Consider the following 72,089-nt stretch of genomic DNA (forward strand, 5'->3'; position numbering starts at 1 on the left):
GTTAAAGGGAAATACTAGCATACCTAGTATAGAGCCCTGGGGCACCCCGGATAACTAAAGTATAAAGGGTTTAAGTGGTTTTAAAGGCTCTCACTGCTTGCTACATTATTTGTGGGTTTCTTTTTTTACTCCTTAAAGTGCGATATTTTAGAGCTGTATTGTTGGGGGTTCTCCCGTACAGGCCATTTACTGACTGAAATGATCGTTTTGTATTATTTCTATATTAACAAATCTGTTTTCATTCAAATTAAAATGATTTTATACTGTTAAACTGTGTGGACTCATCTATAGTTGCAAATGAGAATCTAAGAATGCAGATGTGTGGAGCAAAGAAAATGGTTCATGGTGGTTCTTCGGGGTGCTCAAACCTTTTTGATGTCATGGACACCCCAAATAATACAGACCTCAATCTGAAAATCTCTTGTACCAGGGACCCTCACAAGATTTGTGTTGCTAAAATGTTACAAAAATATTCAACATTTTATATCCGATGACGATGAATAGGATTCAAGTGGTTAAACTGAACTTGATGCTATAATAACTGTTTTTTGCTGGGGACCCCCTGGAACCCCTTCAAGAACGTTTGGTGATCCCCAGACTCCACTTTGAGATCCACTGTATAATAGCACCACTGTCATACAATTGATTGATTGATTGATTGAAAATACTTCATGAACACTTTGTAAAAAGTATACAGAGGTACAGTTACTACAAAGTACCAGTTCAGCCCTGTATGAAAGCTATATCAGGGGTTGCCAGCTTTAGGCACGGGGAGTGTGATCACTAGCATAAGTGTGAGAGTTTTTTCTTATTTTTTTAATAAATTATTAAAAACAAAAAGTGTCACCTCACATGTACGTACTTTAGGGGCTCCGTAATATACAAATTACTCTAATGATCATTTCATCCTGATGTGAAAGAAAATATTTCTTAAGACCAATTTTGAATTTTATGGAAAGTACAGCATTATGTTGTCCCCTTTCATCAGCAAGCCTTACAATTTTTAGGGTAATTTAGTAAAAGATATTTGCTTTGCAAAATATCTAGATTAAATATAGCTTAAAACTTCAAAGACAACAAAATTCCATGGGTGCACTTGTGTGCCAGACATGTGGTTGCAACTTCTCTAGGTTGATTCATTCCAGGGGTTGTGTTTCTCAACATTAAATCTCACGAAAGTGAGTAACCCCTCTAATTTCTGCAAATATTTAATTATATCTTTTCATGGGACAACACTGAAGAAATTACACTTTGATACAATGTAAAGTTGTCAGTGTATAGCTTGGATAACAGTGTAATTTTATTGTCCCATCAAAACAACTCAACTAACAGCCATATAATGTCTAAACCGCTGGCAACAAAAACCCACAGATGCTCAATAGGGTTTAGGTCTGGAGACATGCTTGGCCAGTCCATCACCTTTACCCTCAGCTTTCTTAGCAAGGCAGTCTTGGAGGTGTGTTTGGGGCCGTTATCATGTTGGAATACTGCCCTGTGGTCCAGTTTCAGAAGGCAGGGGATCATGCTCTGCTTCAGTATGTCACAGACTAGTACATGTTGCCCTTCATGGTTTCCTCAATGAACTGTAGCATCCCAGTGCCGGCAGCACTCATACAGCCCCAGACCATGACTATCCCAGCACCATGCTTGACTGTAGGCACACTTGTCTTTGAACTCCTCACCTGGTTACCGCCACACATGCTTGACACCATCTAAACCAAATAAAAACATCTTGGTCTCATCAGACCACAGGACATGGTTCCAGTAATCCATGTTCTTAGTCTGCTTGTCTTCAGCAAACTGTTTGAGTGCTTTCTTGTGCATCGTCTTTAGAAGAGGCTTACTTCTGGGACGACAGCCATACAGACCAATTTGATGCAGTGTGCGTGTGTCTTGACAACAGTCAGGCATGGAGGTAGGAGTGTCATGGTCTGGGGTTGTATGAGTGCTTCCAGCACTGGGAAGCTACAGTTCAAGGAGGGAAACATGAATGCCAACATTAGTGGGGGAGCCAATCAGTCAGATTCTGTTGGAATGATAATTGAATGATAATTTTTCGAGACAGGTATATCTTGATTCTTGGGGTTCTCAGAATGCCAAAAAAACATGTCTCCAATTTTTCTTTTGGAGTTTAGCATGTGTAATAACATAATTAGCCAATTAATTGCCCAAAACGGGAAATGGCAATAACTTTGCTTCTACGTAACTTATAAAGGTGATCTAAGAGTCTAAGTCCATGTTTGTGAGGTCCAGAAATTCATCTGTTACCATTGTGAAGTCACACAACCTTTCCTAATTAGCATAATTAGCATAATTATGTGAAAATAAGCAAATTGCTTCATTTTTTAGTTTTAGTCAACTTTGAAAGCTTCTCAGACTCTAAGATGTATGTCATCAATTATCATCAGGGCAGGAATTTCATAGAGGCCGTGAAGGCCATGGCCGTTATTGCCCTTCAATTCGGCCTTGTGCCCCTCAAACCAATGGCATAACCTGAGGTCACAGTGGCCTTAATGCCCCAGCTGACTGTATCACTTTCTCCTCTTTCTCTTTCTTGACAGTAGACACCTGTCTCTTTCTTGTCATGTAGACACAAGTGTCTACAAGAGTCAAGCTCACAACACGTCACTTGGAGATCGTCTATTTTCACTACTTCTTCAACGTGTTTTCTAATTTATGGAATTTCTTAAAATGTTCTCTAAATTAAATTACAGAAATAACTAGAAGCAGTGCTCTTCCGAGCACAGGTCTCCACCAGGCCTTGCGTCCTGGTGGTGCTACTGTATAATAGGCCAATGTAAAAAGGGTGGCATATGTTCTTCACCTTAGACCTTTCATGGCAATCGGACGCTGCATGCATGATTTGAAGCATTGTGTTCCAAAAATGTATTTTGCTAAAGTCTACCTGCTGGTGGCGCTATAACAGTCTAATGTGAAAATGGTAGCATTTTTTCCTTGACATAGTGGGAATATGTGTGGCAAATTTCACGGTAATTGCAAGTGCGTTGATGATTTGAGGCATTTTGTTCAAAAATGGAGCAATCCTGCAAACTTTGGAAGCCAATATTAGCCAATTAAAATGGTAAATGGTAAATGGTGCATTTATATAGCGCTTTTTTAATCCAAAGCGCTTTACATAGATTGTGCATTACATTCACCCATTCACACACACATTCATACACCGGTGGCGGAGGAAGCCATGCAAGGCACCAACCTACTCACCGGAGGCAATTAGGGGTTCAGAGTCTTGCCCAAGGACCCTTCGACATTAACTCAGGGGGAGCCCGGATTCGAACTTGGAACCCTTCGGGATTTATACCCTTCGTGCTCTAATACCAGTTTCTCTACCCCTGAGCTATGCCGCCCCATATTAGGATGGAATATGAAATATCAGACGGATCGGACTTGATCACATGACTATAGAGATACTGTGTACCGATTTGCATGATTTTTGGATAAAATCTCAAGGAATAATAGGAAAAATTGTGTTTTACATAAGTCGGCCTCCTGGTGGCGCTATAAAAGGCTGATGTGAAAAATGCAGGGAAAGGGTTTTTCCTTGGCCTCTAGGGAATGCGCTTACAAAGTTTGAAACTGATCGATGGAGTTATAGGTAAAACCACAAATCGGCCTGTTATAGCGCCACCATGAGGCTGATTTCAAAAATTTGAAGTGGCATTTCTTCTTCGACCTTGTGGGAACGTGTGTGCGCGATTTCATGATAATTGCACTTTGCGTTTGGGATTTGAGGCATTTTGTTCCAAATGGCTCAATCCTACAAACTTTGGAAGCCAATCTTAGCCAATCAGGATGGAATATGAAAAATCGGACAAATCCGTGTCGATCACATGACTGTCGAGATACTGCCTACCGATTTGTAGGATTTTTGGACAAAATCTGTAAGAGTAGTGCACAGAAATGTGTCTTGCGAACATCGGCCACTAGGTGGCGCTAGAAAAAGCCCATTTGAAATATTTAAGGCAGAGGTTCTAGATTGGCATCCAGGGAATGTGTGTGCTCACTTTGGCAGCGACCGGGCCAACGGCGACTGAGATTAGCTGCACACAAACTGCGAGGACACACGGACGCACGCACGCACGGACGGACGGACGGACACACGGACGGACGGGAAAACATATTCTCCCCCATGCCTTCGGCTGGTGGAGACAATAATTAAAAACAAAAAGTAGGAAACCAAAAAAACAGGGGGCAGTCAGAAGTCAAGAAATTCCACAGAAAAGTGAGTGGGGAATGGGTGAAGACATCTGGAAATGTGCCCATTTTAATTTGGTTAGTCAGTGTATTCCACAGAAAAGGGAGTGTTGGCTGGGTGAAGTCACCAGGAAATGTTCCCATTTAATTGCACATATCTGCTCACTTATCATGAGATATCAGCAAATCAGTTAACATGAATTTAACTTGGAGTCAGTGTATTCCACAGAAAAGGGGAGTGTAGTGTAGGTAGTAGAGTCACACCGGGGGCGGTAGCTCAGGGGTAGAGAAACCGTTATTAGAGCACGAAGGGTTCCCGAAGGGTTCCCAGTTCGAATCTGGGCTCCCCCTGAGTTAATGTCGAAGAGTCCTTGGGCAAGACTCTGAACCCCTAATTGCTCCCGGTGAGTAGGTTGGTGCCTTGCATGGTTTCCTCCGCCACCAGTGTATGAATATGTGCGTGAATGGGTGAATGTAATGCACAATATATGTAAAGCGCTTTGGATAAAAGCGCTATATAAATGCACCATTTACCATTTATTTACCATTTCTGTCAAGGCACACTTTTCATAGCCAAAATATCCCAGGGCACACCTAGATACTATATCCAGTGTGTGTGTGGCTACTGGCTATTTTCAAAATGCCTCTTCCTTATATTATTTTACAATTTGGCCAATGTTTTACCATTATCATTATATATATATATATATATTTTTTTTTTACCAGTTGATACTTTGATGCAGTAGGTATTAAAAAGGTTTTAAAAATCCTTAAATTGTGACTTCACTGTCTAATTTCAAAGGGCACACCAAAGCATCTCAAAGGGCATACTAAAGGTCCATGGCACAGTGGTTGAGAAACCGTGGTATATTCCACAGAAAAGGGAGTGTTGCCCGGTTGAGTCCAAAACCATCCAAACCGTCCAAAAACATCTCTATTTTTTTTTAAGACGAAAGAAAAGAAGAACTTGCCTACAGCAAAACACAGCCCTGAGTGTGTGGGGCCACAGGCAGCCTCCAAACCTGTAGGCCTGGCCCTACACCACCTACAGGCCAATATTTGGGGAAAATTATTAAACATTTTGTGATTATTGAGAAATAGAGACACATCTGAAGGTTGAAAAATAGATGGTCAGCAAGGCAGAAGCAGATTTTTCTAGTATGTTTTTGTTCAGCAAGGCAAAAGCATTACTGGTTTTTGTAGTATGTTTTTTTTGACAATTGAACAATTGCTGGACACAGAGTTAGCAGAAATACGAACGGACACACACACACACACACACACACACACACACACACACACACACACACACACACACACACACACACACACACACACACGTGTCTGGAACGCATTCTGACTAAGGTACTGTATAGTGAGATGAGATGAGATTCTGAAATCAATCAATCTTTGATTGGTGCAGGGTTGAGCATGGATCAGATGACCATCTATTTCACTGCAGATTAGGTTATCATCCATAACCCTTAAATTCAACAAATTCTTTCAATGGATTAAAATCTTGTTTTATTTGATGGCCTTCCAGTCCTAAAATGAAGAAATTTCAGGCCTGATTATCATCATCCTAAAAATAAATCATGCAACCCTTTGTATGTGTAATAATTATGTAATAATCACACCAAAACCAGAAATAGCTTTATTTGTTTGCTTTAAGTTAATTAATAAACATGATCTTACAGACAGTGTAAGTCTGTTTGCAAGTCTAGACAATATTCTCATTTCATCACTAGGATATCTAACATCTTTAATTAACTTAAAGCAAAGAAATATAGCTATTTCTGGTTTCAGTGTGATTATTACATAATTATTACACAGGCAAAGGGATGCATACTTTATTTTTAGGATGATGATAATTGAGGACTTGTAAACATACATCTTAGAATCTGAGAGAAGCTTTCAAAGTTGACTAAAACTTAAAAAATGCAGCAATTTGTTTATTTTCACCTCGTTTTTGCATAGTTTATGCGAATTATGCTAATTATGAAAGGTTGTATGACTTCACAATGGTAACAGATGAATTTCTGGACCTCACAAACATGGACTTAGACTCTTAGATCACCTTAATAAGTTACCTAGAAGCAAAGTTATTGCCATTTCCAGTTTGGGGCAATTAATTGGCTAATTATGCTAATTACACATGCTAAACTCCAAAAGAAAAATTGGAGACATGTTTTTTTGGCATTCTGAGAACCCCAAGAATCAAGATATGCATGTCTCCAAAAATTATCATTCCAAATTAACGGAAATTGATAGGCTCCTCTACTACATGTACTGTGACATATTGAAGCAGAGCATGATCACCCTCCCTTCGGAAACTGGGCCGAAGAGCAGTATTCCAACATGATACCGGCTCCAAACACACCTCCAAGACGACCACTGCCTTACTAAAAAAGCTGACAAGCTGGGCATCCTCAAACGGAAGGTGGAGGAGTGCAAGGTCTCTAACATCCACCAGCTCTGTGATGTCGTCATGGAGGAGTGGAAGAGGGTTCAAGTGGAAACCTGTGAAGCTCTGGTGAACTCCATGCCCAAGAGGGTTAAGGCAGTGCTGGAAAGTATTGGTGGCCACACAAAATATTGACACTTGGGCCCAATGTGGACATTTTCACGTAGGGGTTTACTCATTTTTGTTGGCAGCGCTTTAGACATTAATGGCTGTGTGTCGAGTTGTTTTGATAGGACAATAGAATTACACTGTTATCCAAGCTGTACACTGACTACACATTGTATCAAAGTGTAATTTCTTCACTGTTGTCCCATGAAAATATATAATAAAATACAGTATTTGCAGAAATGAGAGGGGTGTACTCACTTTTGTGAGATATTGTACATTATGATTCTTTAGAGGTTCTGTTGTTCTTCAGTAGCACTAGTGTAGGCACCTCTAATGGTTGTATATAGCATAATTTGACAGGTGCACCAAGAGGTTCCCCTACTACATTATTACAAGCCAAAGAATCACTTTGTGCTTTTACACCATTTTTGTTCAGTGTCTACAGTATATAAGATGCTATATTATAGCATCTTTATATTACAGAGCACAAGCGGTTTTATGATTTACGGTTTATCCATAAATTGAATACTTCCCCCATACAATCTGTCATCTGGGAAGAACTCTTACAAAGTCATAGTACCGTAGTTCTGCCAAGCACACCAAGTTTATCGGCGGTATGAGATGCAACATTGGTGATGTAATGTTTTTCACTTTAATAGATCTTCTTTAATCATACTAATTACTCTTCAGCTGCTGTCCGGATGTGAATAATCTATCCGTGACTTTTAAGAGATTGCCTGCTCTTATAAATCCTGAGTTGCAAACTTAACTGCCGCATTTAGCCGGGTGTTAAAAGTTGTATGCAACTAGCACGGCATTCACAACACAACGGCAGTGTTGGTTTTAACAGGACATTTGATTTAGGTTTAGTCATAGTCTTTTGAATAAAAATACATTTGGTTTTATTCACACATTAATCATCTGAAAGGTTTTAGTATTAGTCTAGTTTTAGTCGACTAAATCTACAGTTGATTTTGTCAACAAAAATGCATTTTGGTGGCATTGCAATGCCTGATTTTACACTTGGTTGCATGCTGAAAATAGCAGATCTACAAGCTCACAAAGCGTTGCGCTGCGACACATTGTGAGCATCTAGATCTGCTATTTTCAGACACCCGAGAACAACCAACATAAAATCGACTTGTCTTTTAGTTTTACTGGATCTCTTCTCCACTACTATCTCCCGAACACTTTTAGTCTAGTCGAAATTGTCAATTTATTTAGTCTTAGTCATCATAGTTTCTATTTCATTCTTATTTAGTTTTCATCAGTGAAAAAAGGAAGTCGACGAACATTTTGTCAACTAAATCAACACTTCTACAGTACATGGCCATGATGATGATGGCAGTTCTGGGAATGTCCCACAACAGGCCAGGAGCACATCTGCTCTCCTCCTCAGAACAACTGTCTGACAGAGAACTTAGTCACACAGGACGTTCGATTAGGTGGTCAGTGTGTATTCATGTGATTCATTGTGTAGCAATTCATACCGGGAAGTTAGCCTGCTCTTCACCAGTGCTATGGCACCTCCAATTTATCATTCAGATTTTGACCCATGGCCCTTTTGACAAAGTATCTCGATGCAAATTGCGTATTTTGAATTGAAAGATACTAAAACCATGTATTTATATCATCTCTGTGGAGTGGAAACCTCATGTTTTCAGGATTCAAATTCAAGAATATCATATAGACAAGCTCAAAACACGGTACAAAGCACCATTTCAAGAGTGTCGATCTGATATTTTTGTGATGCTGTGGTACAGGGGTAGGCAACCTTAGGTGCCAACATTGGCACAGGGGAGGGTGATCACTGGCATAAGTAGGAGTTTTTTCTTCTTTTAAAATTAAATATAAAAAAAGGCTCTGTCAGTTAAATGAAGTTCCCTCACATCTACTGTATATATAAATTACATTCATTCTACATTATTTCAAACTCCTAACTCTGACTGGGGAGAGAGTCTGGGAGATGAGGACATGAGGTCACTATTCATATCATGGTACAATATTCATTAATTTTGTTTTCCAGTTTGGGTTAAAAAATAGGCTAGTAAGCACTAGAAGTGTGCAGCTAACCAAATAAATAATATGAGTGTTAGAATTAAATGTGGCCAGAGTAATGACTTCATTTGATTAGATGCTACATTGTTTACACTATGGTGCAATATAAGGTCAGTCTTATTTAGCTTTGCTGTAGTTTTGAACCTGAACCAGAAAACAAAATCAGACTAGGGTTTCACCACCCCCCTTTCTATTACATATTCACAAGATCACATCAACACAAGGACACCTGAACTTGTTTATTGGCTGTTTTGCCTTACAAAAAAATGCACTTTCATGCAGGAAAATTGATTTCAACCCACTCAGTGGCAGCTACCGCTATGAAGCGTTTGATCCAGCAGCAGTCTACAGTGCCATCTAGTGATCAAACAGAGCAATGACATGAGTGCGCACAGTTTCATAATAGTCTATAGTCCAAGATACATAAATACATTATCATGTTAAACAGATGGTTAAGTACCATCCATCGAGTGTATAAATTGACAGATTCGACAAGCGTGTTCCGTTTGCTCACGCTGTCATCTGTCAGCCTAGGCTGGTTTGCAGCCGATATGTTGACATTCAACAGGGTCACTGTCAAATATTTGCAACTGTAACTCCATTCCTTACAGTTAAGTTGTTATATGTTGTCCATTTTCACCTGTAGACACATAGTGTCTCTCTCCCTCCATCTCACACACACTCTTCCAGGTCGTACTGTATGTTCACATGTCAGAATGTTCATGAGCACGGCCATCACACACAATGAACACAGAGTCCACAAGGCACATCTTCTGCTCCTCAGGATCTCCTCTTGTTCCTCTGCACTTTCTTCCCGGAGCGCGCCCCCTTCTGGGCGCCCCTCACCATGCCCTTGAACTGCCCCTGCAGTTTGGCTCGTTTCCTGCACAAACGCACACCAAACAATGAGCTCTCTGAGAGTTCTTTTGGAATTGAAGAATATGGCTTCCTCAAAGGACCACTAATAACAATGATGTCTTTAATTCCTCTGTCCTCAAATACCAAGTTACCAAGTTTCTACAAAATAAAACAAAATGTTAGAATAATCTTTACTTTCCTACAATACTGAAGGCATGATCGTGGACCACATGCAATACATCCACAGACCACCAGTTGCATACATTTTGGAACAGCCACTAAAATCAAAGCCTGGTCAGCATAGTGTACCTGCGGTTGAGCTGCTCCTTCTTCAGAGGGATGTAAGCGTACGGGTCGGCCTTGCCACTCCTCTTCACATCTCCTTTCCCCTTCTGAAAGACGCCCAAGGCAAGAACACTTAACCTGCTTGTTGCCAAGAATTAAATGTATGTCCCTAATTGCCAGAATTGTACCTTTTAATGTGCACAGGTCATGCACGGATGATTCACAGCCATTCACAGCTTTCAAACAAAAGAAATCCGCTTGGAAGTCCATTCAGGCATTCAAAGGATAGAGGCTATAGTGTTTTCTTAAAATGTAAACAAACATGACTGCCATGTTTGAAAGATAGAGCGGTTCTGGGAGTCAAACATGCATTTCGCGATCGTGATTTATTTATTTATTTTCCAAAAACAGCCAAATCGGGAAACGTGTGTTTGGCACGGGGACATATACGGCCCAAACTCGGGGAAACTCGTGTTTGGCACCAAGAGAGTTACTGCAACGTGTCATTTATTCTAATGAATATAATCTTGCTCTAATCAATCTGTATGGTTAAGAGTATGTTAAAGCGGAGGGGAAAGGAACTGGTTGGAATAACACGTTACTTCCACGCGCTACGTCCAGCTGGGGAATCTCTCCCCTGTCAGGTGAAAAGAAGTGGCTTGGCCTCCTCATGCATAGAAGGAAGCATGAGGTCAGTCTGTTGCTCTCCCCGGGTTGGCAGAGGGAGTGTAGCGCCCAGGATTACATTAGATAATTGGAACAGGGTGAAAAATGGGTTAAAAAATCGTGGGATATTTTTTTTTTAAATAAATAAAAATAAACTATGTTAAAGCGATTTAACTAGTACATGTGCAGTGGTTGGAGGTGGTCTCCCTCTATACTCTTCCACTGAGACATCTAGTGGTGTCGGATAGGACACTTAACTGTTGATGAGTAGTACTGCCAGGAGCTCATGTCCCCCTGCCTAAGCGGGAGCTCCGTTTGAGCTCAGTGGTAGACATTTTGTCTTGCACACGTGAGACCAGAGTCAATCTTACGGATCGCAGCTTTAAGCTCAGTTTATACTCCAGCGCACTGCGGCGTCAACTTGCCGACAATTACAGATATTTGCCAAAAGAGCAAATAGCCAATCTACAAACTTACAGCGCGTTGAGCTTGTAGATCTATTTGAACTTTTTTTTTATGTTTGAAAGAAATGTTTTCGTAATAGTTTTTGTCATAATACTGTATTATCGTCACAGTAACCATAAGAAGTATGATATTAGATTTTTCCCATATTGTTCAGCCCTCGTATCTGTGTGTGTCACCTTAGACTTGTAATCTGCTCCTGAGTCCCGGCCGGTTCCTCCCAGGGGTCTGTGGATGCCCGAGCCCCCCGCTGAGGAAGGACAAGACACGGTGAGGACCGCTTAGTTTACACAACTAACACCAGTACATTTTTTAGGTTTCTTTAGGTAGCCATCATACCCGCATATTTAGGCTGAGGTTCAACATCCATGTCGTCATCGAAGTCGCCATCTTGAAACTTCCTCTTCTGGATCTTTTTCTGAGGGGAATAAAAGTAAGCACCATTAAGAACGGGTAAACATGATTCTATAAGTGTCTTTTGAATCCTCCTAAGGTTTTTTGAAAAACCTATGTTTCTATGTCAGCAATCTGGCTAGCCATCATCAAAGAAAAGATCATTTTTACATAACTGGAGCTCAGTTAGTCTGCTCTTGAGAGACTACTATGTCAGTGGTTCTCAAACCTTTTCATGTGAAGGACCCCCAAAATGATATTTATTTGGCTATGGACCCCCCATCTCAAAATATTTAGTTCCAGGGACCCCCCAGAAGCAAAATTTGAGTTACACACGTTTGCTTTAAAAAATACATATGTTCAAAGATTTGCACACATTTTCACGACTTTTTCAAAAATAGCAGATCTACAAGCTCGCAGCGAGGCACTCGGTGCCGCGCTGTGAGCTTGTATATCTGCTATTTTTCACTGGTTAAAGCATTCAATAATTCTAGGCCTAAATGGGTTAAAAAGTCTAATACGAGTCACAAGTCAACATAATCAAATGAGTAATATCAACAAAGTACTCACACTCTTGACCCCCGCCTCGCCCAGGATGTCTTTCATCTCTGCCTCGTCATCTGTGGAGGGTACAGTCAATGTCACAATGCTGCACTACATTAAAACTACAGTCACATTTGTCACGGCGTGGCTGCCCAGGGATTGAAGCAGAAACACATCTCACGGCTGAAAACTTTGTAAGGCAAAGTCCCTCATCTGTGATTTGTGAAACAGCATGAATACTGTAATTAAAAAGATTAGCACAAATGGACAATGTGTATATTATGACATTTAGCTATTAAACCTATGTTCTTACTGTTCTACATACAGCTAAGGAGTTATAGAAATTGCAGGTTTAACCTGTGCTTTTATGAAATATGCGTTGTTGCAACAATTCTGACATTTATTATTACTTGCAATAATCATCCTCATTATACTGTCAACCTTTTTCCACAAAGCTATGGTTTCGACTCTCTTCATAATTGGCTTTCCTACTTATGGTTCCCAACACTGTTTCACAGACAAAAGAATGTATGAGACAGACGACTGCACTCTAATGTCCTTCTCACCTTTGTTTTTGTCATCCTCGTCGTCTTCTTCTTTGATGATCAGCCGTCCGTCTGATGACATCTTGAAGCCATGCTGAACTTTAGCGCTGCTCTTCTTCCCTGCCGGGTTGGTGGCTGAGGACACGATAATGACGTTAAAGAACACATGACATCTTTTCATTGTAGTCACATGTACAACAACAACCCAGTCAAATACACAGTGTTAATTTAAAATCCAGATGAAACAATTTCCTGGGTATCCAACTTCAGCATCATGACGTATTCCCCAGCAAAACGGGATAGAGAGGCGTGAAATAATGTTAGAAGTATTCGATGTTGAATGTTGTAAAGTTTTTGTGTCATGACAAACAAAGTTGAAGATTGGATGGGTGGATGTCATTATTGGTTGAAATTAGATTGTTCAAGCATTGACCATTTTGATTTTGGACTTTGAATACAAAGACATTTCCATATACTGTATTGTTAAATAGATACAATACAGTATATGTAACAGTACAATATGACTGAGTAGGAACGCGATCTAAAAGGTGATCTTTTCATTTCATCTCGATTTGAACTCTGGAGAAGGTAAAAACAGACCTGTTAATGTACCCATGAGGGTGGATTATTACACACTCCTTAGTTAAATCAAAACAGAAGTTTACTGTATAGGAGTGATAAACTCTGAGTGATACATTTTAGAGACTCCATTACCCAGAACTCTGTGGGACGACTTGGGGTCCAGGAAATTGAGTGGTTCATCGGCCTCTCCTTCTTTCAGCCAGGCCTGACCCTTCGGCGGTTTGCTTGCTTTCTTCTTGCCCTTTTTCGCCTTCCCTTCATCATCTGACATGTCACTGTCCGACTCTGCCAGGATGTCCTCGATACTGACCAAGAGAGGGACAAAGGAGACAAGAGTTAGAGAGGGTGACAGTTAATTGACCATATGCACGTGGCGAAACCATCATACTCCGACCTCATACTCGGGGGTTTGTGTGTCTTGTGTGTTTTAGATCGGTGGTTCTCAAACATCTCCATGTCAAGGACACCCAAATTGATGTGTATTTGGCTGCGGAACCACATCTGAAAATACGTTGTTCCAGGGACAACTAGAACCCATTGAGACCTGAGATCCATTCTACAAATGCCTTCTAAATCATTAGTACTTTCAAGATTTTTCTTAACTCATTGACTGACCAAGTAAGCCTGTTTACTTCCTATGTAAACAACACTGCTCCTAGCTCAGAATGGGGCTTTTGTAATCGTCGGAATGGGGCTTTTGTAAAACGGACCACTGCGTGCACGTGGATCCCACCTCCCCGGTGGTCCCGACCCACAGGTTGAGAACAACTGTCTTAAACAAACCTCTGGGCCTTGGCTTTGGGCATGCCGTCGTCCTGGTCGCTCTCCGAGTCGTCGTCCTGTTCAGACGCCTGCCTGCGTCTCTTGGTGCGAGCCTCCTCCTTGCGGATGTTCACCAGCACCTTGTGGTGCTCGGCAGGCAGCATGTCCTTCACCAGCTCAAAGCTGCAGCACCACACAGACACACATATCACACACAGGGCTGTGAGATTGTAACTCGATTCATTGCCACGAATAATAATGTTCCGTTCTCGACCTCACCAACCCGGAAAGGCATGACTGTATGCAGCAAAAAAACATTTTCACATCTGTTCATTAACCACTATTTTAAACTTATATTGAAGCTCACAATGTGTTGTGAGTTAGAAAATATTAATAATAATAATCTAGTCAGTTGAAAATCCCTAATACTATCAGTTGACTAAGAAATGTCTTTAGCACTCACCCAAACTTTCTGATCAATTTGGTAAAGATGGTCTTCAGTTTGATCCTGAAGTGTCTCCGGATGTCCTCCTTGATGTTTGCAATGCCCTCCATCTGACAGAGAGAGACAGAGAGAGAGAGAGAGAGAGAGAGAGAGAGAGAGAGAGAGAGAGAGAGAGAGAGAGAGGGAGAGGGAGAGAGAGAAACCAATGATCAGCTGATGACTGATGAGCCTCTCATTCTAACACAGCCACAGGCAAAGATTCGGCTAGAATATCCCATCTACAAGCTCACAACGTTGTGAGCCTTGTAGGTCAGCTACTTATGCCGAAGATTTGGTGTAGATGGAGGGGGAAAAAGGAGTGGACCAAGCACAGAGGGTCCCTAGCGGGGCGTGGTCAACAAAGCTGTCAGGCTGAAACCTTGTATGTCCATACTCACATTGTGTGTCGCACAAAATTAGTGAAAATAGCCGATCTACAAGCTTACGACAATGGCTATTTTCACTATATTTTATATACGTGTGTGTGTGTGTGTGTGTGTGTATATATAAAAAAAAATTACCTATAGTGGCTGTCAGGTGGAAAACCATATGTCCAAAATGGCTACTTTTCAGGATTCAAATTTAAAAACTAAAGTAGCAGATCTACAAGCTCAAACAGCGTGCCGCATTTCGAGCTTGTGGATCTGCTAATTTTTATGCTTTTGTGTGACGCTGTAGTACGACGATCAAGTAGGGCGTCGATTTACGAAAGAATAAAAAAAATAAAACACAGAATATGGAGATAAGAGGTGGATACAGGGTTTAAGTGGGTTGAAGCAGCGCTGCGTACCAGGACGGTGACGTGGGAGGCCAGGGTCTTGGGCTCCATGATGAACAGGATGACCTTCAGGAAGCTCAGCGCGGCCTTCACCACCTCCCTGGTGCGAGAGGTCATCAGCAGGCACACGTTCTGCAGCAGCTGCTCCATGGAGCTGGACTCTATGGTATCTGGAGAGGGAACACACAGGAGATGAAAATGTCATATCACGATTATTGTTACAAAAGAAAATGCGATTTCACGATATTATCGCGATAATCAAAATACATTATCCTGGGGCGGAACATTTGCCAAAAAATTTCAGATCTACAAGCTTGTAAATCTGCTATTTTTTGGCAAAGACATTTGATAGAGAGTGGAATAAAAGACTATCACACACACAACACACCGGACTGACTCCTAATGGACACATGGAACCATGCAACCACCCTACTGTAAAGACTCATTCATGGACTGAAGATAATATGACTTTTTACTGTACACTTTCTAAACACTATCTGTCATATGATGGTGTTCACGTCCACGAGGCAGAAAACACATCCCATCTACAAGTTCACAACGTGTCTCATTGCGAGCTTGTAGGTCTGCCATTTTTTAAAGGGGGCCAAAATGTTTACCTAATATGACATGCCCAAATTAGGGACGCCAAGTCGGACATTATCCAGAATTTCCCCCTTGGAGGAATAATCAAATGTTATCATACAGTAAATGTCTAAGAGACGTGGTCTTACCTTTATACTCATACACCAGTCGGGTCAGTGCTAGGATGGTGCAGGAGATCATGGTGACGGAGCCCGTCAGCCCTGCATACAGCAACACCAAGTACTGATCTACAGCATCTGGAAACAACATCCACATGTTAGCATTCTTTATCCATTAGAACAGGGTTCCCCAATAGGCGGCCCGCAGGGGGCCACTGTCAGGCCCCCACCAACCCCAGTAATAATGGTGGTATAAGAGCAGCAACAACACTAGTATATCGTCATTGTCGGGTGGAAAACCCATATCTCAAAATGTGTACGTTCTTTCGCAAAGTAAAGCTCTGCTTCATCAAACAAGGCCATCGCACAAAAGTAGTGAAAACAGCCGATCTACAAGCACACAACACCTCGCACCGCGAGGCGTTGCGTGCTTGTAGATCGGCTGTTTTCACTAGTTTAAATCATTTTTAAAATGATAAATGGTTTTGAACATACAAGATTTTCACCCGACAACGACGATATCTGAACTGTCGCTGGAGTAGCGGGAACGCCACCGCCGCCCCCTGCAATGTTGTGGCCATCGGCTTGGTACCCTAGACATAATTTGGCCCTTGGGGAAAACTAATTGGGGAACCCTGCATTAGAACCTTACACACTAATAATGCTGAAATGAATAAAACCGCCTCCGTCACACTACTCTTTTTAGTCCTTCCCAATGTTACCCAAACTATCCTAGGCCCACACACACACACACACACACACACACACACACACACAATGAACATTACACACAGGGGTAGCAAATATGAGACTAAACATCAGACCGCAGCATAAAGTTTCACAAAACAAATAGGGAACATGGGAACGTCATTACCTTTGGTATTACCACAGATGCGGACAAATGCTTTTCCTATTTCCACCAGCAGGGTGTAGGCATTCTTACGAGCTCCAATTGACACCTCCTTGGTGCAGATGATCACCTGGAAGAGAAGACACGCCGTCAGTTAATATAACCCCACAAGCTCTGTTTTATACTTGGTTGAAAGACCGTTTTGCATGAAAACAGTCAACCTACAAGCCAACACCAGGTTAAAGTGGCCAAATACATGAACTAGCAAGACGACTGTGTGTGTGTGTGTGTGTGTGTGTGTGTGTGTGTGTGTGTGTGTGTGTGTGTGTGTGTGTGTGTGTGTGTGTGTGTGTGTGTGTGTGTAAGGATGTGTAGGTACCTCTGGCAGCAGTTCCACGATGAAGTCCTTGTGTTGTTCATTGAGATGTTTCACTATGTGGATCAGACACTTCAGTCTGGGCTACACAAAGCAATAGAAAGACACAATCAGACAGGATTATCATGTGCTCACTCTCCAATGGCGCACTGGAACCAATTTTAACTGGTCTTTTTGGTTTTCCATTAGGCCTGGTCATTTTGGGGCGATAAGAAAAGCGTATGTGAAAAAACTGCAGACTTAAGGAGTAGTTCACCCCCAAAATGACCTTTTTCCTATTGATTACTCACAGCATGGAGACTTGAGTTAAAGGGGTATTTCACTTTCAAAAACACTTTTGGTAATTTTATCATCTAATCAGGCTTTTATGAACACCCTGAACAGTTTTTAATTAGCTTGATTGAATATTTAGATATTTGATGTAAATGTTACCAGGCCCTCCTAATATGTGAGCAGGCCGTGTTTTTTCGATAACATTTTTCATTTATTTTTAATCATTATGTTTTTGTATTTCATTTTTTCCATTTTTCCAAATTATTAAAAATAAATGAAAAAAGTTATCGAAAAAACACAGCCTGCTCACGTATTAGGGAGGTAAAATGAGTCTCCAGAAAAAATAACTGGTGTTTTTAATGAATCTATCATGGTTAAAATGGAGTTTGAAGTTACAATGGGTGTGTATGTGGAGAGAAGCCCTACCACTGCTCCCTGTTAAAAGTGGAATATCCCTTTAAATAATATTTTTTTGTTATTTGTTGCATTCCTAAGAGAAAAATGTGATTACCCCCTTTGAATCCGGATGGGGACCCAAATGCATTCATGTCCCCATCCGGAATCAATGGGGGTAAATTTACTACTAGTAAGACACCTGAGGGTGGAATGCGACCTCAGGGTGACATGCGACCTAAAGGGCGAGGTCGCGCCAATTCTTGACTATCTGGCCAACCACAGCGTTTCTCTGACGATTCTAGTTGTTGTTGGGAGTTTGTTCATGTTTTTGTGAGGGTATCAACCCTAGGAGACACGGGGAGAACATGCAAACTCCACACAGAAAGGCCCTATCGCCAACCCCACCTAGGGTGTGAGCGATAGGGCCTAAACATGGAGATGTGGAGAACACTATATATGGAGATAGTCCAGTCCATCATGTCATATGGGACTACCGTCATAGACAGTAGCCATTGTTAGGCCGGAGTCAATGGCCGTCTGTCTGTACAGGAAGTGATGTCACATGACATACTTTTTATGCCCATATATGAGTCATTCTGTACCACATCTCCATGTTTAGGCCAAACAGGTTCGCTCAATTTCTCCATGTATAGGTCCAAATGCCCAACGTCGAGCTTGACAAGGAGCGAACCTTGTCAAGCTCTTACTAGTATAGGCAGTATATGTTGTCACTGTCGGGTAGAAACCTCATATCTCCAAGTTTCAAATATCTATGTTTTTCATAAAGTAGCCTAAAGCCCTGCTTCATCAGGGTCGCACAAAACTAGTGAAAATAGCAGATCTACAAGCACACATCGCCTCGCGGTGCGAGGCCGATTTGAAAAGTATGGATTGCAGTGATAATGTTTCATGGATGGGATCAGCGCGTATCTTGGTATAGACACTTCACAACCAGTCAATGAGCTCCATCAGAGCCCTTGTCTGGCAGGGATAACTATTCAAGGCTATCATCATTTCCTCATCCTTGAGACAGTAGGATTTGGACCAGGCTGGGTATACATAGGTCGCTGCAGAACCTCATCCACCCTTTCTTCTCTCTCCTTTTGGTATCTTTATCCTCCTCCTCCTTTTTTTTCTTTTTTATTCTTCTCTTTTTTTGTCTTTCTTAGTCTTGTGTATCCTTCTCTTTTGGCTACTGTCTATGACGGTAGTCCCATATGACATGATGGACTGGACTATCTCCATATATAGTGTTATCCACATTCCCTGACATTTCCTGACATCACACTGACATCACTCCCGTACAGAAGGAAGGTTACGGAAGGAAGGTTACGGAAGGAAGGAAGGAAGGAAGGAAGGTCACTCAAGCGACACGGTTTTTCAGAGTATATGCGACCTTCGGTCGCAATAATACATTTTTTGTCTTAGGAATGAGACAAACACAAAACAAATATTATTGCGTGAGTAATCAATAAGATAAAAAGTCATTTTGGGGGTGAACTACTCCTTTAAGACCAGAATGCTGTCAAACTTTTAATTAGTCATTGTAAAAACGTGATATGAATCAATATTCGTATTAGTCTATACGCAGAGGGATGTACGTCGTGTTGACGACCACCTACAACAAAAGGGTCCTAAAACAAGGCTAGTGGAGTTAAAGCCAGTTCCAAACGATATAACAGAGAAGCATCATAAAGCTGTATGCACGGTGGTCTTCTTACCCTCTTTGCTGGTGAAGAGGCGTTCTTCAGGTTTGCCATCAGGCTCTGTTTGAGTGACTCCAGGTTGGTGACCACAAACGAGCGACACTCCTCTCTCTCCCCTCCGCACATCTCCTCCATCACACGGTACGCCTTCTTCTGCATGCGGGGCTCCTTCGCCTGGACGCACATGTGACAGGTCAAGCCACACAATACAGGCAGTGGTTTTCATACCTTTTTCATATCAAGGCCCATTATTTATTCAGCATTTGAGCCACGGACCACCTGATGAGATTTAGCCTCCAAGACCCCAAACCCAGAATATTTGGTTGTTGTTGGATACGATATTGTCCACAATTCCATGCTGTATTGATGTGGTGCCAATAGGAGACATAACAGGTAGGGATGTTCCCAGCGGTTAATTTCACTGACGTGTGCACAACATTTTTGAAACAGAATATTCGAATATCTGAATAGTTGCGCACATCCCTAATAACAGGCAAAAGATCTAAATAAATAAAACAAATCTACATTCTCCAAGTGTGTAGACTTCTTGTAAATGAAGTATTGCAGATGTTTAAGAATAATTTCACTCTTGAGAGCGTAAAATGGAGAACCAAATGGATAAATAAGGGATCCAAGAGGGTCATTTAGCTGGGATGTTGAACACAATTCTGTTCAACAATAATCTCCATTCGCATATCAACCCACTTACTTATGGTTTCTGAACCACGTAGACAATTGCTATACATTTTAAAAAGCACAAAAAAAAGCTCAAATATTTTGGAGAATGATAACGGGTGTGATTTATGTTGAACAACAAAACTCCTAGGCTTAACCACAGACCTACTTTCCTACATAAATCTAAAAACTTTCCAAAAAAAAAAAAAAAAAAAAAGGGGGTGGGGGTCAGGCTTCTTCTAAAATGAAAGTGAATTTGACAGGGGAACCCACTGACTGCAAACTCTCACTTCCGGGTTTTAGAAGAACAACACTGTGTGCGTATCTAAACATTTTGGGGAAGCAGACATTTAGCTACTTCTTACCTCCAGGTATGGCTTCATCAGCTCATAGGTACTAGACATGCTGGCCTCGTCCACACAGGGAGCCATGGCGATGATCAGGTCCATGACTGACAGGCTGAGAGGAGAGGCAACGCATGGAAATGAGAACGCAGGTTAAAATCGAAATCCCCAAATCATTGATAGATTGCTGATGTACATACAGTACCAAAGCCTGATCTATAAACTTCCCACGGTGGTGTCAGAAAACCAGAACATAACAGATCTACACAAGCACAACGAGTTGGACGTGGCACTTTGCGATGAGTTTGTGAGCTTGTAAGTCTGTGATAGACTCCTACCGTGTGAACTCGGTGCTTCCTGGAGAGACCAGTCTCTCTGTAGCCTTCTGCAGGAAGGTGCAGGTCATCTGAGGAGAGGAGAGGGATCATCATGTATTCATTTGAGCACTGTTCCCATCCATTAGAACCCATTTAGAACGGGTACACATTATTGTGTATCAATATTTTACGCTTTAACTATTGAAAAATAGCAGATATACAAGCTCACAGCGCGGCACCGAGTGCCGCGCTGCGACCTTGTAGATCTGCTATTTTTGAAAAATCATGAACATTTGAATTTTGCCGCGCTGCGACCTTGTAGATCTGCTATTTTTGAAAAATCATGAACATTTGAATTTTGACCCGATTCTATAAGTGTCTTTTGAATCCTTATTCTAAGGTTTTTGGAAAAAACCCTATGTTTCTATATGTCAGCAATCTGGCTATAGCCATCGTCAAAGAAAAAGGTCCTTTTCACATAACTGGAGCTCAGTTAGTCTGTTTTTGAGAGACAACTATATGTGTGTGTGTGTGTGTGTGTGTGTGTGTGTGTGTGTGTGTGTGTGTGTGTGTGTGTGTGTGTGCGCGCGTTCATAACGGACCTGTGTGTCAGTGATTGTCAGGTAGACTCTAACAGTGTCCAGGACAGCCATCCTGCAGGGGTCAGTAGAGTCTCCTTCGGCAGGCTGCTGGCTGTACACGTTGAACAGGATGGGCAGGAAGTTCTTGGAGAAGCGGGCCACCTCAGCCTTCTCTTCCTCTACAGACAGGAAGCACATTATTCAAGATACCTCTAGTCTCGCATAGCCAGACAACAATTCCACAATCTCCGAATGCTATATATAGTCTGGAACGGCAGCTTCACAATGGCGAGTATCGGAAGTAGCCACTGCTGCACGGAACTGTAGTCCCATTGGAAACATAACAGAAGCACACTCACACAGAGTCATTCGGGTGGCATATTCTTGTTATGCGTGTATAGTTTAAGAAAATATTTAAAAACATCATGGAAGTAACACCAATAACACCAGAGAAAGACAAAATAATACTACCAAAACATTTTGAAAGGAGACATAACGCTTCCAGTAGGAATTGTAGGTTATTGTTACTGCACCAAGGGAGCGGTTGCGTCACATCCGCTCTATCTCGCACTCATCGTTTCTATTTCCGTGCCCCAGACTGTATGCCGGGAGCATTTGCAAATCGCGGAGGTCTGGCCACAGGAGACTAAGATACCTCCAATACCTGCTTCCTGGCAGTGACCGGTTGGCTGTACTTTAACACTGCGGTTTGGACACGTTTGTGTTGTAGTAGGGCTGTCACTTTTCATTCACAATTAGCATTGTGGAACCCGGGGAATTATTAAATCATGTATAAATGATAAACTGATCTATAACAAAGTGGGAGTAGGAACAGACCGATTGTGACGTGTTAAAGCGACGAAACTGGCACATTTATCAGGTGAACAATAGCGCCTGAGCGCTATGTTCCACACACTGGTGATAACAGCGTGTTTTGTGACTTCTGAACACATAGGTGTGAATGTACATGCATGCCTACGTGTGTTGCAGCTCTTGTTGATGATGGTGCGCAGGGCCTGGCAGATGGTGAGTCTCAGGTCTGGCCGTTCGTTGATGGCCACGCCCAGGGTCCGGGCAATGGCTTTGTAGGACTCCAGGACGTCCACGGCCCCGTTGCAGAAACCAGGCAGCATGGTCCAGAACTGACAGGAGACAAGACAGAGAGCCTTGACACTACAGTTCTAAACAGGCCTGAAAATTAAGGCCCGGCCCTCCCTAACTGGGCCGGCCCAGAGGCTCGGCTCGGCCTATCATGAACAATTAGCAATTAACATACGAAAAGTTGTCGTCGTGCGCTTAATGTCCTTAACTCATTCACTGCTAGGCCCGATAGTCCTGAGAATATGCTAATGTCCCTCCCCGCCAGGCCCGATAATCCAGAGAATTTCCCATTTTTTGGACCCCAAGAAATGTAGTAGGCATGATAGAAATCACGAAATTGCATGTTTAACCCTCATAGCAACCCCATTCACACATGGCAGCCATGTTTGTTTACATTTTAAGAAAACATAATGGCTGCTAGTTCATGAATGAATGCCTGAACGGATTTCCATTCGGATTTTTTTGTTTGAAGGCTGTGAGCAATCTGCACACACGTGGTGCATGATCTAGGCATGGACATGACATGATCAGTGCACTATGAATTACATGGAAGTCTATGGAGAGGGAGGCGTCTGGGACTTCGAAGGTATTTTCAAAAGACGGTGTATGAGTTAAAGTCACGCATCCAACAATCTTTGAACTGAGCAGATGGGACCTTCCGTTCCAGAGAAAATGGCCAAAACATCTTGAAAACAGCCAATTTTGCCGGTTTTAGATGGCTGATTTAAATAGAGTTTTGGCCATTATCACACTTTTTTCTTTAATAACACAGACTAGGAATGTCGGACGGTGACAAACTAGATACCCGAGTAAAGTTCACTTTGAGCTGCATCCAACATATCCACTGTCATTTCTGTTGGCCTTATCGTTAAGCCGCTACGGGCAGTTGCAATGTATTTTTGGGGGATAATAGATATTTTTATGAATTATATTTAGACTCCGAGGCTCTGCCCGACTAATTAGCATACATTTTGGGTTCGGAAAGAATCTGAGGACTCTACATCAGTGGTTTTCAACCCTGTTCATATCTAGGACCATTATTTATTCAGCATTTGAGCCACAAACCACCATTTGATGAGATTTAACCTCTCAGACCCAAAGCTTTGAATATTTTGTTGTCGTTGGATAAGATTTTGTCCACAATTCCATTCTGTATTGCTGCTGGTACCACAGGAAAGATTTAATTTAATTCTACATTCTCTAATTGTGTAGACTTCTTGTAAATTAAGAAATACAGATGTTTAACAATAATTTAACTCTTGAGAGTGTAAAATGAAACCAAAATGGACCCGTAAGGATCCACCAACACGGTTCTGTCACTGGATAGCTCACCTGCAGCTGTAAGGTGCGGTAGACTTTGGCCTCCAGCTTCTGCCCTGCTTCTTCCAATGCTTCAGCTACAATACAAATCAAGAAAGACATTTTGAGTCTGACCGATGCCACAGTTTTAGGTAGGTCTGCTGTTTCTAGCAGACTGGCAGCATAGGCACCAATATGATAAATATATTTGAGCTCCGCCAGCTGCTCCAACAAGTGACCCTGTGTGTATGTCTGTAAGTCCATATGTTCGTACTGTATGCGCACGGCCTCAACCGCTACAATACCACTCTGTGACCTACCTTCAAGTGGCGCTGTTGAGCAGCTTAAGGAAATTAAATCATTAAAGGCACAGCTCATTTCACACTGGGTGAGATTTCTTTGTTCATTAGACCAATTCGAAAATCGGGACACATTGGCTGCATCAATTAAAGCTATACTGTGTAAGTTGCTCAACTAGTGGTCAGTAGCAGTAGAGCAAACCGCGGTCGCGTCTGCTTTTTTCGTCCGTTTTTCGCCGCGGACCGGGCATTCAGACCACCGCGTCCGCCTCGCCTCGCCGAGACCTATCCATAGAGGTCTTTCGTGTCCCTCTACGAGCCTCGGTTGGGGAGTTACATGCTAGACTCCTAGCCCAGTGTAAACACTGCAGTGTACTTCCTGAAGAGCTCAGCAGTGTATGATCTGGGCTTTGATTGGCCGGTAGGGAGACACGTGTACAGACTGATGCATATGACATAATTTTGCCGGGAAAAACAGCCCCGGTCACGGCCACCAGGGCTCAGTAGAACACATATAAAGAAAAGGCTTTGGGAGCTGAAATTAACAGAGTGGGGGTTCTAAAACTTTAGCGATTTAATAGTTAGGACAATTTTAAGATATGTTTTATAAAAAAAGTTACATAGTATAACTTTAAGTCATAATGGCCCTTATATATATATACCCTACCAGTCAAAAGCTGTGTCAAACCAAACCAATTAAACAATTATCATATACAAGAGAACCCACCCCATTTCCAAATGGTCAGTGGATGAGACGAGGCATGGTTGTTTTACTTGTTTACCTTTCTGCTTCAGGGCGGCGGCCAGAGGCATGAAATAGGAAATAAAGAAGGCGAGGCGGGTCTTCTTCACGTGGTCTCGTATGACCGGGACCAGCCAGCTGCGTGGAAACTCCATATCATCCCTGAAGAACAACAGTACAGAAGAACAGTCAAACCGAGTGAGTGTCAGGGGTTGACACTAAGGTCTCAGAGGCACTTGCCCGTTGGGCAAGTACAGGTCAAGTTCTACTTGCCCAAAGGTCATGCTCACTTGTCACGAAAAGTAAGAAAAGGTAAATAGTCCATTATGAAATGATAAGCAAAATGTGTGCTTGTAGAACTAATTAATCGATAACGGCAGAGTGGTCACTTTGAAAAAAACAGAAGTGCAACTGCTATAAAAAGGTAGCATTGTTATTCATAAACAGACAATATTTAATTAAGACAGAATGCAACCTGAAAGCAAACTCCACTTGCCCGAACATTTTAGTTATTACCACAAGCAGACGGGCAAACGTCCCTACTGTGTGTGTGTCTTAAGCTGGTTGCACACTGCTGCGTTTTTCGGGCCGAATATCGGAGTGAATTTCGGAGCACGCAAATAAAAGAATCAACCTCACGTTTGCACACTGCTGCCCGTTTCGCGCACCACTCTGTCCCTTGCTCTCTCTATCTCTCTCTCTCTCCTTGCCCTGAAAAACGCATTTCGTAACGAAAAACGCAGCAGTGTGCAACCACCTTAAGTCTTTACTTACTCGCATCCGGTGATGTTGAGCGGTACTGCTCCCAGAACTATTTCGGGCCCCATGGCCTCCACCGCACCTCCCACGGCTAAATCCAGCTCACCGGCGAAGGGGAAGTGAGGAGTGGCCCTCAGGTCTGACAGGGACTGCAGAGACTGAAGGGGACATGGAGGACACATCAACAGTCTATATCAGTGACTGATGGACACATCAACATTCTATATCAGTGACTGATGGACACATCAACAGTCTATATCAGTGACTGATGGACACATCAACAGTCTATATCAGTGACTGATGGACACATGGAGGACACATCAACAGTCTATATAGACGGAACCCGGGAGCAGGTTGGGTTAGCGCCCCAGCCTGTGTCTTACGTGAGGAAGAAGCCCAACAAACCCACGGTTAGGCCTTTAGGAGGGCCATTCAAGCCGCAAGCGGAGCCTGCAGCACCGCCGTTGGGCGAGGTGGAGCCTGCAGTACCATTGCGGTTCAAAAATTCACCACTCGTGAGTGAAATGTCTGGGGCTAAAGTCTGGTGCAACGCACAGGTCCTGGAACTGGTGAGAGCAGGAGTGGACATGGTGAGACGTAGGAGGGGCCCGGACAGGAGTAAATCCACAGAGCCTAGTCCTTCCAAGCGCCAGACTTCTTTCCCTAGTCTTGGCAGAGTAGTTCTGGAGTGGTGGAGTGAATGGTCCTGTCTTTCCCTAGTGGGACTGATCGTGGGTAGCTACTGGGACGTAGGTCGGGACTTGATCAACCCCGGCTGGGTCACCCAGGTGAGGGGTATGATGTTGCGAGACCCGAAACCCTGATGAGCTTGGGCTACATCACTGAGGATACGTCCCAGGTGCATCCATGCGATGTTTTTTCGTTATATATCAGTGACAGTGACTATAAAGCCTGATGTGGACACGGAGGACGCATTTTTAAAAATATATATATATTTCAAGGACCATTTGTTTTTTTTGACCGTAAGGTCGCAAGTTAATATGAAAAGCTCCACCGGCCGGCCGGCCGTCTGTCACGTTAAGTCACACTTTTGCTAATGATGCCAAACTTTGCACACGTACTCCTTAGATGGCAAATCAGTGTTACCTTGGTCATGACAGGGTGCGCTTGCTTTCCTGCAGCTCGGTAGAAGCAACCCAGCACCTGCAGCACGAAGGGCCAGGAGGCGTGGAAACGATAGGACAGACCCTCCTCCACGATACTGGAAAAACACAGACACCCCATTACAGCAACAGTCATCCATGTGGAACTCATGAAATACTATTTTCTATAGAGCTGCGGAGCTCACCTGAACATTTTGCAGACGTATGCTGGGTTTCCGGTGGAAGAGGCGGCGCTGACCGGGCCGATCTCTTCCATGCGAGGAGCCACGCACTCATTCAACAGAGCCTGGACACACAACATTAGTAGAAATTAAACCAACAGTCTTCAACAGGGGGTCCTCAGACTTACTACAGAGGGGTCCTCCAAATCTTTGTGATGTTTTATATTAACCACTTGAACCCTAGCGTATATATTCGGAAAACTTTAGCCAAAAATAGCAGGTCTACAAGCTCACAACGCCTCGCAGCGCGAGGCGTTGTGAGCTTGTAGAGGTTTGGTGTAACACATCCCTACCTGCCCTTTTGTTTTCAACGTCAAAACCCCTGGCCTCCATCTCTAACAATTCTTTGGTTAAAAAATCTGTAAAAATCTGGTATCAAATAAGGAAGGCATTTAATCTACCCAAAATATCGTTTTTTACGTCTATACATTATAATCATGTTTTCCCCCCTTCACTACTTAAAAATAACTTCACACTCTGGGAGAGTAAAGGCATTCTTACTTTATCTAACCTATATAACGATAATGTTTTTGCCTCATTTGCTTAACTACAGGGATCATACACACTCCCAGCCTCTAATTTGTTTCATTACCTACAAGTTAGAGACTACACACGCAGAAATATACAACATTTTGAATCCACTTTACCTCCCTCACACATTCTTTATACAATTATGAATCAACCGCCCGATTCCAGGAGCCTTGTCTCACAATTAGTAGACTTTTTCACGTCGTATGAAACTCCCCCTACACTGCATTTGAAAGAGGCCTGGGAATCAGATCTTGCTATAACAATTGATGATGAAGTATGGGAATCGTATCTGAAAGATATACACAGTTGCTCCATAAACTCCAGACACCAACTGATTCAATTCAAGATAATCCACAGGCTGCATTACTCTTGCACTAAGTTACACTCATTCTACCTCTCTGTTTCCCCTTTATGCTCTAAATGTAACTCAGCAGAGGGCTCTCTGGGACATCTCTTCTGGGCATGTCCCAAATTAACAAAATTCTGGAGTGACATTTTTACATTTTTCTCAGATGTGTTTGACTGTGTCATCGCCCCAGACCCCTGTTGTGCTGTTCTGGGTGGATTCCAAGAGTTAGCATTTCTGTCTCCTTATCAACGTAAGGCTATAAAATATGGCATGGTTATTGCCAAAAGGAATATTCTGACCCTCTGGAAAGGAGTGGAGGTGCCCTCTTTTAAAACATGGCTGGCAGAAATGACCAACTTGTTGCAGATGGAAAAGATAAGACAGTGTTTGTGAAAATGTGGCAACCATTTCTCGTTCACTTTTCTAAAACATCCTGAGGGTTGTACAGGAGCTTTAAGACTTTCCCCCCCCCCCCTCTCTCAATTTATTGTACAGATTTGTTATATTTGTCTTATTTACTTTTTCCTTCTTTTGTAATATATTATGTTTGATGTCCTTCCTTTTTTTAACTTAACAGGGCGGGTGGGAGGGTATGTCCTATATGTGTGTGATTGTATTGTATTGTATGTCTTGTCTTTAAACTTGAAAATGTATAAATAAAATTGTAAAAAAAAAAGAAAAGTGTATTAAGTATTATTTACAGTTCAAGTGGTTAAATATCTGAAAACACAAATCGACATGAATCCAAAATACACTGATGATTGTGCTGTCAAACGATGAAACCATATGTAATCTATGAAAGGTTTGTGGGGTCCCTGCTTCATCTCTCTCTCAACTCAGGGGTCCTTGCCCGGAAAACTTTGAAGACACCTGAATTAAACTATGGAGATATATTGTATGTTGGTTACTTGGTATGTTATTTATGACATATTCTGCTTGCTTTACCACAAATGTTAAGAAAGTTATTTAGATAACATGTTGTTTAGACAGAAGCTAGGTTTGATGTACTAGTTACTCCGTAGCACTAAATTGTTTCTTTGCAATCTATTTACGTGACAATTTATCCAGTTTCTTGTCGACTTGGATACATGCCATTTACTCCATTTACTACTATGGTAATCTGCTAAAGTCCTTCTGTAATGAACAGACGTGTTGAGGTGTAAGGACCGCCACTTTACCTTGAGTGTGTTGGCAGCAGCAGAGACCACCTGTGTGTGAGTGGACAGGAAGCAGACCATGGCCTTGGAGAACAAACGAGGGAGGTGGGCCAAACTTAGAGAACTCTGGAGACTGCAGGGAGAGACGGGGAAACAACGGTCAACACATTTGCCAGAGGGGGAAAAGAAAACGATCGCAAATGTTATTTAGCGACATTGCTCTGTAGAAGCTATTATTACCTTGCCAGGTGGACATGGGCTTTCTCCATGACAGCCAGCCAGGCCAGTATGGGCTGCAGGTCATTCTCACTGGGCAGGTAGTCATACAGGGCCTGGGAGACATTTCCACGACATGCACTTTTTTCATAAAACTACTTTTACATAAAACACTCCTGTGTTTCTGCAAATCAATAAACTGAATGTCACTTCATGGTGCATTCTCTCACCGTGATGATCTGTGCGTTGAGTTCAGGTGACAGAGAGACGGAGCCTGGTTTCCCACTGAAGAGTCTGTGGAAAGCCTGCATGGCGCTAGCCGTCACCAGCTACACACAAGACACAGGGAGAGTATGTGAGGAATATAAACATGATGTACCTGTCCTGAGTGTACAACTGATAAATGTTTTTTGTCTCCGAAATGTATCTAACAGCTTATTAGTTAATACACATAATAAATATGTTCTGCATTTTGTTGACAATGTAATTTGGTAAATAAAATGGGGTTGTCATTTGGTTATTTTAAACACAATCAGGGAGGTGCAATAGAGTAGTTTCAGACTAGTTTATCTGAGAGAGCATGAGAAAGGGAAAATGAACGGTTGCGTTGCACTTTGCGAAACGGTGATCAAATTCAACAGCATCGCAAGCAAAATCACCCATGCATCCTATCTCACAGTGCGTCACTTCATGCAGAGCTGCAAGCATTTTTTAAAAATCTTGACATCTTTGTAGAATCAGGTAACTGATGGTTAAACTATCATCCCTGCAAAACACAAGGGGAGAAGCGCACACCTAAGTTGGTGAGGTGCTGACCACGCAGGTGAATACTAGTTAAGAAAGGAAGAGGGCGCACAACTCTTCAGCCACGATGCAAAACTTTTATTTTAAACCAACGTTTCGACTATGTCAGTCTTCTTCAGGGTTTACCGGTTAAACTCTCACCCCTACTTTGAATGCTTTAGTGTACTCACCACATGGCTGAGTGTCATCACTCGGAGCAGAGTCTCGCAGCAGGACTTGACCGCCGGCAGAGGAAACGTAAGCATCAGCTCCTTTAGAAGACCCAGCACGTGTAGTATGGTGGTGTCCTCTTTACTGCCTGAACACAAACAAACACACCATACAAATGAATACTTGAATACAACTCTCAGGGTTCCCACCCATTTTTACCGTTTAATTTCCACAACTTTTCCAAAACTTTTCCAGAATATTGAACCCAATTTCCAGGACTATATAACAATAATTCGGCTCATTAACAAGTCGCTTACTCCTATGCGCAATGCCCAAAGACAGGTAGTGTATGCCAGTGGTTCTCAACCTTTTCAGGCCGTGACCCCCGAAATAATCATGTTTTAACTGGGGACCCCAGCACCCTGACGAGCATTAAGAGTTGAGGAATTTTGAACACAATAGGTTCTATTGTGAAAATAGACGATCTACATGCTCACAACGCCTCGCAACGCGAGGCGTTGTGAGCACGTAGATCTGCTATTTTCACAATTTCTGCCTCTAATATTTGACAATTTGGCCAATGTAAAATTTGTCATTTCAGAGTTATTAACAAAATCAATAACCAAAGACAATGCATAGCTATTTTTTCCAGGACCTTCCAGGACCCTTGATCAATTCCAAAACTTTACCAGTACTGGAAAAATATTTTTCAAATTTCAAAATATTTCCAGGAATTTCATGACCGTGGGAACCCTGAACTCTGATGATCACATCAAACATCTCCAAAATAACTGTGCCAGTCGTAAAAAAAACTCTCACCCCCGGCCTGCTCCATTTCTTTGATGCAGAACTTGGCGGTGGCCATAGCAGCTGGGTGATGGGAGGGGGCGTTCTCTCTGAACAGGAAGTCACTACCCCTGAGGACTGTGCACACACCCACCTGCGCTGCTTTACGCACCTGGACAGGATGAAATTAAACAGTGAAAAACGATGCACAAGTTTCACCATCGCCTTTTTGGTAGAACTTGAAAAGCCACAGTGACAATCACACATTCACACAGTCTTGCATAAAAAGCAAGATCCCCAGGTGTCTGGTGACACCTAAATTCAATGCAGTAGCTAAAACTGGGTGGAAACCAATTAAAAAATTAACGCCATTGTACAACCAATGCAAAGACTTTGGTGTAGTCCTAAGCGTAGGATTGTTTGTTAGCACCCATTCTCTGCGCTGACCTCGTCTCTGCATTGAATTTAGTTGTCATCAGACAGGCCCGGCCCGCCATAGATCTCTGATCGTCTGGCTGTGCGAGACTACAGGCACACAAGATACTAGACTGGGCTTTTAGAAGGAGTAACAGGAGACGAACCTTGGGCTTGCTGTGCACTGTGAAACTGAGCAGCCCATGGAAAGCCTGCAGAGTGGAGGGGTACGTCCACACCGACGCGTCCTGCTTCCTCAGCAGAGTGGCCAGACAGGACACAATCTGAAAAGGCACATACGTTAATAAAACACACATTGTTTTGTTGCACAGAACTTAACTCCTAAACCCTACTTTTTTTCATTGACCGGCGTCCCCTAGGGGTCAATAATTGGCCCCATCCTTTTTTTACCATCCCAAATCTCCGCCGAGCCACCAGCTCTCAACGCGTCACTTTGTCATGTGTTGTGATCTTGCATATTGGCCATTTTCTCCAAATGTTCGGCTATTACAAGTATGGCATGCACAGAATAGAGTCCCTAGGTTGTGCTAAGTGCTGAACCAGATAATAACACTATACGGTACATATTTGACTGTGAGGCAACAGACAGAGAGACACAAACATCCACTAACCCATCAACAGACAGAGACACACAAACATCCACTCACCCTTCAACAGAGACACACAGACATCCACTCACCCTTCAACAGAGACACACAGACATCCACTCACCCTTCAACAGAGACACACAGACATCCACTCACCCTTCAACAGAGACACACAGACATCCACTCACCCATCGGAGGGCAGGAGCAGCGTCAGAACTGGCCTGCTTCGACATGACGTCCATCAGAGCTTTAGCGGTGTCTGAGAACTTAGAGATGAGAACTGGAGCTGGGACCCTGGAAGGCACAATTCATACACGTGCAACGATAAATATATAGTTATATTGTCTCTGTCGGGAGGAAAACTCCCAGTCTCCCATGTCCAAAACTGTTAATTTTCAGGATTCAAATTTGAGAGTAGCAAAGGTAGCAGTTCGACAAGATTAGCTTCACGCCAGGGTTCTATGAGTGGGACCCCAGCAAAGTAACAGATTGTTATGAAACAAATGGACCCATACCGTTCTGTAACTCTTGAGACCACAGAAATTGAACATTTGGTTCCATTTTCCAGCACTTTACAGTGTAGATTGGAACCAGTCTAATGGGGTTATGTGGGGTAACAGGTCCTTGAAAACTAGAAATATATATATATAAATCACACCCAATGTGAAGTGAGCGGTGGTCGTGCTTGCATAACATCTTCAATTGGTAATTGGTGATGTAATACAGGCTACACACTGCTATGGCAAAACGCTGAGGAAAACACATTGCTATGGCAAAACACTGAGGAAAAAGACTAGGATATAAGTCTAGGATGTAATTGGTGGTGATGTAATATGGCTACACACACACACATATTGCTATGGCAAAACGCTGAGGAAAACACATTGCTATGGCAAAACGCTGAGGAAAAGTGGCTACAGGCACACGCACAGCCACTCTATGGAGCGGTTTACCACCGCTCAAAAAAAGGATGAGAACCACTGCACTAACCGTTTCATAGCGAGGTTAAGCAGGTACGCCACAGCGGCCTGTGACTCCCCGGTATCCACAGCCTCCAGGGTGGTCATCTGGAAAAGAGCCCCAACACACATTCAGCCACACAGCACACAGTTGGTTTGAACTGGGCACACGTCACATTCGACAATGTCACACAACAACATAATGCCAGCACTCACCAGAGCAGCAAAGTACTCTGTCTCGGTCTCTTTCCCTCCCTGAGCACGGATCACTTCAGTGACGGCTGCCAACACGGCACAGATCTGTGGAACACATCAAGGAGCACATGACCTGAGAGGTTTCCCACCGCGGATAATAGACTTTCAACAACGCAAAACTACCTTTGGTTTGGTGAGTACTAGTGAAGTAGTTTCGTTTATTTTGACTGAAGTTGAGCCGTCGTAAAGGCTAAGAAATCCTGGTCTAGTCTCGTACGGCCATGGCTACACGGAACTGGATATTTCTGAAGCTAGACATTTTTTTGTGCTGTTGGGGCTTGCAGCCACATGAAGCTGGATATTTCGCCTGCGAAGCTGCATATTTTTGAAACCGGATAAATAAGTGGAGAGATTGAAAAATATCCGATTCACTGGATCCGTGTAGACAGGGAACCCGGATATCTCTGAAGACTTTACTGTGTGCGTGCTTGTTAGACCTAGATATCTTTGTCGTGTGGACCTAGATATTTGTCTATGTGGATATCTGAAAAACCGGGATATATGAAATATCCAGCTCCGTGTGGACCTAGATATTTTTCTATGTGGATATCTGAAAAACCTGGATATATGAAATATCCAGCTCCGTGTAGCCATGGCCTCCATGGCTCAAGTTCTGGATATTTGGATATTTCGGCTGCGAAGCTGGATATTTTTTAAACCGGATAAATAAGTGGAGAGATTGAAAAATATCCGATTCACTGGATCCGTGTAGACAGGGAACCCGGATATCTCTGAAGACTTTACTGTGTGCGTGCTTGTTAGACCTAGATATCTTTGTCGTGTGGACCTAGATATTTTTCTATGTGGATATCTGAAAAACCGGGATATATGAAATATCCAGCTCCGTGTGGACCTAGATATTTTTCTATGTGGATATCTGAAAAACCTGGATATATGAAATATCCAGCTCCGTGTAGCCATGGCCTCCATGGCTCAAGTTCTGGATATTTGGATATTTCGGCTGCGAAGCTGGATATTTTTTAAACCGGATAAGTAAGTGGAGAGATTGAAAAATATCCGATTCACTGGATCCGTGTAGACAGGGAACCCGGATATCTCTGAAGACTTTACTGTGTGCGTGCTTGTTAGACCTAGATATCTTTGTCGTGTGGACCTAGATATTTTTCTATGTGGATATCTGAAAAACCGGGATATATGAAATATCCAGCTCCGTGTGGACCTAGATATTTTTCTATGTGGATATCTGAAAAACCTGGATATATGAAATATCCAGCTCCGTGTAGCCATGGCCTCCATGGCTCAAGTTCTGGATATTTGGATATTTCGGCTGCGAAGCTGGATATTTTTTAAACCGGATAAATAAGTGGAGAGATTGAAAAATATCCGATTCACTGGATCCGTGTAGACAGGGAACCCGGATATCTCTGAAGACTTTACTGTGTGCGTGCTTGTTAGACCTAGATATCTTTGTCGTGTGGACCTAGATATTTTTCTATGTGGATATCTGAAAAACCGGGATATATGAAATATCCAGCTCCGTGTGGACCTAGATATTTTTCTACGTGGATATCTGAAAAACCTGGATATATGAAATATCCAGCTCCGTGTAGCCATGGTAGCCAGCAGTCAGTCAGAGCGTCAGTGCAGCTGACACTCTAGACCAGAGCTAAAGTGGTTAATCGAAATTGAGCTGGCTCCATATGAAGACGTAAAACCCACCTCTTTGTGAGCGGCGGAGTTGGACTCCCAGTAGCGCTGCACCTTCCTGAAGGTGACGTTGGTGCAGTCTGACAGGCCACTGAGGAAGGTGCCGGAGGTCCTCTGTGAGAGCGCCAGCTCCTCTGGGTCCTCGTCCATACAGGCATCTCCGCGGCCACCCCGCTCCAGGGGTCCTGGTGCCTGCAGGTCGTTGTGCAGCTTGAGAGCGTCAACCGTCAGGTCACTCTTTCCTACGGACAGAGACAAGAGACAGGCTAGTGGGAACTGGGAAGACACCCAAAATAATATAGAGCAGGGGTTTTAAAACTATTTTGACTCAGGGCACCCCTGTAAATAACTTTTTCATCCACGGCACCCCTGAATTACACTGTTCATTTTTAGAATCTTACATCCTATTGGAGAAATATCCGTTTCCATCAGAACTGACAGAAAATAACGTTATACTTGACGTTTAACCACTTGAACCCCAGCATGGCTATTCTGGGGGGGAAGGTTGACCAAAAATAGCCGATCTACAAGCTCACAACGTGATGCGTTGTGGGCTTGTAGATAGGGCTGTCACAATTATTACATAATCGTCTAATCGTGATTATTTGACATAATCGTGATTATTTTTCACAATCGTCATAATCGTTTCCATGTAAAAAATAGTGGAAATAGCAGATCTACAAGCTCACAACGCGTCGACGCGTTGTGAGCTTGTAGATTGGCTATTTCCACTATCAATGTTCTTTTTTAAGTCAAATATGTCAGTAATTTCTTTGTATATTTAGGTTATGTGTCATATCTACCATGTGCAACTTCAAAGCCTAAAAGCCAAACAGAAATGTAATTGTCAACGACAAAAACACAATTAAATCGTTAATCGCAATTATTTGAGTGACAATTAATCGTAATGTAAAATGTCATAATCGTGACAGCCCTACTTGTAGATCTGCTATTTTTGGTGAAGAGAGTTGTTGTCGTAGATGGAAAAATAACTCATCAAGTACAGTGCAAATCAGGTCTGTTTTACTAAGAATAATAAAGTGATATTGATGAATTCCAAATATTATCAAATTATCTCGCAGCACCCCTGGACTGGCATTGCGGCACCCTAGGGTGCCTCGTCACCCACTTTGAAAACCCCTGATATAGAGGAGGTATAGGATTGACTTTCAAAATAGTCAATGCAAATCTGCCCTGAATCCCCTTACTACCTAGCCTGACACTCAGCCTGAATTGACATTTCGTTTCACTTAAAACAAAAAAAATTAAAGGGGTGTGGCTAGCGATTCAGGGTCTGGAACTAGGCTACTCACTACCCGCTTATCTGATCAAACATCTCCAAAATGTTAGCGACACCCACAGCACCTAGCCGCAAATTGCAACACTAGATTTTTTTTTATAATCGGATGAATCTAGGGTTGCAATACCTCCCATAGGCAGCCAATGCATCAAAACAGTTTTTTGCTATCTGATTGTATTAAACGACTTCAAACTCACCAATATTGCGGCTCTATGGAAAGCTTGGAATTTACTCTTTCTATCTGCAAGGTGTTTGTTTCAGAAAAATCCAACGTAGAATTGTTATGATTTATTTTCTGTCAAGAAATCCGAGCAGACGTGGTTTATTTTCTAAGTGTTGAACTTCGGAAGCGCTCGTCTTCTATAACGCCATGTCCCGCTGCCTCCTGCATAATGTGACATTTAGAACCAGGTGGTCACAGGACCGTTGAGGGATTTTCCACGAGCGCTTCCAAACTCCATGACTTTGAAAAAAATATCACCTGAACCAAATGTCTTGGATAGAAAGTAACTCATAACATGTCTACTGTGGATTTTTCTGAAACAAACACTTTGCAGATAGAAAGAGTAAATTCCAAGCTTTCCATAGAGCCCCAATATTGGTGAGTTTGACATCGTTTAATACAATCAGATAGCAAAAAACTGTTTTGATGCATTGGCTGCCTATGGGAGGTATTGCAACCCTAGATTCATCCGATTATAAAAAAAATCTAGTGTTGCAATTTGCGGCTACACAGCACCAGAGGGAGTGCACACAACAATCTGATAATACAAACCCATAAGACAAATATGGGTAAATTCTCCTTCCACAACACAGCCACCCAGGTGTGGAATTCCTTGACAACTTCCCTTAAAACATGTAGCTCGCTGGCCTCCTTCAAAACTGCCAGAGCTTCTGAATTATTCGCATAGAGCATGAAGCTGTATGTAAACATTATTTAACTGAAGGCTAGGAATATAACATAAATCCTAGTGGGAGTGACTGGGAGTAACAAGATCCTATAGGTTGTAGGCACTCTCTGAGGCAGTCAGACAGACAACATGAATGTCTATGATTGATCAATATATGTATTCATTTAGACAGCTAAATGTTCATAGACATTCATCATTCACATCATGGCAAACTATAGATATTATATGAGATATGACAAGTTGTGGTACATGTTGTGGTTCATCCACTCTCTGATACACATAAACATCAACTCATAATATACACAACGTCACATACAGGACAACTCGTGCGTAATGTGCAACTTCAACACCAACACCAAAACCACACAGCAGCAAACTTCTGACAACTGTATGTGAATTTTAACCATTGCATTTTGGAGTGTTAAATCTAACATTAAGCATCAGGCAGCTGAACAGCTAAGCTAATGGTAAGGTTAGCCCAGAGACCCACGTGTGATCAGCAGGAATAGAAGGCAGGCTGTCTCTTACCAGTCGGCCGGCTGAAATAGCGACTTTTTGCGGCCTCTCGAAAGCGGCTCGTCTGCGGGTTGGAGTCGCTGCTGTGTCCTTTCCTCCATCGCTTCAGCTTGGACGACGTCCCAGATTTTAGTTTCCCCGATTTGACCATTTTGTTGAATAAGTTGAGGAAAAACAATCCCCGTTCTTCTCTCTCAACTCTGTTGCACCGCTGGCTCTGTCGCTCATGGGATGACGTCACGGTCAGACTCACGTGTCTGTCTGGTCCTAACCAGAGCGATATATAAGAGAGTGGCGTCACGCTTTGAACTCGCCGCAGACCGGAAGTGGCGTCGCATGGAGCCTGTTCTCATTCTTATCGAGCCTCTGCTGCTCTCCTGCCCGTCCGCCCCCACTATAGCCGAGGTATTTTCACTCGCTCGTAAGTAGACTAAATCACGTCTTTTTCACCATGTTAACGAATTCACGGGCCCCTCCAAGGTAGATGACATTATTAAAAGGGTGAAAAAGACGTGATTTAGTCTACTTACCAGCGAGTGAAAATGCCTTGGTTATAATGGGGGCGGACGGGCTGAAGAGCAGCAGAGGCTAGCTAGGAATGAGAACAGGCTCCATGTGTGCGCATGCGTAAGCTTCCCACCATAGAGTAAATAGGCTTTCCACGGTTACTATGGGAGTCGACGTAAGTGACGTAACTCTCTCTTCTACAACTCTGGTTAGGACCAGGACCTGGGGGTCCATGGGGCTCCGGGGGTCCTTGGAGGTTGTAGTTTGGCAGGCAAGGAGTGTGTGTGTAAAATCTGGCATGGATCGGGTCAACGGGTGCGGAGATATAAGCAGGGAAAAAGTGTGACGTGTGAGCACATTTGGTCATTTTTTACAACTGGGGGTCCCCCAGGGACCTGGGGGTCCCTGGGGCTCCGGGGGTCCTTGGAGGTTGTAGTTTGGCAGTCAAGGAGTGTGTGTGCAAAATTTGGCATGGATGGGGGCAACGGTTGTGGAGATATGAGCAGGGCAAAAGTGTGACTGACTGACTGACTGACTGACTGACTCAGCCACGGACAGCCGGTGGAGGTTTCTACAGTAAGTAGCTCCCTACGGTTGCAACAAGCAGACAGACTGTGTGAGAGAAAGTGGATTAACCAACACTGCTGCCTGGTGGTCAAAATGAGAATACATCTAAACATGTGCTGCTGTTATAGGTTTCCAGATATCTGTTATCCATTATTGCAACATTAACAGAGATCACACTGATGTGATGCCTCCCCTGCAAACATAATATCCATGTGAAAATATTCTTTTGTGTATTATGAATTTTGTACCAAGCCTTGATATAGGCTACCAACCAAAGTGAGTTCGAAAACATGACCAACAACAAAAGAAACTCCCATACCTACTGTGAGAAATACAACAATGTGCAAACACAGCAGCAAGATGTGTGGACTGTTGCGATAAATGAAGGCTAGAGACTGGAACACAACCACCCAAACCACTGATTGACAATAACATCTAGACCTACTGCACATACAGTATTAAATAAAGCCGCTAGCTTTAAACACATTTTAAATCAGAGTTTTTCTTTTTCTTATACTACCGGTATTTAAATCGTATTGAGAAAAAAATCTGCTATTTGTTCCAAAAGCTTTATACCCTGTATAAAACGACAATGCGACATAGCTCTGTTTACACAATGCTGTACCCCCTCAAACTGTATATACAATGTTCCCCATTTTCAACTGTTTTTATTTTATTTTGACACTTGCTTTGGCAATGTAAGCAACATGTGTTGTACATCCTTTTTTCTTGTTGGTTTGACATTTTTAAACATCTGTATGGGGTCAAACACATTAATGTTGGGGTCCGTGACATAAATCAGAATCACTGCTGTACATCTTTCTGTCTATCAGTCCCTTGCTGCTTGTCCCTTGTTTTGCCTGTCCGTCTGCTTGTCTTTGTTGTACAGTACATGCATCTTACAGCAAGTATTAAAGCTGTTCCTGTTCTCTATTAGAACAGAAATGTATTTTGGAAAACGTTTACATGATTATAGAGAGTGAAGGAGCAAAAACGAGCAATAGAGCTGGCCAATGCCTCTGTCTGAAATCAAACCTGTGAAAATTGTAGATTATTATGCTGAAACCTTCATATGATAACATGCACTTCTCACTTGTGGTAGTAGAGTGAATCATAACTTGATATTTTTATCCAAGAAGTTAATCCTGGAAGATCTTTTTATTCAAATGATTTCATTTGACCCACTAAAATAAGAGCACAGTGATTGCTTCTTCCATAGATTTTACATTATATTAATTATGTTGGGATATTAATGTTAATACATTCACTATGACTCCAATCTCCAAATGAAATGAAAGAGAAAACAAAAATAACTTTGTTTAAACTATATACATTTACAATGTATACATAAACAAAATGTATTCAAAGTTGACTGATTTACATAACATTTGGGGAAAAAAAATATTGAGAACTGAAAATGAAATGTGAAAATTAAAAGTCAAAGCCATCTGTTGACAGGACAATAACTTGCCTTTTGGCTGAGGGAAAACAGCTCTTCCATCTGCTCCTGCAACATGTCCAACAACTGCATTCTGCGCTCACTCTTCCTCAAGCCCATGTCTGCTGACTGCACTGCTCTCCATCTTGCCATCTCCTTGTTCACAAGGGTAGAGAGAAAAGACATTTTGGGTCAGCTAAACACAAAGGACCCCAGAATAGGACATTGATGTAGGGGTGCAACAGTTAATGGAATATTTCACCATGAAACATGTTTGGGGTCATTTTAATAACTACTCTGGGTTTTGTGTGCACCCCAGATAGTGTTTAAGTTGCTTGATTCAATGTTTAGATGTTTGATATTGGATTTTTATCAGACAAGCCCCCTTCCTATAACCCATAATTCAAACTCCATTTTAACCATGTTGGATTCATTGAATAACACACATCTGTGGTTCTGTTGGCAGATATGTCTTTCCAAGTAATTTCTTTGTTTATTTTAATTTTTTCATTTCCCACATAAATTAGATAAAAACAACAACACACAGGTCCCTTAAGTTAGAAACGTTATAAGCCAAGACTCACCCTGAGAGCTTTCCGACCAGCAATGGAACCCATCTTTCGTACAGGCATCAACCAGAAACCTGAGAAAGCACACACATGAAAGGAAATTTGCCAAGAAATACAACTTTTTAACAGGAACATTAACAGACATAATTTTCTGCCTTTTTAAATAAGCTGTCTCCACTTACCTAGGTATGTCCCCATGTGTTCAGTATTATACTGAGGTAGGCTCTCTAGTGGTACTCTGAAAACCTTCAAAAATACATTAAAACAGAATTTTAGACAAAGACAACTGGACAAATTATAATCAATCACATTGATTGAATGCGCAATTTGTGCATTTTAGACTCTCAAGTCCAATCAAACATGTGATCTTTAATTGCAACCGCAGATTAGTATGTGAACGGTCACAGCTTGTCCGTATGTATGTATCTCTGTCACGCCTGACACTGTAATTCTAAGGGTTTGCCGCTCTGACATCACGCTCTGGCGAACGGAAGACGCTGATGTTTGACGGAGGAGCGGCGAGACGAACACTTGGAGACATTGAACTTGAATGAGTACCTTTTAAGTTTGTGTAGTCTAGGTGGTTCTCACTGGCCTTTGTTTATCACTATAGTACGTTTTCTGTTTTGTGGCGCACTTTATTTTGATTAGGTCCCTAGTAGTCTTTACTTTGTAGGAAGTGTAGGGTACAGTGTCAGACCAGGGAAGGGAGGAGGGGGGAGGAGGAGTGGGGTCAATGGATGTTCAAGCGGGTGGGGGGGATGGGGGAGGAGGAGGGGGGTGGCAGACAGTACAGAAGGGAAAGAACAAGAGAACAGCACAGAGGGAGGGAGATGAAAGTGAGGAGGAAATACCGGAGAAGCAAAGGAGAACTAGCCCCAGTACCAGTAGCCAGGTGGAGGAGTTTGTAGTGCTGTACAGAGTCAAGGGAGCTAAACCAGGAGAACCTGGGTTTAGGGCAGTTAGCCCACTCCTCATCGACTCTAGCTTACGGAGCCAGATAGGAGGGGGTTTTTCGGCCAAAGTACTACACAATGGGGTACTCAAAGTTATCTGTGTGAACACCAAGCAATTCAAGGACGCAAAGAAGATAGGAAAAATTGTGAATAAGATAGAATTCTTAACTATAAAGCCAAGAGAGACCGGGGGCAGTAAGGGAGTAGTGTACGGAATGTTTTCCGGGCTCTCGGAGAAAGAGATATTGGAAAACATCAAAGGAGGGGAGGTAGGCAGTGTGAGGAGATTCAGGAGCCGGGAGGGAGACAGCAGGGATCCTCCGGTCCTGCTTGAATTTAAAGAGACCCAGCTGCCAAGTAGAGTGTTCCTTGGGGCTGTATCATATCAGGTAAGAGAGTATATAAGACCGCCACTACGTTGTTACAACTGCCAAAGGTACGGGCATATTGCGGACTCTTGTAGGGGCAAGAAAAAGTGTGCTAAGTGTGGGGGAGAGCATGGCATAAAAGAATGCAAGGCAGAGGTTCCAAAGTGTCCTAACTGTGGGGGTGGGCACAAGGCAGCATACTGGGGTTGTGAACACACGGCCAAGGCGCGGAAGGTGCAGGAAACAAAGGAGAGAGACAAGGTAACCTATGCAGAGGCAGCTCGGAGAGTGACAAGAGAGTGTGGGGAGGAGAAGGGGGGGAGAGTAACTGGAGGACAGCTGAGAAGTGAGCCTATCAACAGTAACAGGGGTCCGCATGCGGCCATGCCGCCGGACATGCTTATCATGAGTAAGGAGTCATTCTTGTCCTTTGTAGTGGAGGTGCTGGCAGCAGCAAAGAAGATATTTGCCAAAGAGACGTCTAATAACTCGGATATCATACAGGAGGTGGTGGTAGCAGCAGACAGGTTCCTTGGGGTGTAGCAGCAGCCAGAAAAGCTGCACCAGTACTTCTCAGAGGGACGAAAGAGAGAGCAGAGGCAGAGGGAGGATAACATTGGGGAAGAAGATACAGCCTATGATGTGGTTTCTGACTAGTGTAGCCATGTTTAGTGTACTCCAATGGAATGCACGTAGTTTAATAAGAAATGGACAGGAATTGAAGAAATTTGTGGATAGGCTTGAGAAAGAGCCAGAGGTAATATGTGTGCAGGAGACTTGGTTGCGGCCATGCTTGGATTTTATAATTCCAGGGTATGAGGGTGTGAGGTTGGACAGAGCGGAGGTAAGGGGAAGGGGGGTGGAGGAGGGCGACACAATGCATGGGGGCTGCGCTACCTTTATAAAGACTGGGCTTCAGTATAAAAGGGTGGGGATACAGGGGGAGCTGGAGTGTGTAGCTGTGGAGGTATGGGAAAACCCAAAACATAGGAGCAGTGGCAGCAGTAGTGGCATGGCAAGTGGAGCAGGAAATGACAATGTTAGTAAGAGTTTGACAGTGGTTAACTTTTATAACCCGTGTAAGCCTTTGATAATGTCAGAACTCAACGAAGTAATGGAGAAGTTAAGGGGCCCAGTAATATGGGCAGGAGACTTCAACACACATAACCCGCTGTGGGGAAGTAGCCAAAGAGATGGCAATGGGGGGGTAGTAGAGGACTGGGTGGACAAGCATGGGCTGGTTGTCATAAATGACGGGAGACCGACAAGACACGATGTAGCAAGGAACTCGTCTAGTCACTTGGATCTAACTATAGCCTCCCCCAGCCTAGCTCGTGCCGGGGAGTGGACAGTAGGGGAAAATAATTTGGGAAGTGACCACTACCCAGTACTGAGTGGGTTTGGGAGGGAGTTGAGAAGGGAAGAGGGAGAGACGGTTCCAAGGTATAACTTTAAGCAGGCCAAGTGGGAGGAGTTCAAGGAAAAGGCAAATACACTAGTGTTAGAGGTAGACAGTGACGGTTCAGTGGACCAGTGGAACAGCTCGTTGTGTGCTATGATCCATGATGCAGCCAGTAGTACAATCCAGCTGAAAAAAGAGCCCAAGGCCCGAAAGCGGGTGCCTTGGTGGAACAAAAAGTGCGATCAAGCAGTAAGAAACAGAAATAAGGCATTTAAAAAACTAAAGAAGTATCCTGTGATGGAAAACATAGTTGAGTACCAACGGTTAAGAGCAGTGGCAAGGAAAGTAATAAAAGGGGAAAAGAGGAACAGCTGGAGGGCATTCTGTGAGCAGATAGGCCCAGAGACACCACTAGGACAGTTATGGTCAGCGGTGCACAAAATGTCTGGGGTTTACAAAAAAAGGTCCATACCAGTGTTACAGAAGGGTGAGGTGGAGGCAGTATCTAATAAGGAGAAAGCAGACTTACTTGTTGACAGCTTCCAGGAGGTGCATAGTTCTGAGTGCATAGGAGAAGAGAGGTGTAGGAGGAGAGCAGAGATATTGTCAGCTAATGGGTGGAAATTGGAAAATAACACAGATAATGACAGTCCAACGAATATACAGTTCTCCAGGAAAGAGCTGAGAGATGCCATCAGGTCCGGTGGAAACACCTCCCCAGGGCGGGACAGGCTTTCCTATGAAATGTTTAAGCATCTTGATGATCAGGTGGAGGATGAGATCATATGTCTAATAAACACAGTGTGGGTTGAGGGGTGCTTACCAAAAGAGTGGAAGCACGCAGTAGTGGTCCCGATCTTGAAGCCAGGCAAGGAGGCGTCTGACCCAGGGTCATACAGGCCCATAGCGTTGACAGCAGTGCTGTGTAAAATCATGGAGAGAATGGTTACAAATAGATTAGTACACTTTTTGGAGACCAGAGGGCTATTTGTCAATGTCCAGAATGGTTTTAGGAATGGGCGGTCCACCATGGAGTCAATTGCAGTACTGGACCAGGACATAAAGAGGGCTTTTAGAAATAAAGAGGTTGTTGTTGGGGTATTCCTGGACATCGAGAAAGCGTACGATTCACTGTGGAAGGAGGGACTTCTAATTAAAATGTATGACCTAGGGGTTAGGGGAAGAATGCTTAATTGGGTGCAGGACTTCCTAAGGGACAGAACTATTCAGGTCCGGGTGGGAGGCACCAGATCAAAAGTAGTACGTATAGAGAACGGTACCCCGCAAGGGAGTGTAATTTCTCCTGTCCTAATTAATATAATGATTAACGATATCTTTGCTAAAATAGGAGGAGGGTTTGGCCTTTCCCTGTTCGCTGACGACGGGGCGATTTGGAAAAGGGGTCGGAATGTGGGGTTTATTTTAAAACAGACTCAGAAGGCATTACAGGCAGTAGAGGAGTGGGGCAACACGTGGGGATTTAAGATCTCAGCGGCCAAGTCCAAATATGTCATATTCGGCTTTAAAGGGAAGCAACCAGAGGTGGCATTGACACTATATGGGTCACCACTTGAAAAAGTCAAGGTGTTCAAGTTCCTGGGGGTCTGGTTTGAGGAGCGAATGACATGGGCAGTGCACGTAAGCAAAACAGTTGAAGTGTGGAAAAGTGATTAATGTCCTGAGAAGCCTGGCTGGGTGTGAGTGGGGCGCAGACAAGGACACGCTGCATTTAATTTATCAGGCCATGATTAGGGCGGCCCTAGACTATGGCAGTATGGTGTATGGGGCAGCAGCAAGAACTGTACTAAGTAGGCTGGACGTGATCCAAGCCAGGGCGCTGAGGCACTGTTGTGGGGCGTTCAGAACGTCACCCATACCAGCCCTACTGGTCGAAATGGGCGAAATGCCATTATGGATGAGACGTGTTAAACTGGGACAGTTTTGGTCAAAGGTATGTGGGAGCAGCCCTGCATTCCCAGCTAGATGTCTGTTGCTAGAGGAGGAGGGAGGGAAAAAATATGAACCATTTGTAGCAAGTGTAAACCAGTGGGCAGGGAGACTAGGACTTGGTCAAGTAGGCATAGCAGAACAAACAATGTGGCCTCCTACACCACCGTGGTTGGTACCCGAGGTTGAAGTGGAGCTCCGTTTCCTGCAGGAGGAAGATAAGAGTGAGGTGAGGGGGAGAGTTGAGGAGTACTTAAACGTAGCTAGGGCAAGTAAGGTAATAGTATACACAGACGGATCAAGGGATCCAGTGAGGAGGAGGGCAGGATTTGGCATCTATATAGAACAGCTGGGGGAAAAATACTGCATCCGACTATCAGACGAAAGCTCGGTGTTCACAGCAGAATTGATGGCGATCTTATGGGCACTAAGATGGGTGGAGCGGGAGAGGCCAAATGAAGTAGTAATATGCTCAGACTCTGCAGCAGCACTAGAGGCTTTGAGAAGGGGAAAAAGTAAGGCCCGGCCTGACATAGTTGTAGACATTCAAAATGTCATGGGAAGAATAGGAGACTGTGAGGTGACTCTGTGTTGGGTCCCGGGGCACGCTGGGGTGGAGGGGAATGAGAGGGTGGACCTCCTGGCGAAGGAGAGTTTAGATAGGGAAATAGATATTAATTTACCCCTGGGGAGGGTGGAACTGAGGGGTCTAATTAGAGAAGGGCTAATGAAAGAGTGGCAGACAGGCTGGGAGAGGGAGGAAAAGGGGAGACATTACCACAAGGTACAGCCAAAAGTGAATAAGGAGTGTAACTGTAGCGCCCCATCTCGCAGGGACGAAGTGAAGCTATGTAGACTCAGGCTAGGGCACAGTGGATTGAACGGGAGCCTGTTTATTATAGGGAAGCATGACACTGGTTTATGCCAGTGTGGGCAGTCAGAAACTGTGACTCATGTGTTCCTGGAGTGTAGGGAGTATCAGACTGAGAGACAGGGGCTTTTTACAAGCATGGCAGAAATAGGTGAGAACCACCAGAAGATTACAAAGGCAGTACTGCAGTTCCTGCATGACACTGGGCTGTATGGAAGAATATGAGTAATTAAACCACCAAACCAGTGGAGGGCAGTAATACGCCGAACGGCGTCCACACTGCCGGAAACGAAAAAGAAGAAGAAGATCACGCTCTGGCTTCACTGTGATGTCACACTAACAGAATCCCTTTTATGCCCATATATGGAGTTCCCTGTTCATCAATATTAAGCCCATATCTAACAGGACTTCATATGGGAATGCCCATATATGGAGGCCACATCGGCCACATACCACACTAACATAATCCATATATGGCCAAGACAGCCCATATCTGTGTGGCTGGTTCTACAGACAGGGATCTCAATGTATGGGCCTAAAAGGGTATGGTGTCAGATGTCATAGACATCATAGGACTTTAACATAACAAATAACTGAGTAAGCATGTTTGGGCTCTCACAGCATATCTCCATAATACAGTATGGATCTCCATATATGGGTACCATAGCCTGACTGCAAGCGTCAGACTCAAGGGGGTGGTGATGTGCGGACTGAAGTATCAGGCTATGGGTACCAGGGTTCTCCATATAGGGTTCTCCATATATGGGTAACTGGTCCGATATACATCACTGGCCAAGGGCGAGGTCGCATAGCTCAGTACTGTGGGTCCTCTCCATGATAGGAAGAAACCCAGCAGCACGTACTGGAGGTCCAGATTGTCAGATTTCTTAAAAACTCAACATGTTATCACATCAGTTGAGTAAAAAACAGTATGCTGTGATCATCGTTGTTCAACAACTAGTCTTATTACTCAGTGTGTAATGCAAACTAAACATTGAGTAAAGCAAGCATTGTGAGCTTGTAGATCTGCTATTTTCAAAAGATTATTATACAATAATTACTGAAAACTTGAAATGGGACATTCTGCATGAGTACTTTTTAAAACATTGAGTAGGCCTACTTTTACCACCACTGACAGTTGCTGGTCACTGTCAGCTAGGTGTGTTTAGTTTGTCCACATACACATTGAAGAATTTATTAGAAGATTGCAATAGAAACAAGTACAGTTTTGACAGTACAAATCACTGGTACTGGTACAAGGTCAACTAAAAGGAGATCCTAGAAAGCCGAGGCTTATTTCCACAGGAACCACTTTAAGTATCTCATATAACATTGAAAGACAGACGGATAGAAGTAGAACATAGTACTTTATCTAGACTAGGATAATATCAATTTCAAAACAACATACAACTCACCTTCTTGGTATATCTTGACACACATTTTAATCCAAAGTTCTGTGGGAAAATGTATTATTACTACTACTACTAATAATGGCTAAACAGTGTTGTCAAGTGTTGTTAATGTTGACGAACTTCTGCCAGTTGAAAAGTAACGTGCTATGCTAACCTGACTCTCCCCCACCAGATGGTGGCAGCAGTGCGTACCGGCCTGGTATATATTCCGTATATAAACAAACATCGCGGTAACTGCACCGAGAACACAACAACAGGAGATCTACAAACTCTCAAAGCGGTGCAGGTGCGCGCGTTGTGAGCTTGTAGGTCTGCTAACTCCGCTCTCGTTCTCTCTCTCCGCACGCGACGGGGGCGGTTCCCGATCTGACCAATCACAGCGGGTCTTTGCTGTCAAATGAACCAATCAGACGACGGGTACGTTTCCAGCAGATAATATGAACCTGTCATCTCTGGCCTTTCGTCTGTCTATCTCTTTGACAACTGCGAACTGGACGTTCATTTTTTCAAGCAGAGTTAACAGTTGATTAGACTACCTTTCACCACTCCTCCTACTACCACTACTACTCTTACTACTACTCCTACTACTACTACTCCTACTACAACTACTACCACTACTACTACTACCAGTAAGACTCCCTAATCGGAAGTTCGAGTTCAACAACAACGACACCTGAGACCACGGAGATGGTATGTTAACCGTTCATTATTATAATATGTACTGTAAACGTGTAATTATGTTGTTTTTAGCGCACGTTGTTGTTTAGACAGACGGTTTGTTTAGGCCCTATCTGGTATTAGACTAATTTGAAACTTAGTTAGCATACGGTATGCTAGCAAAGACGTTATAAACGTTGTTTGATAGACGGTTTCGTTTGTTTTGGCCTTCATTTGAAACGGCGGCTCATTTGAAACGTTAGCATGAGGTCGTTTTCGTTCGATGTCGTTTAGATTAATGTCGGTTTACTTCTGTAGAGTGAGGTTCAAACGGGGCTAACTGACTGACTCTCATGTTTACAAACGGCCATTTACGACCGAACGAGGATGTTATCTTTTTCATGTCAACGACCCCCAGATTATTATTAGGCTATGTATTTGGCTATGGACCCCCTATCAAAACATATGTTGTTTTTTTGTTTTGTTTTAAGATTTGTGTTAAAATTCAACATTTTTTTCAAGCTGTCTTGAAAATAGCAGATCTACATGCTCACAATGCCTATAGCAGCATAATGAGTCATGACACATAGTGAGTTTGTACATCAGTTATGTATTAACTGATTTTGTTTGGCCTACTATATTGTGCTGGGGACCCCTTCAAGGACCCCTACAGTTCTAACCAATGGACCTGTAAACGTTTAGAGTAGAGGATTTTACTGTGCAAATAACCAACTGTATAATGTTCTATCCATCTTCAACTGCTTATCTGGAGTCGGGTTGAGGGTGCAACAGTTCCACCAGAGAGTTCCAGACTCTTCCCTGGCACCATTAGCCACTTGTCATCCTGGGGGGGGGGGGGGGGGGGGGGGATATAATCTCCTCATCTGGTTCTGTCTTCTCCAGGGTCTATTCCAGTGGGACATGCCCAGAGCAGCACCGGGAACATCCATACTAGATGCCTGAACCTTTTCCACATGAAGGAGCTTATGGCTCCTGGCTAAGTTTCATTCATACATTCTTTCTAATCATTATTGTTAAAAACAAAAATGATGTCAGTCAGAGTCCTCTTAACTTTTTGTTTTTTTACCCTACTTGATACAGCTTCTCACAGAACAGAAGAATCAAAAATAGCAGATCTACAAGCTCGAAGAAGAATCTATCTATCTATCTATCTATCTACATTTGAATCCTGAAAAGTATCACTTTTGGACATTGATTTAGTACTTGAACTCAATTTACTAATGTCTCCATTTCCTCCCATAGGATGCTGCCAGCTTCACCTGGACGTCTGCCCTGATCCAGGACCCCAACAACCCATCAAACACCAGGGTGGTCCTGAAGAGGGTTTGGACCCAGCGCCGTCAGGAGACTCAGGACGACTGGACGTGTACCCTGGTCGATGACCCCCGGAATCCCAGGGTGCCAGAGAAGGATGCCTCAGCAGGAGCAGCAGCCAAGCAACAGGTGAGTTGGTTTCCGTGTCTGACCGACAGTTCAGACACGGAAACTGACTCTCCTCTTTCTTCTCCCCCACAGGTCACCACCAGGAAGAGAGTTGCCGTGGCCAAGAAGAAGCATGCACCCATGACTGGCTGGTTGAAGTAAGGCTTGTTCTCATGGTTTTGTTAACTTGACCACATGTTTAAGAATCATGTTTAGATGGTATTTAGCATGTTGTATAGACAGATGCTAGATTAATTGGTTACCTGAGGCACTACACTGTTCTCTCTGTGCTAGTCTGGGATCACTTCACTTTTCGTGGTTTTTGTGGTTTCCGCCTAGACCGGATCAACATTCACCAGGCTTTCCCTCAGAAAGCCTGGTGGGCGAGGTTACTCTGTGCTGTATTTATGTGACTATTTACCTTGTTGTTTATTGACTGGAGTTCATAACCCTAACCCTCTGCTTATTGTCATCTCTCTCTTTTTGCAGGGGTATGCAAGGCTTCCTCCAGCAGAAGTACGTGTCTCAGACCACAGGCGCCAATCGTAGGCCAACAATGAGAACCTGCAAGGGAGACTCCTGCCAGGGAGAATGCCACCAAGGTGTTGCCTGCAGAGGACAGAGGTCACCGCCACCCAAACACCACCTGCTGACCTACGTCGCCAACAGTAGGACGTGCCTACTCATCGATGACCCCAACAACAGCAGGATGGCCCAGAGGAGGAAGGTGAGGCAAAACGTTCATATAGAATAAGTGACATGGTTACTGGTTACATTGTACACAAATTATGTACTCAAACTCTAAATGAAATTGCGAAATTTGCTTTTTTTTATTTTAATTTCTTTAATGAGAGAGCTTACCAACCTATACGAGCACCAAACAAAGCTTAATTTTAGGGCTAATGCTACAATATGTACATATTGGTAAGCTTGATGAAATTAAAATAAATATATACAAGGATAACAATATTGTAATTAAATGTTTTGTTGTAGTTGTGAATTGCATTGTTTGAATATATAATGTATGTAACTATTAACTGCCTTAGTTATGGCGAGACATAACTTACTCTATGTATGATTTACTCGTGTGGCAAGATATTTACGCATTGTAGTCGGGAAAGAGCTGGACATTGATACTAAAACACCTGTGTTTCTCCTCCATCCACAGGGACCATCTGCTGCCGTCGCCTCCAAGAGACCACCTGGACCCTGCCAACGACTGAGGTTGTTGAGAGCCCAGATGCTCGCCAGGATCTCCAATCCCTACTCACGTTTACTTGAGTAGAGTACTCAAGTACATTTTTGGAGTGTGTTTTGTTTATTTATTTTTTTCTCCCCTTCCAAGCACTTGACTTCACTGCAGTTATTAGTTCTTATTGGACACCACTACGAGATGGGTCCTAGTTATTCCTTTGGTATTTTGGTTATTAGTTCTTATTGGACACCACTACGAGATGGGTCTTAGTTTTTCCTTTGATTCATTAAATAAATTGTAGTCATGTTATTTTGGTTATTAGTTCTTATTGGACACCACTACGAGATGGGTCTTAGTTTTTCTTTTGATTTATCAAATAAATTGTATAGTCATGTTATTTTGTACAGAAAGTATATTTTCATGATCCTTTGTTTTTGCACATTGATTTTTATTGCATATTTGGTTTGAAGAGTTCTGTAAATACTGGTGTTATATTGTACATTGACAATGGTTTAATCTTTTATTTCTCACTTGTTTTTTAATTATCTTGTTTTATACATCAAATGTTTTCTTATACAGTTTAAGTTGTGCTTGTGTAATAAATAATGCATTTTATTTGATAATCATATATCAAGCTTCATCTCGTTCTTTTCTTCTTTGACATTTACTGTGAAATATAAGCAATGCAAAGTGCTTCATTCCAGTAACTGAAGATTGCAATAACAGTTGATTTATTTTTTATTACAGGCTTGAGGTTTGACTGATTATACACAACTAAATGTACTGCCTCCTTGCAGGTCTGGGTATGGGAGTTGTATTATATCTAAATGCTAGATAAACATACCATTTGGACTGTTACATAAGATGGTTCGTAGAAAGGTATTTTGTCTCCCAGGGTGACAGGTGGCACGGTGACAAGAGTTCGACAGCGATGGGCAGCTGGACCTGCTGCTGGCCCTGGACACAGTGTGTCACATCTCAGTCCGCAAGGTCACACAGTGCCTCTCTGGTGTGTGTGTGCAAGACAGGATAAAACTGTATCTATGGGGCTGTTAAGTCTGACATCATTTTGTAGGCAGAGGAGAACTTTTGGGGGCAAAAGGCCCCAGCACCCGTGAATCTTTTTACTATTTTCACTATTTACAAATTTTTCTTCTCTTTGTTGTTGAAAGGAAAGTGGTAGAATTAACTTTAGTCGTTATTTTTGTCTCGGATCTGTTGAAATAGCGAGGGACAGATATTGATAATAAATCTGCTTGGAGGTCTGACCACAAAATGATGTCACGGCTTAAAAGCCCCATTCTCTGGAGGTGTATATTACCTTTAAATATCTTGCTCCATAACGGATCTAGAATCGATTGATCTCCGCCATAAAAAAGGATGTATTATCTTGTATATCTATATCTCTAATGTGCATAGGTAGCTTCAAGTTTCCTTTTTGAGACAAAGCCCCCAACTTGAGCCTCATATCTCCTACTATAAATCTCCTATTAATTCACATGCAATAATGGGTGAAGGTTTTGGAGGTCTCTGGGCCAGGTGGCATTTTGATGACCCCATTCAGCCCAGAACAAATTAACTCCTCCCTTCACCCCTCTTCTCCTTTACTCCTTCTGGTCCCTCTCCTCTCTTTAAGTTTTGTTCCATGTTGCATATCGTCACTCTCGGGCAGAAACCTCGTATCTCCCAAGTTTCAAATGTGCATGTTTATTTGCGATGTAAAGCCTCGCTTCATCACACAAGGCCGTCACACAAAAATCGTGAAAACAGCAGATCTACAAGCACACAACGCCTCACACCGCGAGGTGTTGTGTGCTTGTAGATTGGCTGTTTTCACTAGTCTAAATCATTTTTAAAACGATACATACAAAACGAACTGTATTTGTACATGAGGTTTCCACCCGACAACGACGATATGGAAATCTACTCTATTTGCTTGTCATTAAATGTCAACTGTGTTGCACTCCTGGAACACAAGGAACCAAACTCGATTCAAATTGTTCCAATCAACATCTTCAGGGGGATTATAAACCTCTACTGGCCATCGAAAGATGCACAAAAAGAAAGCAGATTACCTTAATATTGTGGTGATGAAGCAGTATTTATTTGATGTTGGTCATACAGTACACCCCTCATTACCATGTGTATTAAACAAAAAAGCAGTATTAAAATGTGTTTCTTGAAGGCTCATTTATATTTTGTTGCACAACCAAGAGGTTACTGTACAGTTGTGTCTATGAGCATGTGAATGTAATTTAAGATTATGTAATAAATAACATGGAAACTGCAAGTGAGAAAGACTACAGATCAACTACAGCAGTGGTTCTCAAACTTTTTACACAAAGTACCACCTCAGAAAATATCTGTCTCTCCAAGTACCACCATAATAATGTATAAATAATGTTAAAATACAGGTGCGTAGACCCCATCCTATTCAGCTATGCACGTTAACACAGGAGGCCAATTTATTTTTTGAATAATCATGGAGATCTTTTCGTTGTTGTTGCATTTCTAAGCCAATAATGTGGTGACCAGATTTTGCTACTATGTTTGTGAACTTCCCGTGCAAACTGATGATATGTGAATAATAAACGTTCTCAAATATTCTATTAGCGGCTAGGTGTGCCCTCATGCTCATTTCAGCACAGCCGGAGAGCCCATCTCAACCAGAAGAACCACAACCACATGTAGTATAATATAAATATTTCACTACTTATGTCCTTTTTCCTGTTTTTGGAAGATTCCTCCGAGTACCACCAGAGGGGGCTCAAGTACCACCAGTGGTACATGTACCACTGGTTGAGAACCACTGAACTACAGAATGTACATGGGGGTACTGACCTACATTCAATAGCTACCAGACAGATAAAATGATTTAAATCTCAGCAGATTGGCTGCTGCTGTTCTCTAGCACATCTGGGCGCTAGGTTCCAGGTAGGTAGATGTGCTTGACCTCATCAAATCTTTGCATATATCAACATAATTCGGTCAAATAACATTCCACATTCCAGCAAGTTTTGGAAAGACTGTATGGCCAATGTTTCCCTTTTCTTTTTTACACATCATTAATCCCCTAGCACATGCAGGGGTCTTCAAAGTTTTCAGGCTAAGGACCCCTTAACTGAGAGAGAGATGAAGCAGGGACCCCCATTACATACTGTATAAAATTGTGTTGGAGATTAAAAATGTTCATAGATTTCTTAGACAGAGTAGACTTGTTTGACAGCACTATCATCAGTGTAGGTTGTTGGTCTGTGTAATTCTAGACATTTAACCACTTGAACCATCAAAACTTAAGTCTGACTGTCTTGTTTCCCTCTACACCAAACCTCTTTGCCAAGAATAGCAGATCTACAAGCTTGTAAATCTGCTATTTTGTAGCTTGGATATTCGTTCCACACATAATAGGGATACTAGGGTAAGTGGTAGTGTAGAGAAAAAAAAGTTCCTATCACACACAAAGATTTGGAGGACACCCTGTAGTAACTCTGAGGACCCCCTGTTGAAGACCCCTGCCCTAGCAGTTGATGGTAATGAGCTGCAATAATGAGCTTTCTGTTGGTTGACTCTAGGTGGGTTCTCATGTGAAGTCTCTTTCCCTCCCTAGCAGCCTGCACATGAGTCAGACCAGGACAACTTTAGCAGTGAGAGATGAGGAGCAACATGCCTGGCCTTATGTTTCGTTTTACATGCTATAGCCTTTATGGGAACTCAGCCAAGAGCTCTAGTGTCTGTTGTCTAAGCTTCTCCAGGTGGACCATCCATGGTGGTGAGTGAAAAACAGGCCTAGTGGTATGGTTGAGTGGTTGTGTGTGTGCCTCGTCATCGACCAGTGCTACCGGATGTTGTGCTGTGCTGCTGCCTGAGCTGGAACCACTGGAGCCTCGGTCCTCGTAAATAGAGATTTCAATCTAATGAAAGAGGAGTTAAGGGCTGCCGACATAAGAGTTGTGAAAGTTGATCAATGATCACACATGGTAATACATGCTGACATGCATACACCCCCCCAGGGGTGTCGCACCAAATTCTGGGCCCTGGGTACAAGGATTCACTGCGGGCACCCCATGAATGTTCTTCATAGGGCGAGGGGGTTTAACCCATTTAGACTGGTAACGCATTATTAAGCATTATTTTGTGCTTTAACTATTGAAAAATAGCAGATATACAGCTCACTGCAAGCATGTAGATCTGCTATTTTCTTTTTTTTTTAAGCGTGAAATTGTGTCATTGTGTCAGTGCTGCTCAAACTTTTTCATGTGAAGGACCCCCAAAACGGACACCCATCTCAAAATATGTTATTCGAGGGACCCCCCCAGAAGCAAAACCTTAGTTACAAATGTTCACATTTCCACGACTTTTCAAAAATAGCAGATCTACAAGCTCGCAGAGCCGCCCTGTGAGCTTGTATATCTGCTATTTTTCAATAGCTAAAGTATAAAATAATTAAGGCACACACACACACACACACACACACACACACACACACACACACACACACACACACACACACACACACACACACACACACACACACACACACACACACACACACACACACACACACACCTTTTGAACATTCTAGGCTACCAGCCAAAGTACACAATTAATTACCCTTTTCTTTATTATATCATAGTCATATCATATCAAACTTATATCTGACAGACACACTGCTTGTATAAACCTATAAAGTTAAAGTACAGTAGTTACTATGGGGAAATAATACCATTGGTGTATATAATACACCAAACTTTATGCACATGTACAGCTGAGGAGGCTTTTTTCATTCTCTTTTGCACCCTTTCCAACTTCATTATTACTTATTACTTATTATTTTATCTTTAGATGTGTTGTTTTTGTTCTTATGTACCGGGTACCTGTACAAAAGACGTAACAATAAAGTTGAACCTTGAATATTGGACAGACACATTTACACTGATATATTATTGCCATGATACTGATTGATCAGTAAATTGATTGCCTTTGGTCTTCTTGATCATTATTTCTATCTCAGTTACGTTGAGAAGTTTGTCTCAAAGCCAGCTTATAACCCGTTATCTGACTAATAATGATATTAATTAATGATTGTATCCAGGGACGTGCTGGGCCTCTGATTCAGCTCGGGAAATAGAGTTGGGAGAGGCCCTCATTGCGCGCTACTCAAAGATTTGCCATTTCAGATCATGGCAAGTGACAAGCCAGTGGGACAATTACATGAGTTATATTTCGTTGTTTTCGGGTGGAAACCATGCATGTCCAAAACCGTTTGTTTTGTATTTATCATTTTTAAAATGATTTAAACTAGTGAAAACAGCCGATCTACAAGCACACAATGCCTCGGAGGTACATTTTATAGATGATAAATACAAAACGGTTTTGGACATACAAGGTTTCCACCCGACAACGACTATATGCTATAAATATAAGGTGCTGGGAGTGAAAATTATAATGTAGGGGTGCCTCGGATTAAAAGAATATTCATGGGGTGCCCTGAGACAAAAAAGTTTGGGAACCCCTGACACAGGGCTTAAGTGGTTAAAGTACAACAACATCTACACTCAGAATATACACAGACACAGCCTATAGATACTGTGTATAGGTCATTACATTTTTCTCAAAATGATTTTTGTTTTTACATTGTGAAATGATTTAAAAAAATGATTTAAAAAATGTTGCCAAAAAGAGAGAGAGAGAAAAAAATGCTGACATTGACGTGACTCCTTTCTAAATAATAGGACTTGTTATTGCATTGGGTTCCGCCCTCTGTTCAACTCAGTGAGTTGAGAATGGAAACACTGCCCTCATGTGGATTCTTTCATATCACACTGTAACACTGTTAGTGAACAAACACTCGGTGGGAAGGATTCCTGTCACAATATAGAGCCGTTTAACACTGTTACTGAACAAGCACTCTATAGCAATGATTACTGTGACAACGTGGAGCAGTTTAACCCTGTTAGTGAACACACATACTGTGATTCCTACCTTGAGGCAGCATCAGCAGCAGCAGCAGCAGTGTTGTTTCTCCAACACAGACTGGTTGGACTTCCTGGTCAGGTGAGCAGGCTGGGTGTGAATTCCTTGGCTACAGCGACATCTGTTGATGGGGACCTACTGATTGGTTTTATTTCACCAGACTCTACCTAGCTCCAGTGGGTTGGGGCGGCCGCGGCCGCTTCGCGGCCGCTGCCAGAGCACGCAGTCCGGCTTGGGTGCCCTCCGAGACCTCGGTGTCTGAGTCTGGAGCTCTGTGAAAAAAAAAAGAAAAGAAAAAAAGCCAGCTGCTGAGCGGGCGTGCGTGCGTGCGTGCTTGCGTGCGTTCAGTGCAATGTGAATGCATGTGACCAATTGATAGGAAGATAGATAGATACGTAATAAACATGATTTGGTACAAGCTCAACTAAAAGGAGATCCCAGTAATGTTTTTGGCTTATTTCCACAGGGAAGTCATTCATGAATGAACGAATTATTCATATAGGACTGTCATAGGTACAGTGTCATTGCCAGTACAGTTCACTGGTACAAGGTCAACTAAAAGGTGATCCTAGAAAAGACTAAGTCAGGGGGAAACAATTTAAAAAATAAAACAATAAAAACAGCCGATCTACAAGGCTGCATGTGGGCTTGTGGATCAGCTGTTTTGGGTAAATGTGGGTTTGTATTGACCCCTTTATCGAGTGATTGATTGAAGACTTTACGACAAGTTTCATGACAGTACAGTTCACTGGTACAAGCTCAACTAAAAGGAGCTTTATTTATTGAATGAATTATTTCCCTGTCTCCACACCAGGCCCAACTGCGCCGCCACTGACTGATAAATTGCGACCGTCGGGTCGCAGTTACTATCGAAACCTCGACCGGCTGTCTGTCTGTCCGTCACACTTTTGCCCTGCTCATATCTCTGCAACCGCTTTCCCGATCCGTGCCAAATTTGGCACACACAGTCCTTGCCTGCCAAACTACGATTCTCACATGGCCCTCCTCTTCTAGCGCCACCATGAGGCCAAAACTCATTCTGGACACTGCTCCTACAAATCTTGCCCTAAAATCACACAAATCGGTACACACTTGCTCTACGCTCATGTCATCAACATGGATCTGTCCCATGTAGCGCCACCTTCAGGACGATTTTTTTAAACCCATTTTTGGACACTACTACAGATTTTGCCCTAAAATCACGCAAATCGCTACGCAGTCAGTATATATTAGGGAGTCTTACTGGTTTAATTATTTATTTCCCGACTATGTTTCCGAGACTGATTATTTATTTATTTATTTCCCGACTATGTTTCCGAGACTGATTATTTATTTATTTATTTATTTCCTGACTGTTTCCGAGACTGATTATTTATGTAATTAATTATTTATTTATTTCCGCCCCTGGACTCCGCCCCCCCCCCCCAGGCGTCTGCCTATCGATCGGCTGGGCTTTAAAGAGCCATAACTCCGGTTTGCAGCGTGCTACCGTCTCCAAACTCGCTTTCTGGCTTCTCGTGTTACTGGTATTAAATACCACATACAAGCTCACGGAAGCTCCATCCAACTTCTGCGCAATGCATTATGGGATGTTGGAAAGTTGTGGATACTAGCAACAGAGTATTTAAATAAATAAATAAATATATAATGAATGAACGAACACATGAATAAATAAATAAATAAACAAAGAAAGTGTGTGTGTGTGTGTGTGTGTGTGTGTGTGCATGCGTGCGTGCGTGCGTGCGTGCGTAATTACTGCCTCCTCGTTAAGAACCCCACACATTTAGGCAAATTCTTTCTTTCTTTCTTCCTTCCTTCCTTCCTTCCTTCCTTCCTTCCTGTAAATGAGGCCGCATGACAAGCGTTCTCGTCACCGCGCTGACGGGGTAATTACACGCAAATACAAGGGGTGGAGTCGAACTTAACGAGTGGGCGTGGTTTCAACTACAAGCTCACAACGCGTCGCATCAAGACGCGTTGTGAGCTTGTAGATCTGCTATTAACGAGTGGGCGTGGTTTCAACAAGAGGGAGGACTCTGACTTAACGAGTGGGCCTAACGTAATGAGTTTTGTGGGCGTCGCACGCATTAATTATGTAAATTAAGCCGACTTATGCAAATGGGGGGGCGGGGCATGGTTTGGAAATGCGTGTGGGCGTGGTGAGTGCGTGCGTGTGCGCCTCAATTAATTAATTAATTAATTAATTAATTAATTAACTGCCTCCTCGTTAAGAACCCTGTAAATTTAGGCAAATTCATTTTCTTTCTCTTTCTTTCTTTCTTTCTTTCTTTCTTTCTTTCTTTCTTTCTTTCTTTCTTTCTTTCTTTCTTTCTTTCTTTCTTTCTTTCTTTCTTTCTTTCTTTCTTTCTTTCTTTCTTTCTTTCTTTCTTTCTTCCTTCCTTCCTTCCTTCCTTCCTTCCTTCCTTCCTTCCTTCCAAATAAATACATAATTAAATAGCGGGGGTCCCCGAGGGTGTCATCGCGTGCGGGGCGGCGAGCCTGATTATTATGTAAATGAGGCTGCATTAATTATGTAAATGAGGTCGGGGTGTGGTCTGCATTAATTATGTAAATGAGGCTGTTAAGTGGCGTTTCCCAGCGCGTAAAAAATTTAGACGACCGTATGTAAATGAAGGGGAGGAGCTTAGTCGACGTATGCAAATTGGGGGCGGGGCATGGTTTGGAAATGCGTTTGGGTATGGTTCGCATACATTATGCTCGCATACATTATGCTAATGAGGGCGTTAAGGTGGGTTTCCCAGCGCGTAAAAAATGCAGACGACCGTATGTAAATGAAGGGGAGGAGCTTAGTCGACATATGAAAATTGGGGGCGGTGCATGGTTTGGAAATGTGTGTGGGTGTGGTTCGCATAAATTATGCTAATGAGGCTGTTAAGTGGCGTTTCCCAGCGCGTAAAATATGCAGACGACCGTATGTAAATGAAGGGGAGGAGCATAGGCGACGTATGCAAATTGGGGGCGGGGCATGGTTTGGAAATGCGTGTGGGCGTGGTTTGCAGACATTATGCTCGCATACATTATGCTAATGAGGGCGTTAAGGTGGGTTTCCCAGCGCGTAAAAAATGCAGACGACCGTATGTAAATGAAGGGGAGGAGCTTAGTCGACGTATGAAAATTGGGGGCGGTGCATGGTTTGGAAATGTGTGTGGGTGTGGTTCGCATAAATTATGCTAATGAGGCTGTTAAGTGGCGTTTCCCAGCGCGTAAAATATGCAGACGACCGTATGTAAATGAAGGGGAGGAGCATAGGCGACGTATGCAAATTGGGGGCGGGGCATGGTTTGGAAATGCGTGTGGGCGTGGTTTGCAGACATTATGCTCGCATACATTATGCTAATGAGGGCGTTAAGGTGGGTTTCCCAGCGCGTAAAAAATGCAGACGACCGTATGTAAATGAAGGGGAGGAGCTTAGTCGACGTATGCAAATTGGGGGCGGGGCATGGTTTGGAAATGCGTTTGGGTATGGTTCGCATACATTATGCTCGCATACATTATGCTAATGAGGGCGTTAAGGTGGGTTTCCCAGCGCGTAAAAAATGCAGACGACCGTATGTAAATGAAGGAGAGGAGCTTAGTCGACGTATGAAAATTGGGGGCGGTGCATGGTTTGGAAATGTGTGTGGGTGTGGTTCGCATAAATTATGCTAATGAGGCTGTTAAGTGGCGTTTCCCAGCGCGTAAAATATGCAGACGACCGTATGTAAATGAAGGGGAGGAGCATAGGCGACGTATGCAAATTGGGGGCGGGGCATGGTTTGGAAATGCGTGTGGGCGTGGTTTGCAGACATTATGCTCGCATACATTATGCTAATGAGGGCGTTAAGGTGGGTTTCCCAGCGCGTAAAAAATTTAGATGACCGTATGTAAATGAAGGGGAGGAGCTTAGTCGACGTATGCAAATTGGGGGCGGGGCATGGTTTGGAAATGCGTTTGGGTATGGTTCGCATACATTATGCTCGCATACATTATGCTAATGAGGGCGTTAAGGTGGGTTTCCCAGCGCGTAAAAAATGCAGACGACCGTATGTAAATGAAGGAGAGGAGCTTAGTCGACGTATGAAAATTGGGGGCGGTGCATGGTTTGGAAATGTGTGTGGGTGTGGTTCGCATAAATTATGCTAATGAGGCTGTTAAGTGGCGTTTCCCAGCGCGTAAAATATGCAGACGACCGTATGTAAATGAAGGGGAGGAGCATAGGCGACGTATGCAAATTGGGGGCGGGGCATGGTTTGGAAATGCGTGTGGGCGTGGTTTGCAGACATTATGCTCGCATACATTATGCTAATGAGGGCGTTAAGGTGGGTTTCCCAGCGCGTAAAAAATGCAGACGACCGTATGTAAATGAAGGGGAGGAGCTTAGTCGACGTATGCAAATTGGGGGCGGGGCATGGTTTGGAAATGCGTTTGGGTATGGTTCGCATACATTATGCTCGCATACATTATGCTAATGAGGGCGTTAAGGTGGGTTTCCCAGCGCGTAAAAAATGCAGACGACCGTATGTAAATGAAGGAGAGGAGCTTAGTCGACGTATGAAAATTGGGGGCGGTGCATGGTTTGGAAATGTGTGTGGGTGTGGTTCGCATAAATTATGCTAATGAGGCTGTTAAGTGGCGTTTCCCAGCGCGTAAAATATGCAGACGACCGTATGTAAATGAAGGGGAGGAGCATAGGCGACGTATGCAAATTGGGGGCGGGGCATGGTTTGGAAATGCGTGTGGGCGTGGTTTGCAGACATTATGCTCGCATACATTATGCTAATGAGGGCGTTAAGGTGGGTTTCCTATCGCGTAAAAAATGCAGACGACCGTATGTAAATGAAGGGGAGGAGCTTAGTCGACGTATGAAAATTGGGGGCGGTGCATGGTTTGGAAATGTGTGTGGGTGTGGTTCGCATAAATTATGCTAATGAGGCTGTTAAGTGGCGTTTCCCAGCGCGTAAAATATGCAGACGACCGTATGTAAATGAAGGGGAGGAGCATAGGCGACGTATGCAAATTGGGGGCGGGGCATGGTTTGGAAATGCGTGTGGGCGTGGTTTGCAGACATTATGCTCGCATACATTATGCTAATGAGGGTGTTAAGGTAGGTTTCCCAGCGCGTAAAAAATTTAGATGACCGTATGTAAATGAAGGGGAGGAGCTTAGTCGACGTATGCAAATTGGGGGCGGGGCATGGTTTGGAAATGCGTTTGGGTATGGTTCGCATACATTATGCTCGCATACATTATGCTAATGAGGGCGTTAAGGTGGGTTTCCCAGCGCGTAAAAAATGCAGACGACCGTATGTAAATGAAGGGGAGGAGCTTAGTCGACGTATGAAAATTGGGGCTGGTGCATGGTTTGGAAATGCGTGTGGGCGTGTTGCGCATACATTATGCTTGCATACATTATGCTAATGAGGGCGTTAAGGTGGGTTTCCCAGGGCTTAAAAAATACAGATGACCGTAGTGAGCATTCGTTCCACGAACGCATTCATTCAATGAATGAATGAATAAATAAATAAAGTGCACGTGCACACACGTGCGTGCGTGCGTGCGTGCGTGCGTGCGTGCGTGCGTGCGTGCGAGCGAATGCACGTGCACGCACGCATGCACGCACACACGCACGCACGCACGCACGCACGCACACTTTATTATTTATTCATTCATTCACGCACGCACACACGCATGCACACTTTATTTTTTAATTAATTCATGAATACAGCCTGCGATATGCGTGAAATCTTGCAAGCACATTCCCACTAGGTCAAGGAACAGATGCCTCCCTTCTCACATTGGCCTGTTATAGCGCCACCAGCGGGTCAACTTTTGCATAACACATTTTTGGAACAAAATGCCTCAAATCATGCATGCAGCTAATTTCAGTAACGTCAAAGAGAGCACTGCCTGCGATCTTGACATTTTGTACTTTTATAGACATTGTTTTCTGGCTTGAAGCGAGCCCACAATTGTTTCGAAGGAACAATATTTTCTAGTTATAATATGTACTGTAAACGTGTAATTATGTTGTTTTTAGCGCACGTTGTTGTTTAGACAGACGGTTTGTTTAGGCCCTATCTGGTATTAGACTAATTTGAAACTTAGTTAGCATACGGTATGCTAGCAAAGACGTTATAAACGTTGTTTGATAGACGGTTTCGTTTGTTTTGGCCTTCATTTGAAACGGCGGCTCATTTGAAACGTTAGCATGAGGTCGTTTTCGTTCGATGTCGTTTAGATTAATGTCGGTTTACTTTTGTAGAGTGAGGTTCAAACGGGGCTAACTGACTGACTCTCATGTTTACAAACGGCCATTTACGACCGAACGAGGATGTTATCTTTTTCATGTCAACGACCCCCAGATTATTATTAGGCTATGTATTTGGCTATGGACCCCCTATCAAAACATATGTTGTTTTTTTGTTTTGTTTTAAGATTTGTGTTAAAATTCAACATTTTTTTCAAGCTGTCTTGAAAATAGCAGATCTACATGCTCACAATGCCTATAGCAGCATAATGAGTCATGACACATAGTGAGTTTGTACATCAGTTATGTATTAACTGATTTTGTTTGGCCTACTATATTGTGCTGGGGACCCCTTCAAGGACCCCTACAGTTCTAACCAATGGACCTGTAAACGTTTAGAGTAGAGTTACAAATGAACACTGAGGATTTTACTGTGCAAATAACCAACTGTATAATGTTCTATCCATCTTCAACTGCTTATCTGGAGTCGGGTTGAGGGTGCAACAGTTCCACCAGAGAGTTCCAGACTCTTCCCTGGCACCATTAGCCACTTGTCATCCTGGGGGGGGGGGGGGATATAATCTCCTCATCTGGTTCTGTCTTCTCCAGGGTCTATTCCAGTGGGACATGCCCAGAGCAGCACCGGGAACATCCATACTAGATGCCTGAACCTTTTCCACATGAAGGAGCTTATGGCTCCTGGCTAAGTTTCATTCATACATTCTTTCTAATCATTATTGTTAAAAACAAAAATGATGTCAGTCAGAGTCCTCTTAACTTTTTGTTTTTTTACCCTACTTGATACAGCTTCTCACAGAACAGAAGAATCAAAAATAGCAGATCTACAAGCTCGAAGAAGAATCTATCTATCTATCTATCTACATTTGAATCCTGAAAAGTATCACTTTTGGACATTGATTTAGTACTTGAACTCAATTTACTAATGTCTCCATTTCCTCCCATAGGATGCTGCCAGCTTCACCTGGACGTCTGCCCTGATCCAGGACCCCAACAACCCATCAAACACCAGGGTGGTCCTGAAGAGGGTTTGGACCCAGCGCCGTCAGGAGACTCAGGACGACTGGACGTGTACCCTGGTCGATGACCCCCGGAATCCCAGGGTGCCAGAGAAGGATGCCTCAGCAGGAGCAGCAGCCAAGCAACAGGTGAGTTGGTTTCCGTGTCTGACCGACAGTTCAGACACGGAAACTGACTCTCCTCTTTCTTCTCCCCCACAGGTCACCACCAGGAAGAGAGTTGCCGTGGCCAAGAAGAAGCGTGCACCCATGACTGGCTGGTTGAAGTAAGGCTTGTTCTCATGGTTTTGTTAACTTGACCACATGTTTAAGAATCATGTTTAGATGGTATTTAGCATGTTGTACAGACAGATGCTAGGTTAATTGGTTACCTGAGGCACTACACTGTTCTCTCTGTGCTAGTCTGGGATCACTTCACTTTTCGTGGTTTTTGTGGTTTCCGCCTAGACCGGATCAACATTCACCAGGCTTTCCCTCAGAAAGCCTGGTGGGCGAGGTTACTCTGTGCTGTATTTATGTGACTATTTACCTTGTTGTTTATTGACTGGAGTTCTAACCCTCTGCTTATTGTCATCTCTCTCTTTTTGCAGGGGTATGCAAGGCTTCCTCCAGCAGAAGTACGTGTCTCAGACCACAGGCGCCAATCGTAGGCCAACAATGAGAACCTGCAAGGGAGACTCCTGCCAGGGAGAATGCCACCAAGGTGTTGCCTGCAGAGGACAGAGGTCACCGCCACCCAAACACCACCTGCTGACCTACGTCGCCAACAGTAGGACGTGCCTACTCATCGATGACCCCAACAACAGCAGGATGGCCCAGAGGAGGAAGGTGAGGCAAAACGTTCATATAGAATAAGTGACATGGTTACTGGTTACATTGTACACACATTATGTACTCAAACTCTAAATGAAATTGCGAAATTTGCTTTATTTTATTTTAATTTCTTTAATGAGAGAGCTTACCAACCTATACGAGCACCAAACAAAGCTTAATTTTAGGGCTAATGCTACAATATGTACATATTGGTAAGCTTGATGAAATTAAAATAAATATATACAAGGATAACAATATTGTAATTAAATGTTTTGTTGTAGTTGTGAATTGCATTGTTTGAATATATAATGTATGTAACTATTAACTGCCTTAGTTATGGCGAGACATAACTTACTCTATGTATGATTTACTCGTGTGGCAAGATATTTACGCATTGTAGTCGAGAAAGAGCTGGACATTGATACTAAAACACCTGTGTTTCTCCTCCATCCACAGGGACCATCTGCTGCCGTCGCCTCCAAGAGACCACCTGGACCCTGCCAACGACTGAGGTTGTTGAGAGCCCAGATGCTCGCCAGGATCTCCAATCCCTACTCACGTTTACTTGAGTAGAGTACTCAAGTACATTTTTGGAGTGTGTTTTGTTTATTTTTTTTTTCTCCCCTTCCAAGCACTTGACTTCACTGCAGTTATTAGTTCTTATTGGACACCACTACGAGATGGGTCCTAGTTATTCCTTTGGTATTTTGGTTATTAGTTCTAATTGGACACCACTACGAGATGGGTCTTAGTTTTTCCTTTGATTCATTAAATAAATTGTAGTCATGTTATTTTGGTTATTAGTTCTTATTGGACACCACTACGAGATGGGTCTTAGTTTTTCTTTTGATTTATCAAATAAATTGTATAGTCATGTTATTTTGTACAGAAAGTATATTTTCATGATCCTTTGTTTTTGCACATTGATTTTTATTGCATATTTGGTTTGAAGAGTTCTGTAAATACTGGTGTTATATTGTACATTGACAATGGTTTAATCTTTTATTTCTCACTTGTTTTTTAATTATCTTGTTTTATACATCAAATGTTTTCTTATACAGTTTAAGTTGTGCTTGTGTAATAAATAATGCATTTTATTTGATAATCATATATCAAGCTTCATCTCGTTCTTTTCTTCTTTGACATTTACTGTGAAATATAAGCAATGCAAAGTGCTTCATTCCAGTAACTGAAGATTGCAATAACAGTTGATTTATTTTTTTATTACAGGCTTGAGGTTTGACTGATTATACACAACTAAATGTACTGCCTCCTTGCAGGTCTGGGTATGGGAGTTGTATTATATCTAAATGCTAGATAAACATACCATTTGGACTGTTACATAAGATGGTTCGTAGAAAGGTATTTTGTCTCCCAGGGTGACAGGTGGCACGGTGACAAGAGTTCGACAGCGATGGGCAGCTGGACCTGCTGCTGGCCCTGGACACAGTGTGTCACATCTCAGTCCGCAAGGTCACACAGTGCCTCTCTGGTGTGTGTGTGCAAGACAGGATAAAACTGTATCTATGGGGCTGTTAAGTCTGACATCATTTTGTAGGCAGAGGAGAACCTTTGGGGGCAAAAGGCCACAGCACCCGTGAATCTTTTTACTATTTTCACTATTTACACATTTTTCTTCTCTTTGTTGTTGAAAGGAAAGTGGTAGAATTAACTTTAGTCGTTATTTTTGTCTCGGATCTGTTGAAATAGCGAGGGACAGATATTGATAATAAATCTGCTTGGAGGTCTGACCACAAAATGATGTCACGGCTTAAAAGCCCCATTCTCTGGAGGTGTATATTACCTTTAAATATCTTGCTCCATAACGGATCTAGAATCGATTGATCTCCGCCATAAAAAAGGATGTATTATCTTGTATATCTATATCTCTAATGTGCATAGGTAGCTTCAAGTTTCCTTTTTGAGACAAAGCCCCCAACTTGAACTTGAGCCTCATATCTCCTACTATAAATCTCCTATTAATTCACATGCAATAATGGGTGAAGGTTTTGGAGGTCTCTGGGCCAGGTGGCATTTTGATGACCCCATTCAGCCCAGAACAAATTAACTCCTCCCTTCACCCCTCTTCTCCTTTACTCCTTCGTCCTTCTGGTCCCTCTCCTCTCTTTAAGTTCTGTTCCATGTTGCATATCGTCACTCTCGGGCAGAAACCTCGTATCTCCCAAGTTTCAAATGTGCATGTTTATTTGCGATGTAAAGCCTCGCTTCATCACACAAGGCCGTCACACAAAAATCGTGAAAACAGCAGATCTACAAGCACACAACGCCTCACACCGCGAGGTGTTGTGTGCTTGTAGATTGGCTGTTTTCCCTAGTCTAAATCATTTTTAAAACGATACATACAAAACGAACTGTATTTGTACATGAGGTTTCCACCCGACAACGACGATATGGAAATCTACTCTATTTGCTTGTCATTAAATGTCAACTGTGTTGCACTCCTGGAACACAAGGAACCAAACTCGATTCAAATTGTTCCAATCAACATCTTCAGGGGGATTATAAACCTCTACTGGCCATCGAAAGATGCACAAAAAGAAAGCAGATTACCTTAATATTGTGGTGATGAAGCAGTATTTATTTGATGTTGGTCATACAGTACACCCCTCATTACCATGTGTATTAAACAAAAAAGCAGTATTAAAATGTGTTTCTTGAAGGCTCATTTATATTTTGTTGCACAACCAAGAGGTTACTGTACAGTTGTGTCTATGAGCATGTGAATGTCATTTAAGATCATGTAATAAATAACATGGAAACTGCAAGTGAGAAAGACTACAGATCAACTACAGCAGTGGTTCTCAAACTTTTTACACAAAGTACCACCTCAGAAAATATCTGTCTCTCCAAGTACCACCATAATAATGTATAAATAATGTTAAAATACAGGTGCGTAGACCCCATCCTATTCAGCTATGCACGTTAACACAGGAGGCCAATTTATTTTTTGAATAATCATGGAGATCTTTTCGTTGTTGTTGCATTTCTAAGCCAATAATGTGGTGACCAGATTTTGCTACTATGTTTGTGAACTTCCCGTGCAAACTGATGATATGTGAATAATAAACGTTCTCAAATATTCTATTAGCGGCTAGGTGTGCCCTCATGCTCATTTCAGCACAGCCGGAGAGCCCATCTCAACCAGAAGAACCACAACCACATGTAGTATAATATAAATATTTCACTACTTATGTCCTTTTTCCTGTTTTTGGAAGATTCCTCCGAGTACCACCAGAGGGGGCTCAAGTACCACCAGTGGTACATGTACCACTGGTTGAGAACCACTGAACTACAGAATGTACATGGGGGTACTGACCTACATTCAATAGCTACCAGACAGATAAAATGATTTAAATCTCAGCAGATTGGCTGCTGCTGTTCTCTAGCACATCTGGGCGCTAGGTTCCAGGTAGGTAGATGTGCTTGACCTCATCAAATCTTTGCATATATCAACATAATTCGGTCAAATAACATTCCACATTCCAGCAAGTTTTGGAAAGACTGTATGGCCAATGTTTCCCCTTTCTTTTTTACACATCATTAATCCCCTAGCACATGCAGGGGTCTTCAAAGTTTTCAGGCTAAGGACCCCTTAACTGAGAGAGAGATGAAGCAGGGACCCCCATTACATACTGTATAAAATTGTGTTGGAGATTAAAAATGTTCATAGATTTCTTAGACAGAGTAGACTTGTTTGACAGCACTATCATCAGTGTAGGTTGTTGGTCTGTGTAATTCTAGACATTTAACCACTTGAACCATCAAAACTTAAGTCTGACTGTCTTGTTTCCCTCTACACCAAACCTCTTTGCCAAGAATAGCAGATCTACAAGCTTGTAAATCTGCTATTTTGTAGCTTGGATATTCGTTCCACACATAATAGGGATACTAGGGTAAGTGGTAGTGTAGAGAAAAAAAAGTTCCTATCACACACAAAGATTTGGAGGACACCCTGTAGTAACTCTGAGGACCCCCTGTTGAAGACCCCTGCCCTAGCAGTTGATGGTAATGAGCTGCAATAATGAGCTTTCTGTTGGTTGACTCTAGGTGGGTTCTCATGTGAAGTCTCTTTCCCTCCCTAGCAGCCTGCACATGAGTCAGACCAGGACAACTTTAGCAGTGAGAGATGAGGAGCAACATGCCTGGCCTTGTGTTTCGTTTTACATGCTATAGCCTTTATGGGAACTCAGCCAAGAGCTCTAGTGTCTGTTGTCTAAGCTTCTCCAGGTGGACCATCCATGGTGGTGAGTGAAAAACAGGCCTAGTGGTATGGTTGAGTGGTTGTGTGTGTGCCTCGTCATCGACCAGTGCTACCGGATGTTGTGCTGTGCTGCTGCCTGAGCTGGAACCACTGGAGCCTCGGTCCTCGTAAATAGAGATTTCAATCTAATGAAAGAGGAGTTAAGGGCTGCCGACATAAGAGTTGTGAAAGTTGATCAATGATCACACATGGTAATACATGCTGACATGCATACACCCCCCCAGGGGTGTCGCACCAAATTCTGGGCCCTGGGTACAAGGATTCACTGCGGGCACCCCATGAATGTTCTTCATAGGGGGAGGGGGTTTAACCCATTTAGACTGGTAACGCATTATTAAGCATTATTTTGTGCTTTAACTATTGAAAAATAGCAGATATACAGCTCACTGCAAGCTTGTAGATCTGCTATTTTCTTTTTTTTTTAAGCGTGAAATTGTGTCATTGTGTCAGTGCTGCTCAAACTTTTTCATGTGAAGGACCCCCAAAACGGACACCCATCTCAAAATATGTTATTCGAGGGACCCCCCCAGAAGCAAAACCTTAGTTACAAATGTTCACATTTCCACGACTTTTCAAAAATAGCAGATCTACAAGCTCGCAGAGCCGCCCTGTGAGCTTGTATATCTGCTATTTTTCAATAGCTAAAGTATAAAATAATTAAGGCACACACACACACACACACACACACACACACACACACACACACACACACACACACACACACACACACACACACACACACACACACACACACACACACACACACACACACACACCTTTTGAACATTCTAGGCTACCAGCCAAAGTACACAATTAATTACCCTTTTCTTTATTATATCATAGTCATATCATATCAAACTTATATCTGACAGACACACTGCTTGTATAAACCTATAAAGTTAAAGTACAGTAGTTACTATGGGGAAATAATACCATTGGTGTATATAATACACCAAACTTTATGCACATGTACAGCTGAGGAGGCTTTTTTCATTCTCTTTTGCACCCTTTCCAACTTCATTATTACTTATTACTTATTATTTTATCTTTAGATGTGTTGTTTTTGTTCTTATGTACCGGGTACCTGTACAAAAGACGTAACAATAAAGTTGAACCTTGAATATTGGACAGACACATTTACACTGATATATTATTGCCATGATACTGATTGATCAGTAAATTGATTGCCTTTGGTCTTCTTGATCATTATTTCTATCTCAGTTACGTTGAGAAGTTTGTCTCAAAGCCAGCTTATAACCCGTTATCTGACTAATAATGATATTAATTAATGATTGTATCCAGGGACGTGCTGGGCCTCTGATTCAGCTCGGGAAATAGAGTTGGGAGAGGCCCTCATTGCGCGCTACTCAAAGATTTGCCATTTCAGATCATGGCAAGTGACAAGCCAGTGGGACAATTACATGAGTTATATTTCGTTGTTTTCGGGTGGAAACCATGCATGTCCAAAACCGTTTGTTTTGTATTTATCATTTTTAAAATGATTTAAACTAGTGAAAACAGCCGATCTACAAGCACACAATGCCTCGGAGGTACATTTTATAGATGATAAATACAAAACGGTTTTGGACATACAAGGTTTCCACCCGACAACGACTATATGCTATAAATATAAGGTGCTGGGAGTGAAAATTATAATGTAGGGGTGCCTCGGATTAAAAAAATATTCATGGGGTGCCCTGAGACAAAAAAGTTTGGGAACCCCTGACACAGGGCTTAAGTGGTTAAAGTACAACAACATCTACACTCAGAATATACACAGACACAGCCTATAGATACTGTGTATAGGTCATTACATTTTTCTCAAAATGATTTTTGTTTTTACATTGTGAAATGATTTTAAAAAATGATTTAAAAAATGTTGCCAAAAAGAGAGAGAGAGAAAAAAATGCTGACATTGACGTGACTCCTTTCTAAATAATAGGACTTGTTATTGCATTGGGTTCCGCCCTCTGTTCAACTCAGTGAGTTGAGAATGGAAACACTGCCCTCATGTGGATTCTTTCATATCACACTGTAACACTGTTAGTGAACAAACACTCGGTGGGAAGGATTCCTGTCACAATATAGAGCCGTTTAACACTGTTACTGAACAAGCACTCTATAGCAATGATTACTGTGACAACGTGGAGCAGTTTAACCCTGTTAGTGAACACACATACTGTGATTCCTACCTTGAGGCAGCATCAGCAGCAGCAGCAGCAGTGTTGTTTCTCCAACACAGACTGGTTGGACTTCCTGGTCAGGTGAGCAGGCTGGGTGTGAATTCCTTGGCTACAGCGACATCTGTTGATGGGGACCTACTGATTGGTTTTATTTCACCAGACTCTACCTAGCTCCAGTGGGTTGGGGCGGCCGCGGCCGCTTCGCGGCCGCTGCCAGAGCACGCAGTCCGGCTTGGGTGCCCTCCGAGACCTCGGTGTCTGAGTCTGGAGCTCTGTGAAAAAAAAAAGAAAAGAAAAAAAGCCAGCTGCTGAGCGGGCGTGCGTGCGTGCGTGCTTGCGTGCGTTCAGTGCAATGTGAATGCATGTGACCAATTGATAGGAAGATAGATAGATACGTAATAAACATGATTTGGTACAAGCTCAACTAAAAGGAGATCCCAGTAATGTTTTTGGCTTATTTCCACAGGGAAGTCATTCATGAATGAACGAATTATTCATATAGGACTGTCATAGGTACAGTGTCATTGCCAGTACAGTTCACTGGTACAAGGTCAACTAAAAGGTGATCCTAGAAAAGACTAAGTCAGGGGGAAACAATTTAAAAAATAAAACAATAAAAACAGCCGATCTACAAG

General features: G+C 42.8%; 2 protein-coding genes across 2 annotated transcripts; one reads left to right on the forward strand and one right to left on the reverse strand.

Moving 5' to 3' along the window:
- Positions 1 to 9,061: 9,061 nt before the first annotated feature.
- rrp12 (ribosomal RNA processing 12 homolog) lies at positions 9,062 to 37,798 on the reverse strand. Its single transcript, XM_080740466.1, has 34 exons — positions 37,601 to 37,798; positions 34,874 to 35,103; positions 33,155 to 33,238; positions 32,970 to 33,046; positions 32,168 to 32,273; positions 31,539 to 31,655; positions 30,991 to 31,129; positions 30,192 to 30,319; positions 29,448 to 29,546; positions 29,242 to 29,333; positions 29,023 to 29,134; positions 26,929 to 27,029; positions 26,727 to 26,841; positions 25,635 to 25,777; positions 24,901 to 25,022; positions 23,853 to 23,917; positions 22,399 to 22,561; positions 21,441 to 21,598; positions 20,860 to 20,927; positions 20,543 to 20,636; positions 19,518 to 19,676; positions 17,131 to 17,211; positions 16,776 to 16,881; positions 15,932 to 16,039; positions 15,213 to 15,370; positions 14,402 to 14,493; positions 13,960 to 14,121; positions 13,309 to 13,481; positions 12,616 to 12,729; positions 12,077 to 12,126; positions 11,453 to 11,531; positions 11,293 to 11,363; positions 10,010 to 10,092; positions 9,062 to 9,725 (listed from the first exon to the last, which is right to left on the reverse strand). The coding sequence occupies exons 1-34, from the start codon at positions 37,737 to 37,739 to the stop codon at positions 9,623 to 9,625; spliced, it is 3,891 nt and encodes a 1,296-aa protein (XP_080596592.1). The 5' UTR covers positions 37,740 to 37,798; the 3' UTR covers positions 9,062 to 9,622.
- A 7,692-nt stretch (positions 37,799 to 45,490) lies between these two features.
- LOC308297376 (uncharacterized protein) lies at positions 45,491 to 51,054 on the forward strand (the record flags this gene model as incomplete). Its single annotated transcript, XM_080740788.1, has 4 exons — positions 45,491 to 45,571; positions 49,546 to 49,883; positions 50,215 to 50,452; positions 50,894 to 51,054. The coding sequence occupies 4 exons, from the start codon at positions 45,491 to 45,493 to the stop codon at positions 51,008 to 51,010; spliced, it is 774 nt and encodes a 257-aa protein (XP_080596914.1). The 3' UTR covers positions 51,011 to 51,054.
- Positions 51,055 to 72,089: the final 21,035 nt, after the last annotated feature.

This window comes from Nannobrachium achirus (genome assembly GCF_963921795.1).
Source record: "Nannobrachium achirus genome assembly, chromosome: 13".
Classification (NCBI taxonomy): Eukaryota; Metazoa; Chordata; class Actinopteri; order Myctophiformes; family Myctophidae; genus Nannobrachium; species Nannobrachium achirus.

Coding starts and splice junctions, on each gene's coding strand:
- rrp12 (XM_080740466.1), bottom strand. CDS start 37,739: ATGGTCAAATCGGGGAAACTAAAATCTGGGACGTCGTCCAAGCTGAAG. Junction 33,047..33,154: donor CAGAGTACTTTGCTGCTCTG/GTGAGTGCTGGC, acceptor GCTCTTTTCCAG/ATGACCACCCTGGAGGCTGT. Junction 27,030..29,022: donor CTGCTGCCAACACACTCAAG/GTAAAGTGGCGG, acceptor TTGTGTGTCCAG/GCTCTGTTGAATGAGTGCGT.